The sequence below is a fragment of the Equus przewalskii genome, chromosome 2 (genome assembly GCF_037783145.1).
Source record: "Equus przewalskii isolate Varuska chromosome 2, EquPr2, whole genome shotgun sequence".
Classification (NCBI taxonomy): Eukaryota; Metazoa; Chordata; class Mammalia; order Perissodactyla; family Equidae; genus Equus; species Equus przewalskii.
Window position 1 is genome coordinate 50,598,051 of NC_091832.1, and position 72,089 is coordinate 50,670,139.

The window sequence follows — 72,089 nt, forward strand, 5'->3', positions numbered from 1 at the left end:
ACATTTCTCAAAAGAAGATATGAATATGGCCAATAGACACATGAAAAGATGTTCATCATCGCTAATCATCAGGGAAATGCAAATCAAAACTACACTAAGATATCACCTTACCCCCGTTAGATTGGCAAAAACATCCAAAACCAAGAACGACAAATGTTGGAGAGGTTGTGGAGAAAGAGGAACCCTCATACACTGTTGGTGGGAATGCAAACTGGTACAGCCACTATGGAAAACAGTATGGAGATTTCTCAAAAAGTTAAAAATAGAAATACCCTATGACCCAGCCATCCCATTACTGGGTATCTATCCTAAGAACCTGATAACAGATATCTCAAGAGTCCGTTGCACCCCTATGTTCATCGCAGCATTATTTACAATAGCCAAGACGTGGAACCAGCCTACATGCCCAGAAACTGATAACTGGATAAAGAAGATGTGGTATATATACACAATGGAATACTACTCAGCCATAAAAAAAGACGAAATTGGCCCATTCACAACAACGTGGATGGACCTCGAGGGCATTATGTTAAGCGAAATAAGTCAGTCAGAGAAAGACGATCTCTATATGACTCCACTCATAGGTGGAAATTAGTATATTGAGAAGGAGATCTGATCGGTGGTTACCAGGGAAAAGGGGGGGTGGGAGGAGGGTACGAAGGGGGAAGTGGTGTACCCACAACATGACTAATAAAAATGTACAACTGAAATCTCACAAGCTTGTAATCTATCATAACATTAATAAAAAAAAATATAAAAAAAAAAAAAAAAAAGATATAGCTTACATACCAGCTCAGAAGAAACACCCTGAAAGGATGGGGTGCCATCTTCAGGATACAGTAACCACATAAATCAGCGACCTCTATATGGTGCTTTATCCCAATAGGAAGAATATATGGATGTGGGAACCAAGTCATGACAGCAGTAGGCCCAGTGACCTCCAAGAGGATCTTGTGCTTTCTGTCCCTGCAACTCTGGTCTTCGTAGAGTTGGAGGTCCTGGTATCCAAAGGAGATACATACTTTCCAGGGTACATAGAAAGGATCCCATTGCACTACAAGCCATGTCTGCTGCCAGAGCCCTTTGGTTTCCCTGTGTCCAGGGACCAGCAGAAGAAAAGTCATCATACTACCAAGGATAATTGACTCTGATCAGTAGGGCTGCTTCTACCCAATGGCAGCATTGAGGAATATGTGTGGAGCCCCGGTGATTCACCCGGGCACCTCCTGGGACGTCCTTGCTCCCTTGTACTGGTGATTGCCCTTTCCTGGTCTAGGAAATTTCCAAGCATTCAGACTCCTCAGGAATGAAGGTGTGGGTCACACCAGCAGGTAAGCCCCCAATATCTGCTGAGGTTGTTGCTGAAGTTGAGGATGATTTAGAAGGGATAGTAGATAATGAAGAGGAGGGAGGACCAGTTGCAGCCTCCAGGTCAACTGCAGTAACGGGGTATTAGTTTGTCTCCTAACCTCTTTCTTCTAAGGTCATGCTTCCCATGGGCCTAACACAGGGCTCTTTAGCTGAATACTGCACTGCATTGTCTCTAGTGACAGGTTTTCTCAGAACTTCAATTTCTTTGTCTGAAATGGGAATGACAATGTCAGCCTTGGGTTATGGAAGAGGATAACTGAAAATGCTATATGAAATGTGAACGGCTGTGTAAAGTTAACCTCTGTGCTGAACTTAAAAATCTCCCCCTTCTAACCTCTACCCTTTGGTCTTTGTTCAGTCTTCTAGCCCTGAACAGGGCAAGTCCAACCTCTCTCCTGTAGGTCAGCCTTTTCAATACTTGAAGACAACACTGCTCCCAGGCCCCAGGCCCAGTCTGAAGCTGACACTCTCTCCCTTCATGCTCTTCCTCCTGCAGCCAAGTGACTCACCTTTCTGCTCGCTCCGATTGTCAATGTCCTTTCAAAACCATGGCGCTCATCATGGCTCCCCATACTCCCCGTATGGACTGACAGGCACACAAAGCAGAGGACCTGGTGCCTCAGGGAGCCAGTGCATCTTCACCTATGCTACAACACAGGTCTGCATTTGCTTTTCCTTTGCACCATCACACTATCGGCTGTGGGATTGGCTGTATATATTACGTAGTGTCTTAGTCAGCTCCATCGGCCATAAAAAAATACCACAACCGGGGGCTGAAACAACAGAAGTGTTTTTCTCACGGTTCTGGAGGCTGGGAAATCCATGAATAAGGTGCCAATGGGGCCTGGCTTCTGGTGAGGGCTCTCTTCTTGGTTTGCGGGTAGCAGCCTTCTCGCTGCGTCCTCACACGTGGAGAGGGAGATCTCTGGTGCCTCTTCGTGACCAGGGCTCTACACCCATGATCTCATTTAACCTTAACCACCTCCTCACAGGCCCTGTCTCCAAACAGTCACGCGTGGGGTTAGGGCTTCAGCATGTGCATTTCAGGGGGCACAATTCAGTCCACAGCATGTGGACCTGAAACCCCTGATCTTTCCCTGGAAGCTTCAGTGCTGGCAGGTGCCATCATTCCACATGTGCACAATTGAGCATAAAGTTGGCAGAAGTTTAGAATCTGAGTTTTGAGTATCCGAGGACGGATAGCTGCTCTTCGAGTTTCCCCAGCAAGCTTTCCACTTGGGGAAGGGCCTTCCTCCCTCCCTGTGATTGCTGAGGAATGCTGAGTAAGCGCTTCCCTGCAGCCTCTGCCCTCTGCTCTGCCTAAAGACCCAGCGTTTCTCCTACATCTCGTAGCTCTGTGCTCCAGAGGGGCCAGGACCTCCGCCAGCCCCGAGGGATGAGATCCACGTGCCCTAAGCCCAGCCCAGCACCCCCCAGGCAGACTGCTTAGGCAGTAGGCGTGGTGCAATCCTGGCCAAGGAAACACGAGGGGGTGTTCGCTTAGCAACTCCTGGGAAGAGTTCTCCCGGGTGATCGCTTTAAAAAGAAGAGAGAGAGAGAGAGATGCAAGAGAGAAATACTTCCTTTGCAGCTTCAGGAGGTGGTTGTCTGCAGTCACGCATGCGCCTGCCAGAGCCATCTAGAACCAATTGGGGGAGGGGGAGAGTAGCTAAGAAGATGAGCCAAAATATTGAGATGGCAGCATGAGCCCCGATGACATCATTGAGCCACTGAATTACCCGCTCTGGAGCCACCCTGCCTGGCGAGTCTTTTAAAGGTGAGATTAAGACATCCTGTTGTTGAAGAGGACTGCGGGTCCCCAGCTTTCCCTGGTGCCTCTTGTTTCCCGGGATCAATTGTTTGGTACTTCCTTTTATTCCATGAGCTGCCCAGTTTCTCTACTATAAATCCCTTTGAGCTTTTAAGTTCACCATTTTGATTTCTGTTGCTTAAGACTGGGACCCTGAGCGCAGCACTGTTCATAAGGAAGGGGAGACAAGACAGAGACGAATGTATGCCGAGAGAGGAAGGACAGCCACACACGTCACCTAGATTAAAACAAACAGCCATTTCTGTATACGGAAGCACATTAATGGCTGAAATTGAACTAATGAAAGAGGCATAATTAGCTTCTGAGAGCGGAAGAAACCAAGCTATCCCCTAATGAGGTCTGAATGGGCCTGTCATTAGCCACACGGCTAGGAGCCGACGGAGGAGGTGGAGCTCAGGGAGACACAGGGAATGGGCAGGCTGGCAGGCAGAGGGGGACTCGGGTGGCCTGTCCTGGACCTGCCAGATGAGCTTTGTCCCAACAGGAAGAGAGAAGCCGCCTAAAGAAAAGAATGCCCAGCGACAGAGGGTGGGCTGCACACAGGACCCAGCCCCTTCCCCTTGCTCCTGTGCATGTCCCCTTCAGGTGCAAAGGGCCACCAGTCTGTCCTGGCCCTCAGCCCAGTGCCTCCCAGGGTGAGGTGTGTGGGTGCAGGAGCCTCAGGACCAGCGAGGCGTTTCCAGGCTCCACGCAGACTTCCGAACTGAAGCTCTGGGCGTAGGTCCCTGCAATCTGTCATGCAAGAAGTGACCAACATGTCATTAGGCCACTGATGCAAACCCCTAATTAATTTGCAGTTTTATAGAAGCCTGTGGGAAAAGGGTAATGACTCAAATAAATAAATCTCTCATTTCGAAATCTCAGGCACTATGGCTCAGAAATGGAGAAAACCAGACAGGAGACAGATAGCTACACCCCATGGATGACAACGGCTTCCGCCAAAGAATGACAGTCAAGCCCTTTCTTTGCACCCATACTGACTTAGGTACACTGTCTTCCGTTCTTCCAAACTGCCTTCCGCTGCATCCTGCTCGAATGAGTGGGTCACATGCCCTTCTCCTCCACCAGGTCAAGCGCTCCCTTGAGGGCAAACACTGACTTGTTCATCTCTCCAGCCCCAGAGCCCAGCACAACGCTTGGGACACAGTGGAGTTCAATGAGCTCAACAAAAGTCAGCAAATACTTTACAGCACTCTCTTCGTGCTCAACACTCTGCTAGATGCTTGACTCATATTAACTCATCTAATCATTACAACCATCCCATTTACAGATAAAGTAAAAGCTCAGAGAGGTTAAGCGCCTTGTTTCCTCATCTGCTCATTAAAGTTATACCATTGAAAACACACAAAGCATTTAAAACAGTGTCTGGCACTGAGTTAGCAACAATATGTTAGTTGGTACTGTTATCTAAATCATAATACTCCTAGAATCATGAACCCTTGGAGTTTAGAGGAGCTTTATGCAGGGTCAGTATTCAACCCCATGTGACAGTGTTTAAACTTCTGATAATCATTCAGAGCACCTGTGTTCTGCCTGTTGTTACAATGCAGTCCTCCCACGGAGGGAGGAGGTTATGGCTGTGGTGTAAACAACCAGATCTTGACCATAGGCGTGGATAATAGGCAGTAGTATGACTTTTCAATCTTTTGTTTTTGTTTTTATTTTTTAATTTGTCTAAATTGTAATTAATTTTTAAAATATATACACTAAAACTAGTGTTTAAAAAATGAATAGAGAATTGTGATCTGATGCTCTTTTTACTGATTTCTGTTACTTTCATAATCTAGGCTTCATTTTATCACCGGGCTTCAACTTAGTTTATATAAATACATTTTTCTTGACAATATGGAAGACATAATGTGGACACTAAAACCATACACATTTGCTGCCCTTAAGAATCTTATCATGCAATGTGTGGGGGACCCATGGAGGGCTGGACAGGAGAGGGGCCGAGGCAAGAGGTCAGACAAGGATAAGGACAGAATAGATGTTTCAAGGAACTTGCAAACTGGTCCAGGTGGCGCAGTCAATAAAGATCTTATAGAAAAGCTGTCTTTGGGGTGAGCCTAAGGGAACCCTGTAGATAGCAACAGGTGGGGATGGAGCAGTGCCTTCCAGATGGAGGAAGCAGACTGGGCAGGAGGTCCGGGCTCATGCAGAAGCTGCTAACCAGTCCCTGCTCTTCCCTGCCAGCAGCTGTCCTCCACCTCGGCCCGCTGGGCTTGCGGCTAGTTCAGGGCAGAGCCTGGATGTTCCTTCTGGCTCCTCCATGAGTCCACGCTCCTCCCTTCCTTGGTCTGGCTCTCTCCCTCTCATTCCCTCTCTCACCTCCCCCTATCTAGGCGATACCTCATGACTGAGATTCTCTAACAAGACAAGGGAAGATGTAGCCTCCTCACTAACAAGAGGGGAAAGCTTTCGCCTCCCAAATCGATCTGCAACTATTTGAAATGCACACAAACTCTAAGGGTTTCTCTCAGCAGAGAACTTGTCCCTAGCAGCTGGTGTCACTTTTCCCCCCAAAGTGATGAGGAGATAGGCAAAGAAATATATTTCTTTTCTTACAGCATCAAAACTTGATGACTATCGTTATTTACTGTAAAAATAGCATTATGCACTCTGAAAGAAATGTTAAAAGATATATTTTAAAGACAAAAAATCTCACCCATAATCCCACCCGTAACTTTAATGTAATCTCAGCACCCTAACAAAACTGTTAGCCATTTTCGGATTCCCTCCCAGTCTCTCTCCACATGCACTGATTTCACATACGTGTAATCATTAGCAGAACTAATTTCTTGAAAAAATTCTATCTCTACAAACAACCCAAGCTTAAGCATTTTAAAATGAACTTAATACAACAGGATGACCCTGAGTGACACCAATTCTGAGTTGTTGTTGTTTTTCAAATGTTGAAACACAAAAAAACAGTGGCCTGGACTTGGAGCAGTCCCACCTGGACAGGAATGAGCACCCAGACTTCGGGAAATGTGCTGCGGGGACTCTGACGACCCACAGCACTGGCGGGCCGAGCCCGCGGCAGGAGTGGCTTCTCGAGAACAGAGAGACAGTTCATCTCGCAGCTGGGCAGGCTGCTGCGAGGGAAAGGCCTTCCTCTCCTGGCTGGGGTGAGCCTGAGCCAGTCCCAACACCCTGACAGCTTCAGATGCTGCTCCCGGACATGAGGAGGTGGCGGGACCCCGTGAGGAGACCGCCTGGGGAGGTCCCAGTGTCTCTGGGCCTGTATGTAGTTGTTATCACTCCCTGTTTGGTCTTCCCGCTGTTACCCCCAGGCTTTTAGCAGAGACTCTTAGAGGTTACAGCCTGTCCTGGATATCTGAATTATCCCAGGGCTGCTGGAACAGATTACCACAGATCTGGTGGCTTAAAATGACAGAAATGTATTCTCTCACAGGCAGGGGCCAGACGTCTGAAATCAAGGTGTCGGCAGGACAGGGCTTCTTCCAAAGGCTCAGGGCCTCCTTCCTTCCATCTTCCAGCCTGGCTCCAGGTGCCCGTGGCTCCTGTCACCCCCGCCCCATCTCCCCCTTCACATGGCCTTCTCCTCTGCGTCTGTGGCTCCTCTTCTGTTTCTTAGGAGAGCACTTGCCGTGGGATTTATGACCCACCTGGTAATCTAGGATGATCTCCTCTTAACATTGCTAACTTAATTAATTGCGTTTGCAAAGACCTTTTTTCTTGGTGAAAAAAGCCACATTCACAGGTTCCAGCTGATTCTTTTTTTGTGTGGAGGGGCAACCATTCACACTGCTAGAGTTGAGGTGTGGGGAATTAAAGCCAGAGATCGTACCACCTCTGGGACAAAGTAGACAAGTGGAGAGCAGCATTCCCAACCCTGCAGCCAGGGGCGGGACAGCAGCTCCAACAGGGGACAGCCAGGCACAATGCGGATGTCACAAGGGTGTAGAACCATGACAAAGAGACCAAATCCCAGGACCCAGGGGACTGGGGATTTCTCAGGAATATCTCCCTATGAAGGCAGTGGGGCAGCAAGAAACCACTTTGGGTTTCTGGTACTGGTTCTGCTTCCTTCCAAGATGGCCAAGCAGTAGGAAGACTAAATCCCTCCTATAAAACCACACGGGTCCTCTTGTCTGGCCTCCTCGCATCCTCACTGCCTCACAAAATAACCAGTATCTCTAGGGGAAAGACACATGCCAAAATAAGAAGACATTTGAGGGCATCACCATTTCACAAGCAAGGGTTCCAGTACCGATTCTGACACGTGTGGGGTTTTCTTCCCCACACCGACGAGCAGTTCTCCAAACACTAGCAGGCTGTCCTGCAATTCAGCCCAGTTCTGAGACTATCTACCCAGAGATGGGTCAGATCCCACAAGTTAAGCACACAGTCCTAAAAGACTACCCCCACCCTTCAGACACCAATGGCAAGTCCAGATTGTCACCTGTGCTTCTGACCAAATGGTTATAGATCAGAGTCCCCATGATCCCCTCCTTGGGTTCAATTAATTTGCTAGAGCAGCTCACAGAACTCACAGAAACATTTTACTTCCTAGATTACCAGTTTATTATAAAAAGATATAACTCAGGAACAGCCAGATGGAAGAGATGCGAAGGGAAAGGGATGTGGGAATGGGTGCAGAGCTTCCATACGCCATCTGGGCAAAACCTCCACGTGTCCGTCAACCCGGAAGCACTCCAAACCCACTGCTTTTGGGTTTTCTGGAGGCTTCCTTACATAGGCAAGATTGATTAAATCTTTGGCCATTGGTGACTGAACTCAGTCTCCAGCCCCTCTGCCCTCTCTGGAGGTTGGGGGTGGGACTAAAATTTTCCACCCTTTAATAACATAGTTAGCTCCACTGGCAGCCAGCCCCCTCCTTAGGTGCTTTCTAAAAGTCACTTCATTAATGTAACGTAATACACCATTATGGCTCTCACCCCTTAGGAAATTCCAAGCATTTAGGAGCTCTGCGACAGAAACAGTGTCAAAGACCAAATACACATTTCTTATTATAAATCATAATATTACAATAAGAAAATCAGTATATTAGATTATTGTGTGCACTAAAAGTAGAATAACTAGAAGAGAACAACCAATTATTTAAAATTAGTCTAAAAAAATTGTTTGCAAAGAACAATTTTTAAAAAATTAATATAGCTCTCACACAAATTATAGTGAACACATATTTTAACTCAGATTTATGTAGCTCACTAAAACCAACTGAATGGTAAAGTTGGTTCACATGAGAATTTGAGAGATTGGCTATGCAGTCAATGGAAGAAAGATTACTGGACTATGACTGCTAAATCAGGCCCAAAAGTGGTCTCATGGAGCGAAAGAAAAAAAAACCTGTAACCTCTCAGGTTATCTTTTTCTGCCAGACAGAAATTAGCTCTTATTTATCAACAATCTCAAGGATGAGCCTGACATAGCGTGAGCCCTAATTAATTATAAGCAGTAAGTGAAAAGCACACGCTCCTGGAGAGTCAGGCAGTCCCTGAATGGGACGAGACCGTGCTCCAGCATGACACTGAAAGGGCTTCAATTATCCCTCACCTTAGTTCCAAGTTTTGTATAGTTTTTCTTAAGTGAGATAAGGGAAGGTATAAGCCATATGAAACAGAAAGAAGAAAGTGCAAACATAGAAAAATAGAGGCATTTGGCATAAAATATGTAAATATTCTTAAATAAATACCGCACTATAAATAAACAGCAGAAGGAATTCAGCTGAGAAAGGAATTTGTGATTTGGAAAACCAGATTGAGGAAATCTCTCAAAATAAAAAATTACTAATAGAAAATGTAAAAGAAAAGCCAAGAGAAATGGAGAATGGAAGTTAAAGTACTGGTATTTAGATTAAGAAGAAATCAGAGAAAGAGAGAGCAGTATAAATAGAAAGGAGAAAATATTTGAATGGTGAAGATATATTTTCTGGAATTGCCAAAGGATGAATATCTCAGATAGAAAAAACCCATAAGCGCCAAAGAAAGGAGGTTAACAAACGCACACAAACACACTTCAGAGAATTTTAAGGACATGTATTTTATAAAGAGAGAATATTATAGAAATTTAAAAAGAGAAAGAAGAGAACATTCAAAGAAACAAGAATCTGATTGATGTCAGATTTTTTAAAAACAACACTGGTAATATTTCCTAAATTTGACCGTTTATCCATCCTGTGACCCAGCACTTCCACTCTCATCATATACTCAAAAGAAATTTCTAAGCGTGTACAAAGAGTGATATATACAAGAACATTCATATTGTCACTGTCATCACAGCAAAAGACTTGAAAATGCTCAAATGCTGGTCGACAAGAGATGCGTGAACCAAGTGTGGACCAGTCACATGACAGATTATAAGCAGAAGTGAATAAGCTATATTAACTTGCAATGATATGCATAAATCTTAGCATTTTAACGTTAAATGGAAAAATAACCCCCCAAATTACATAGATCTTCATATTTTTATAGAGTCTTAAATAACTAAAATCAAAATAAGTGTTGAAAGACCACATACAAGTGAAATGAAACGATTTAAAAAGCAAAACTCAGGTGGCCCAGGAGTCACAGGTTTGGATCTTGGGTGCAGACCTACACACTGCTCATCAGCCATGCTGTGGTGGTGTCCCACATACAAAATAGAGGAAGACTGGCACAGACGTCAGCTCAGGGACAATCCTCCTCAAGCAAAAAAAGAAGAAGGTAGGCAACAGATATTAGCTCAGGGCCAATCATCCTCACCAAAAAAATAAAAATAAAAAGCAAAGCAAGAAAATGATTGATATAGGGCTCAGGATAAGGTTTGCCTTAGATAGGAGGAGCCAGATATGCCATGGGATGGGGCAACCATATGGTTCCACATAGGTTATTGTCAATGGCCCAGCTTTTATGTGCACTGATGGCTTTGTGCACGCTCATTACATTATCAAAAGTAACTAAATAAAATTGCATTTTCCAGTGATGACAGTGAGTGGTGTACTAAGGATGTAATTAATCCAATTCTGTGCATCTAAGGTCCATAGAGAATTTAAAATAGGAAAAAGGGAAAAAAAGGTAATTTGGTGGAGATATCATCAAATGTGAGGTCTCTTGTGGAGAACAGGAAAAGTCAAAAAAGAAAAAGTAAATGGAATAAAATAAATAAAATAGCAAGTAAAAAAATAAATAATAGCCATGGGGGGACTTTCCCTATCATCTTCTGGGTCACATATATAAGATGTCTGTGTGATACATGACACTAAGGAGCCATTCTCGCCTCTTCATGATAAAGCCAGTTAACATGAAAATGCTCTGTCCACTATAAAGAGACATTGCTAAATTGAACTCTGTTTCTAGGGCAGCTCCTACTAGAAGGCAGTTGCTAAGTTTCTAGAGGGAACCAGCTCTGGGAAAACTCTTAATTAGCCTAGTCATCCCACGCACATTAAATGGTTACCGCTCTATGGAAAGCAGAGAAGAGGAGTCAGACTGATGTTCTCCGGATGTAAGAAAAGCACACAAGGTTTATGGTTCCCAGTGGACCAGACAGAGGTTTGTAGCTAAGAGAAGCTCAAAGCAGCTCCTGACTAGAGAAATAGGACAGGGTACTCCTTGGTTTTTGAAGAAGCAGCAAGACTACCCCTGAAAAAGAGAAGCAAATCGTCAGCTGCGAGAGAAGTTAAAAGCTGAAGTCCCAGACTCACAAAGCTGGGCTCCAGAAATTAGGAGAACGTTAACAACTGGAGTAAAATTGGAGTCAAGTCCCAAAACATAATATAGGTTATTTAGAAGAGTTACAGAAAGAGTTAGTCACAAATTACAGTTAAATGTGCCACATAATTTTTTTTCAGTAAAAAATTCTAAACTGTCTCAAACTTTTCAGCCACTAAAACTAAAAGGAGTGACTTTGGGCTTGTTTTTTTTTTTTTTTTTTTTGAAGTATAATTGATATACAGTATCCTATTAGTCTCAGACATATAGCAAGTGATTTTGATATTTATATGCATGATGAAATGATCAGCATGAAAATTCTAGTTACCGTCTGTCGCCCTACAAAGTTACTGTAATGTTATTGACTATGTTCCCTAGGCCACACATTACATTCCCATGCCTTACTGATTTCATAACTGGAAGTCTGTACCTCTTAATCTCCTTCACCCATTTCACACACACCCCCAACCCCTCTCCCCTCTGGTAACCACCAGTTTGTTTCCTGTATCTATGAGTCTGTTTCTGTTTTGTTTTGTCCATTTGTTTATTTCGTTTTTTAGCTTCCGCATATTAGTGAAATCATATAGTATTTGTCTTTCACTGTCTGACTTATTTCACTCAGCAAAATACCCTCTAGGTCCATCCATGTTGTTGCAAACGGCAAGGTTTCATTCTTCTTTACGGTTGAGTAATATTCCATTGTGTATATACCACATCTTCTTTATTCATTCATCTATTGATGGACACTTAGGATGCTTCCATAGCTTGGCGATTGTAGATAATGCTGCAATGAACATAAGGATGTATATATCTGTTTGAATTAGTGTTTTTGTTTTCTTCAGATAAATACTCAGAAGTGGAATTGCTGGATCATATGTTAGTTCTACTTTTAATTGTTTGGGGAAACCCTATACTACCTTCCTCTGTGGCTGTACCAATTTACATTTCCACCAACAGTGTATGAGGGTTCCCTTTTCTCCACATCCTCACCAACACTTATTTCTTGTCTTTTCATAATAGCGATTCTGACAAGTATGAGGCAGTATCTCATCGTGGTTTGGATCTGCATTTCCCTGGTGATCAGTGCTGTTGAGTATCTTTTTATGAGCCTGTTGGCCATCTGTATGTCTTCTTTGGAAAAATGTCTCTGCCCATTTATTAATCAGGTTGTTTCTGTTTTTGATATTAAGTTGTGTACGTTCTTTATGTATTTTGGATATTAACCCCTTATTGGATGTATGATTTGTAAATATCTTCTCCCACTCAGTAGGTTGCCTTTTTGTCTTGTTGATTATTTCCTTCACTACACAAACTGTTTTTAGTTTGATGTAGTCTCATTTGTTTATTTTTGGTTTTGCTGCCCTTTCCTGAGGAGACTGGTCCAAAAATATATTGCTAAGAGTGATACTAAAGAACTGACTTCCTATGTTTTCTTCTAGGAGTTTTATGGTTTTAAGTCTTTAATCTATTTTGAATTTATTTTTGTATATAGTGTAAGATAGTGATCTACTTTCATTCTTTTGCATGTAGGTGTCTAGTTTTCCCAACACCACTTATTGAAGAGACTGTCTTTTCCCCATTGTATATTCTTGGGTCCCTTCTCATAAATTAATGGACCATATAAGTGGGGATATATTTCTGGGCTCTCTATTCTGTTCCATTGATCAATCTGTCTATGTTTGTGCCAGTACCATACTGTTTTGATTACTATCACTTCGTCGTATAGTAGTTTGAAACCAGGAGGCATGATACCTCCAGCTTTGTTCTTCTTTCTCAAGATTGCTTTGGCTATTTGGGGTCTTCTGTGGTTCCATACAAATTTTAGAAATTTTTGTTCCAGCTCTGTGAAAAATGCCATTGGTATTTTGATGGGGATTGCATTGCATCTATAGATTGTTTCAGGTAGTATGAACATTTTAACAATATTAATGCTTCCGATCCATGGACATGGTATATCTTTCCATTTATTCGTGTCTTCTTCAATTTCTTTCATCAATGACTTATAGTTTTCAGAGTACAGGTCTTTCACCTTAGAAAGAGTGACTTTGAATCCCTAAGTGTCCAAGGGCATAGCAGTGGCCCACCACAAGCAACTTTTTTATTTGAAGTTCCGTTTTCAATCTTAAAAATTCATTTAAATTTGTATATATCCAGTTTCATAGAAAAATATTTTTAGTGCCTTACTATTAAGCAAAAGTTAATGTTTCAGGTCTTGCATCCCCTGACACACTGACACAAACTCCATTTTGAGAAGAATTGCATTGATTATCTTTTTTCAGTTCAAGTTTTACCTATTTGATTTTTATTTAGGAAAAATATGTATTTCTGATACGTACTTGGAAATTCAAAAGCATAATTCCCAGAAGGTTGAAGAGCAATGGAACAGTTGCCCACATTCAGAAGCTGGCTCTCCTGTTGACTTCCTGTGCCCATTCACGTCTTCATCTGTACAACGGGGACTTTCACACTCACCTGAGACAGGGATTTCCCCTTCTTCCTGGGAACCTCGCGAGACCACCTGCCCCAGCTGCCCTGCAGGTAGGTCTGGCTCCCTTCTGATGAAAAAACACAAGCAGAAAAGCCCCCCAAGTCCCTCTTTCTCTTTCTTCCCCTTTCTTCAGGCCCTCTCCCCTCCCTGGCCGCCTGCGGAGCCATGTGTGAAGACTGAAGGACCCTCGGCAGCCCAAGTCCCCATGCACAGATCTCCTGACACTGGGCTCCACTTGCTGGGCTTTTCCTTTGCAGGAAATAAAAGTGTATTGTATTAAGCCATGGAGACATGAGAGTTTATCTATTACAGAAGTTAAGCATTACTTAAAGTAATACACACCTCTCGAAAAATGCGTTGAGGAGTGAGATAATTCACATAAAGTAAGTAACACCTCGAGTGTCACGGAATGTGCACTCCTGTCAACTTGAGGCCATGGGACCCTGGAACTCTGCTGTCACATCCTATCAATCTATGTCTTAAATTGCAGGGTAAAGTTAACTGCAAATAACAAAGTCACGGAATCAAGCTGTCACAAATTGGCCTCTGTGCTCCTAAGGCATTTGAAGTATGTGTATTGACAGGAAAAAGCAGGAAGAAATGAAGAAAGAAGAGGAGAATGTAACTGGAGTTGGAAAATAATATTCAAATGAATTTACAAACCTAGTTTGCGCCCAAAAGATCAGGAGAAGGAGAAGGGGCTTTTGCTGTGATCTGTTCTCTGCCAGTTGGAGGAATGAGAAATTCACATTGGTTGTCTCATTTCTTCTTCAGGATAATCCTATATATTATTCTCTCCATTTACGATTGAGAATTGGTGCTCCAAAGCAACAAGATTCACAGGTTATAGGCAGCACAACTGGATTCACACCTGAGTTGTTCTGGTTCTAATGTCTCTGCTCTTTGCGATGGAAGCCTTTGACCTCTCGACACTTCTGATTCCGTGCTGAACGGGGGCCAACCGCTCTGCTCGTGGGACAGGGTCCTGTGATGAAACAGGTCATTAATGAAAGCTTTAAGTGTGATGCAAACACAGAGGCCATTTAAAATGGGCTCTCTGAAATGGAAGCAGGGCTCAAACAGAGCCCACTTTCAAGGGGGCCTGGTTTAAACGGCCAACTACTGGAGAGGAAAGGCATTAAAGGAAGCGCCTTTCTGCTGGGCTTGCAAAACGTCAGGTTCATGAATTCAAGAGCAGATTAAAGAGAAAACAGGGCTTTAGACTGCAGCCTCAGGAGTTTCCTGCTTCGCTCAGGCCAGGAAGCTAGTTTTTCCACTTGTGCAATTAAGCTATGCTATCCAGCCTCGCTCTCAGTTTTCAATTAATCTGCAATAATGAATTTAATGACTAAAATGCATTTGGTAATTGAGGTGCCTGCTGGCCAGGTCACCTCCCCGTGCCCATCTGACAGCAAACTTCCTCCACTATTCCAAGGAAAAGTGGGGTGGTAGGGGCCCTGTCCCACCCCCACCCTGCTGCTCCCCCTGACTAAGTGGAATGCCCCACAGACAGGAGAAGGAGCTGCCCGGTAGAGAAGGTCTCAGAATACTAAGTCACAGACAGAAATTGCTACTTGGGGCACAACCTTTGATTTTTGCTTCTAAGTGAGAGCTCATGACATGTCCCAGCCATATTATCTCCCTGGCCTGTGGCAGCTGTGATAGAATGGGGAGGGCATTAAACTCGGCTTAGGACGTTCTTGATAAAGATCCCAGGCTGTTGCTCACAAGCAGGTTGACTTCGGAGAGTTAGCACCTATCTCTCAGTTTGCTCATCTGGAAAACGAAACTAATAGAAGTGACTCAGAGTCACAGTGAAGGGCGAACGCATGTGATGGGCACTTGTCTCAATGTCTCCTTCTATCCTGAGGGGCGTGATGGGGCTGCGCAGGGGAGCAGGAGCTGCAGACGCACAAAGTAGGGAGAATGGGGGTGGGGCGTGGGCTAGGCAGAAGGAGTCCACCGGCAGGAAGCAACAGGGAAGTGATGGAGGAGGAAGAGCCGACGGGCAGTCGAGATTCACTGAAGGAAATGAGCAGATAGTTGGAGAAGGAGATGTAAGGAAGGATAAAAGCAAGTGGGAGTGGTGCAGGGTCGGTGAGCCGCGGGGTCGGTGAGCCGAGAGTCGAAAGAAAGATTTCTTGGACTCTCAAGGTCTGGCAGTAGTGCTCTTTTATTCAGAGAATAGTGTGGACAGGACCCATGGGCAGTCAGAGCTGCTGCCACTGCCATTGCTGCCGCTGCAAACATGGGTGGAGAGTAAGGCTAAATTTAAGGCATAGGTATGTGAGTTATCTCTTTACAAGACAAAGGAAAGAATATGTAAAAAGAGTTGTTAAAATGGTATCAGTGTGGTAGGGTTCTGGTTATGGGGTGGTCCTATAACTTTTAGATAAGAATCAAACCAGATTGAGTAAATGGCAGAAGCCACCGCTTAAATATTATCTTCAGCTAAAGACAAGGAGGATATTGGGGCAGGGGTCAGTTACATGAGGTTGCCAGACAGTAAATAACTTAGGTCCTTGCCTTCCCCATTAAGAGTTTCCAGAGATAAGGTCATCCCCCCTTCCTCCTGGTGCAGAGGGAAGACACCCCCACAGATGGAGACTTCCTTCACAAATGCAAATGTCTCTCATCAAAGGGCCAGCAAATTCCACTCCTCAGAGCCCCCTTCTCATCTGCAGTTTTAAAAGTAACCAGCCTAAAAATCCTCAACAGGAGGACGGAAGAAACGCTGGGGGCCCATCCTGTCCTTCTGCTCCTAGCCTCTCAGCCACGCAGATTACAAATTCACAAGGTACAAGGACTGCAGGGGTTGTATGTAAAGATGGGCTACAGAGCTCTCCAGACCTATTTAGAGTTGCAAGAATTTTTTCTTTTCTTTTTTGGCAAAAAAAAAGGCTGACAGGATCAGCCTTCTGCCTGCACGGGACAATATAATCTGCTCGCTTTTGGAAGCAGCTGGGAGCCTCAGCCAGGAAGCCAGCTCTGGGAAAAGGCAGCCCAGGCCTTCCGCCTGATCACAGCACTGCCCTCGGGCTGCAGTTCACAAAAGAAAGAAAGAGGCCTTGAATGCAATTCCCCAGGGGAGGGCAGGGGCCTGGAACACCGGCCAAAGTAGAGGGAGCCTCATCAGGTCCCTGAGGTCAGACTCGGATCTCCCCAGGTGGGAGTCCTGGGCCAAGAAGGGAAGGTTCTGGGAATTTGACTTGGCTTTAATTCTAAGGAGAATGAGCTACAGGACAATGCTGGGGTCCAGGGACTGGGAGTCAGTGAGGGCATCCCAGAATAGGACACCACCTTGGAGAACGTCAGTGGGTCAGGCCTGGAAAGTACACAGTGACTGTGGGATGGTGTTGTCTTTGCTGCCAGAGACATCAAGCCTGATGCAGGGATGAGGGCCATTGTCAAGGGACAGCACATCCCAGCTTTCCCCTCCCTCATGCTGGAAGAGGATATAAGTCACATGGGCTATCTTCCTGAAGCTGAATTGCCTCTGTGGATGTCTAACTCAGGCTGGAGGTTACCTGCCTCTGGATTCACCATGCTTGAAATGGGGAATCAATTTCTTTAAAAATCATCTGCCCCAGGAAACACAGCTCAGGTACCGAGAACGTCAGAGGAAGAACGTCATGGCGGGGGAGGGGAGGGAGTGACTGCCTTGATGGCCTGATGTGTCAAACTTATGGGTGGGTATCCAAAAATATTGGCTGCTCTTCGTTCATTCATTCAATAAACATGTATTGAGTGCCTCCTTTATGACACTGGTCTGCCATATATATGCTATGAGAAAGAGAGAAGTCCCCTGCCCTCAGAGATCCGGGAAAGCAAATGTTAAACAAGGAATTACGAAAGACTTTGAGTGACGTGCTCAAGCATACCGACAGCAGGCGAGGATGGAAGGTCACAGGAGATAGGATGGGGAGGTGGTCCTAAAAATTATTTAGTTCAGACCCTCATCTCTCCCGTAAGGAAAGCAAGTCCTAGGAAGGGGGCCTCCGTGAGTATAGTTTACTTCTGATGTGAAACGAGAAAGGTGCTTCCAGGCATTGTCATCTCGCCGTCTCCCTCCTTGAGCTAAAGGAGATGGAAACTTTGAATCTTAGTCTTAGCTCTCCCACGAACTCTCACGGATGACATCAACCTTAAACGATTTCTCCTTCGTCCGAATTCAAAGGCCTGCTCAGACAGGACACACCGCGTTCTGTCTGGAGTGTACTGACCACATGCTCCTCTTCCACATGGGCCGCTTGCTCCTGACATCCTGCTCACCTAGGGGGCCATACTCTACAGAAGAGAGAGTTAATGTTATCCTCAGAGGTGGACCTGGAGGACACAGGTCACTGCCCCAGAGGTCTTTGAGGTAATCTTGCGGCTAGACCCCCACTCTAATCTTGGACCTCTGCTCCTCAGAGATGGGGCTCCAGCTTCTGCTCTTTAAAGCCATACCTGTTCCTCATAACCCTGGACTGTGATCAGCCGATTCCCTTTGACTGTGCCTGACCCGGAACTGAGGGCTACATTCCGTTGCCTGCCTCCTGCCTCCTCGAGTACAGCTAACTGCTGCCTCCCACCTGCCCTCACCTGAGCTGACCACCAGCAGTCTGGACCACTGCACTAGGGTCAGCGCTCTGAACCTCATCAGGACAGATGCCCCAACCTCAGTGTCTGCTGGGATTTCTGGTTAAGTATCTCACATAACACCTGTCCTCTCCTCATCCTCTAATGGATTGGTTTCAGACCCGTTTCAACAAATTTCCACATATATTATTCTCTCTAGTTACAGACCCACAGCAAACACCAACCCCTCCTCAGAGTCCCAGTTCTAGGTTCTTAGCAACACGCCCTTCTAGGACGGGCAGCACGGTCTTTCTTTTCCACCGAAGGTCTCACATGAGGTTGATTCTCAGGGGTCTTTGAGTCATGGACAGGTCCTTCCCTTGTGGGTAAGCTTCCAACGGCTCACTGAGCCAAGGGCACATCGGATGACTTGGCCAACCTCCGACTGCCGTGATGACAGCAGAGAGGCCAGAGTGGCCGTGTCTCCTGGGCCAGCCCAGCCTGGTCCACTGTCCTCAACTCCTATTCTAAGCTCCCAGGCTCATGCTGTCCACCCTTAGCTGCTCTCACCTCAGATGCCTGGCAGTCACGGGGATGCTGCCAATACTCCAGAGGAATAAAACATAAATAACACTGCTCAGGTTTAGCATTTTTCACCCATGTTTTCACTGCGCCCCACTCTCCCCTCCTATTTTTCTTCTCCTCTCCTCCTCCTTCCATCCCACTACTTACAAGGAAAAAAATAGTAACCAACAGGAAGGCTAATTCTAAGTTTGTGCAGCCCCAGCGCATCCCGGTCCGCCTTCAGTCCTGTTGTTTTCTCCTGCGTCGGGCTTTGACAAGACTGATGACATTTACGTTTTCCAAAAGCTTCCAGAAGAGGCACTTAAGCTGCAATCACCTCCATCTAATTTCCCCAGTCAAATGGGCTTTTTTTTGGCTTAAATCACACAACAGAACTAAAGCCTGAGCTGCCCTGACAACCTGTCACCAAATAGGGCTCAGCCCAAACGGGCTGCCTCTACGCCAAGGACAAAAGGGGAAAATGCACTGAGTGGCCTGAGAGTGAAGTGGAACGGCTGGAGCAGGAGAGGAGATTGGCATGAGTCCATTTGTGAAAGTTCTGGAACAGGTGGCTCAGTACTGTTTGGGGCCCAGAACAAACAGAACATGTGTTCATGTCTCTAGAGAGGAAGCAACAGGGCACTGGTGCTGGAAGGGGCCCGTCACCCCACCGCACAGGGGAGCCTCCATCCCTGGGTCAGCCAGCTTACGGCAGAGCCCCAAGGGGAGGGTGCAAATACTTTACTTTCCACAAAACTCTGGCTTGAAGGATTAGCGTCCTGGGGAAACGAAGGCCCAGATCTTTTGCCCACAGCTGCACGATGACTCAGAACATGGAGGAAGGATTCTGGATGAAACATTGCATCCGTTCTTTAAATAAATGTATTTATTGAAGAATTATATACGTACAGAAAAGTATTCAATTATAAGGGCTCATCTCAAAAAGTTTTTACCAGGTAAATTCATTCGTGCAGCCTCCACCCAGAGCGAGGGGAGGACACCTCAAGAAGCCTTGTCACGCTCCCTCTCTAACTGACTTTGGTCACTAACTCTCCAAAAGGTATCGCCATCCTGACTTCTAAAACTATGAATTCGTTTTGTCTACTTTTGTACTTTATATAAATGGAATCGTATGTATATTGCCTACTTTTCTGTGTCTAATCCATGTTAGAAATGGCAGTAAGGTCATTCATTTCCATTGTTTTATGGTGTTCATTGTATAATTATATCACAGCTTGTTTATTCATCATACCATTAACAGACATTTGAGTTATTTCCAGGTCGAGGCTGTCGTAAACAACGCTACTCTGAACAATGTTATATCTTGGTGCACACTTCTGTTTGGGTGCAAACCTGGGAGGAGAATGCTGGCTCGCAGGGCGGGTGTGTGGCGGCTTTAGCATATGCTGCCCAGCAGCTTTCTAAAGTGTTGCACCCCTTCATGCCCCCGCCAGTGGAGGACGAGAGTTCCAGTTGCGCTACGTTCTCCCCAGCACTTGGCGTTTCATTTCAGCCACTTTGGTGAATGCACAGGGTTTTAATTTGCATCTCTCTGATTACTAAAGATTTGCTTCTTTTTGTATGCTACTGACTGGATATTTTTTTAATGCTTCTGCCTATTTTTTCTGATGGATTCTCGTCTTTTTTGCATTGATTTATAGGAATTCTTTATGCATTCTGGAGATAACTTCCTTGTTTGTTACATGTATCCGGGCAGAAAGGGTGATGTGTCACTTACAGAGAGCTTCATGCCACCCATCTCAACTCCTCACTTTTTTCCTTATCCATCTCCCAGCTTTGTTTTAGGCCTGATGTCACTCACCCCATTCTCTCTACCATCACCCAGGCTCCCAGACACTTCTTGTTCTATCACTTCCATGTGGCCGGGACGCAGGTACCGTGAGCATCACATCCCAGAGGCACTGTGGTTGTCCTCAGACAGTTACCTGCTTGCCCAGTCCTCATACTCCAGCCTTGGGCCACATGCCAGCCCTGACACAGCCACCAGGCTCACCTGCGACCAAGCTCAGAAAGGATCAGGGGACGGGCGCAGAAGTGAGAAGTGCAGAGGGAGTGGCGAAGTGCTCTCATGTTCTCTGAAGCATGAGAACAGCATGGGGGAGCAGACGTAACAGCGAGAGGGCCTTTTCAGAACCCAAACAGTAAACACTTGAGAAAATACCCACTTGTATAGAAGAACATTTGTCTCATAAGTAAAAAGGCTGCTGGTCTGGCTGGGAGTCAGGAGGCCAGGGGCTCACCCCATCTCTGCCTGGGGTGCACAGCTTATTCCAGTTTGCCGGGGATGGTTTCTCTTTCCCAGTTTTAGCTCCTGAAGTCCTGCATCCTAGGAACCCCTCAGTGAGAGGGGGATTGTTCACCCCCTTGCTGCTTCTAAGTGGCTGTGTGTCTTGGGGAAGCCTACTTTCCTACTCCAGGCAACAAAATCTTCATCTATAAGTTGAGCTGGGAGTAGGATAGTGGAACTTTACTCTTCCTTCCATGTCTGACTTCTTGTTGTTATTGTTCTAGGATTCTTCTAGTAACTCACAATCAAAAGGCAGATGCAAAAGTTCCATGATGGTGGTGAGCATATGCCTGTCTTTGTGTTGACCTTTCCCAAATAATACTGGCTCCCAGGTACTAAGTGCCACAGTGTGCAGGTGCTGTGTTATCTGCTCTACATTCACAATTCCCTTTAATCCTCATGACATCCCTGGAATGTAAGCATTACTGTCACCATTTCCTTTACGTATGGGGAAACAGCGGCTCAGAGAGTTTGAGCATTGGGCCCAATATAACACAGCTGGTCCACAAAGAGGAGTATTCAGCCCCAGTCTGCCTATTTCCAAAGCCCCGGGCTTAGCCCGAGCGTGTTACACCAGCTCAGATCTAACTGCTCTATGCTTTCACGTCAACACTTGTAAAATGCTGCTCTATCACTCCCGGCCCCACAGCTGTCCCAGGACAAGGTGCTTTCATATGTATCATCTCATCTGATAAGTACCTGACGGGGTTGTCATGCGATCAAGAGTGAGCCTTGAAAAATTAAAAACTTTCTCTAAACAAAAGGGATTGTTATTAATAATGCCTGGAGAAAGCCAAAGCATATCCACAAGGTTTAGACAACTAGAATGTGGCAGGTTGGAACAAATGCTTCCTCTCTGAAATGAGCTTTCCAAATTTGATGTTCCATATGCTGAAAGAGACCGGAAACTCATCTACAAGGAGAACAAAAGGTATTAGAACAAAAGTGAAAGCAAGAGTCAGGGGACCCATCAACCAATATCGCGGAGTCTACTCCCATCCACATGAGGATCTACCAGAAACGCGAAGATGTGGACATTAAACTGTATTTCCCGGGCTGGCGTCGCATCTCAGACAGTATGAAAATCTATGTCAGACCATCTCTGAATTTGGAGATTGGACTCAGTGGTTGAAAGGCTAGACAAGCCTTGGCCTAGATAGCAAGAAAAGAAAACAACGGAACACCGAAAACAACAAAAACCAAGGTAATAATAGGCCTGGAAGAGGTGGGTGAAAAGCCCAGCAGAGAGGACTGAAGATGGTGTGGGACGGGTCTGAGCTATGGACATCAGGAGGCTTTTTAGATGTCAGGGGGAGCAGAGAAATACCTACTATAGGCACCTCCCCTCGAAGTCCTAATGGAAACTTAGACGTCCGTCCCAGGAAAATGTTCAAACGTAGAATCACGTACATGGAACGCTCCACATGGCACAGGGGTTCACAGACACAGAGCCTATCCCCAGGACCTCTAATCATCACCAAACCCTCATTTTTAAGAGGAGGAAACTTAAGACCCATAAGGTATGGAGACTTCTCCAAGATCAGCAAGCTCGTGGATGGTAGATACAAGAGGGCCCCCCCAAGTTTCCTGTCTCCATTCCAGAACCATTCCCATGGAGGGAGGCTAGCAGAATTGTCTTCGAGGCCAGAGTCTGCATCTGTTGACTTTCCTGTGGACACCCTATAACTATTCTCAGCCTTTCCATCCATATCGGAAGGTCCACTGACGCCCTTGATGTACCCACCGAGCCGTCTGTGTGTTTCTGGTGTTATTCTTCCCGAAGAAGATGCTTTAGGATTCAAGGGAAGCTGAGCTCCCTCCTCCAAAGCTAACAGAGGTCCCCCAGGCCCTTGGATGGAGACAGAAATGGTAAGAATAACTGGCCAAAAAAAATTCCAGAAATGGTACCAGTCATGATTTGAAACCCCTTTTCCATCCTTTGTCCTAGTTCCAAGCATGGATGTTTTCCGTATTCCTGGAGCCCATCAGGGAGGGAGGGGGCCACTGGCCTTCACCCAGAGGATGCCTAAGAGCCGCCCCCCTTCAACATCTTGAGGCCAAAGCAGGGAGGGTGGGGATGTGCGTGGAGTGCTGTGCCAGCACTCCCGGGGAGCAGATGTGGGGGAAATGCCAGGTGGTGTTATCATGAGAGAGTTCACAGCCATAGCATGGCGCCATGGGGGTGAGTTCTGGAGGGAAATCCTCCATCTTCATTCCAGGTCCCCTGACTCAGTAGGAGATTGTAACAGCCCCTCAACAGCTGGCTGACGTCCACAAGAAAATGAGCACAAAGACAGCCAAGGTCTTGGGGCGAGTGCTAATTTTATTATCACTGTTAATCTTAATCCTAATGATTGGAAAATTTCAGATACTTTCCACCAGCCCTGCCCAACCCCTGCCACGGCGGCTTCTTCCTCCTCGCTGCCTGGCCCTCAGCTCTCTCCTGCTCACTTCCTCTCTCTCTTCTCCTCATCCTTTCACAAGGCTGTTCAATTAATTTACTTCCAGAAAACAAAATCCACTGTCAGGAGCTTTTGCTTTCGAAGGCCAATTCCCCGCAGTCTTACAACTACTCCTAACAGCGGTGCGTCGAGAGAAAGTCATTAGGAAGAAGAGGCAGCGCTCTGCACGCTCTCCCGGGGACCGGAGCCTGGAGCCTGTGTTCTTTGCTGATGCTGCAGAGCAGTTACGAGCAGAGGCAGGGAGGCCAGACAGAGAGGGCAGCAGATGCTCTGGCCTGGGGAATGGGCTGCCTGGGAAGCAGAAGCTCCAAGGGCTGGATTCCAGATCCCAGAGGAAACAGTGTGCTACTAGGAAAACCCACATAGCCAGGCTGGACTCCTCTCTCTTAATGCAAGCTTGCATCACCAGTTGCCTGCTGTTAAAATAGATACCTGGGTGGTTGGTTGGTTAGTTGACTGGCTGGCTGGTTGGTTGGTTGGTTGTAGGATCTGTGAACCTACAAAGTCAGAGAGAGACCACGACATCTCTTGCCTCCACAGCCTCAGCACTTCCATCCTCTGCTTTCAGCTCAAAATTGGGCACAAAGGAAAGAAAACACTTCAAAACATGACAGTTTACTGACTTGCATCACGGACTTGATTGTGACATCTGCTGGTTTCGGGCTGCCCTGCCTGGGAAAGGAAGCAGTAGCCTGTGTGACGGCTCTTTTGGGACAGCCCCGGCCTCTTCCATTCATCAGGCCCTGAAGCACATGCCTCGTCTTCTCCATTCCTCTGCACCATCTTACAGGAGAGGAGCTCTTGTGACTTCTTTTTCTTTTTTAATTTTATTGTCTTTTGCTTAACAAACACTTATGTGAGGCTTACTATGTCCCACACATTCTCCCAAGCATTTTGTAAAGATAAGTTCATTTAATACTCATGCCAACCCTCATTTTATAGATATAGGGAAACTGTGGCAGGGGTAGCTTAAGTAACTTACCTGAGGTCACACAGCCACAAGTGGTAGAACCGGGATTCTGACTCAGGTGAGGCTGTCTCCCAAGTCCCTGCCCTCAGCCAAGATGCTGTGATGCCTCTGTCCTGCTGTGGTCAGAGCCCTCCCAGGCCGGGAGCCGGGCCTTCTCACCGCCTCCCGCCTCCTCTCTCTCCACCCCCATCCATACCCTATTGGCTGCCATCATGCTCTGTCTCAAGATCTATCTCCTCCTGCTGACTTTGCCCAGACTTCCTGCCTCTGGAAATACACAGCGTCAACCAACAGCTTGCACAAGACCCAGCCTTATCTTGTCATGGCTCTCCGTTGTTTTAATGTTATAGAGCTCCTCCCCCCATGTGGCAAACTACAACAGTTATACGTGCATATGCTCAGGGGCAAGGCCATTAGAACTGCAGGGGCATTGTTGGCCCCAGGGTTTAGCCCCAAGGCCTTCTGAAAAGCACCACCCCCCTGAAACCCGGCCTCCAGCAGAATATGCCCCTGTAAATCCATCCAAACTCAATACGCTCACACTTCTGAAGTCACTCAGCTGCATTTGCAGAATGTCTGATGCCCGAACTCCACACTTCCCTACCCTAGCCCTCCCACCCGCCTCTGCTTCGGCAGGGCTCAGGCTGAGCAGCTGAGAGACGATGGTGTCCGTATCTGGCCTTGGGCTGCTCCTACACTTAAGGCTCAGGGGGCCGAGCCAGACCCTGCTGGGGGCTGACTGTAGCCCCTTCCCACTGGGGCCTGTTACTCTCAATCAGGTGCCCAGAGACTCCTATGTCCCCTCTGTTGCCCTGTGCTCAGCTTGGGTGAGGCTTCTCCAATCTAAACCTAATTAAAAAACACCCCGTCTTCCAGCTTTCACTAGGAATAAGCTGCTGTCTGCTTCTCTTCCACAATCTGCATCTCATTTATTACCAGTGCTTTCTCCCTTTGGGTCCCTTCAGTTTTCCAGAGCCTATTAAAACAGCCATGTCTGCCTTATTTATGTAAGATTAGGTTACGATATATGCAACTCCCTTCCTTTCATGTCTGGGGCAATTTATTCTTCGTCTTCTCCAGCACGTCACATGCTCGCCGTCCTTCGCTGGCAGCCGTCTTTGTCCCAGGCTGGGATTTGAGTTGGATGTGGGTGTTGCCACCAATCATCCTCTATTACTCAGGTTTGCTGGGACGGGAGGAAAAGGGCTTCCTGTGTTTCTGACTTGCAAACTGGGTACATTATTGAATTTCGCCCTCCACAGAGCAAGAGAAGTGTGAGCCATGGGCACCAGATAGCCAGTAATTGGGGCGGTGAGCGGGGAGAAAAACCCTGAGACAGTTTTAGCTGTAACACACTGGTTTTTCCATCCCCTCCACAATGCCTGTCTTAGAAACGGGCACCTCCAGATTAAGAAATGCTGCTGGATAAGTGAGGGATGCAGATGCGGAGGGAAGGGGAGGGAAGAGGGACAAGAGTCAGCTTTACCGGATGTTAAGAACAAGCCCCAGCACTTCCTTAGCTTCCCGGGCCCCAGCCAAGAAAAGCCCAGCCTGAGTTAGAGCGGAACTCCGTCTTCAAGTTGCGAGTCTTAGCAACCACAATTACAATCAAGAGCAACTATATACCTTCAGTTTCCAATCCACCTTCACTGGTACTTAGATGAGCCCTGGTTAACATTAATCTGATCCTCCTAGGACTAAAGAGCCGTGTGGACCAGAGCTGGACAGCGGCTCTGGGACTCAGGTGCCCGTTCACCCGCCCCCACTGCCCCAACAGAGAGTGGCACCCCATGTCTGTTCTGAGCTCTTTCAGGGTGGCCCAAAGAACCCGCCAGCCAGAAAACAGATGTAGTCAGGACTTCGGTGCCTTGGCAGCAGGATTTCAGGAGCAGGGAGAGGCCCCATGCAGCCCACATTTTTCAACTTGCTCAGGAACGCTTCAAGTGCCCTTGCAGGAGAAAACCCTCTTAATCTACTCCTAGAGCTCAGGACTATAAGGCAAGCTCATCCAAACATGTCACAGATGCTGCCTTCTAGTCATACTAAGCAACCGGATTGAGACCACATTAGTTTTTGATCCCTGGTAAGAGAAGAAGAGGAGAGTAGGAAAGTCACAGTCAGTGGCAGCCAAGAATATGGGCTCCGGAGCCAGACCACCTAGGTTTGAATCCTTGCTGCACCACTCCGAGCTGTGTGAATTTGGGCAAATTACTTAACCTCTCTGGGCGTCAGTTTCCTCATCTGTAAGATGGGGACGATAATAATACCTTACTCAAAGGGTTTGTTGTGAGGATCGAATGGAGTAATTCCTGTGCATGGGAACGGGGCACATTGTAGTGCCCCGTAAACGGCACTGTTGTTAATCTAATTTTTATTATTATTACAGAAAACATACATTCTTACCCAAAGAGAGAATGAAATTTGGAAAAACTATCTTGAACTGTAACAAGAGCATCCTTTGGCCACTTCAAAGTCTTAGATTGAGACATTGTGCCAACTAGTGACTGCTGGTCACAACCCCCAGAACTCAGTACAATAGCCGTTTTGTTCTCAGACATCTGGGGATGGGCTGGAGTAAACGGACCATCTCTGCTCGAGGCCGTGGGTCTGGCCGGACTCGGCTGCTTGCTGTTACACCCCGGTCTGCTCCACGTGTGTGCGTTCCAGGACTTGGGCTGACCCGGAGCCACTGCCGGGGGAAGCTCTCCTCACGGCGAGAATAAGCAAGCAGGAGCACACACTTCTCCTCAGGGCGAGACTCAGAAGGGGCACACAGGCTCTGCCACCCCTAGTCCTCTGGTCAGAGCAAACACGAGCCTCACCAACATCCAGAGGCGGAGAATTTCCCGTTCTTCTAGCGAGACTGAGCAGGCTTCAAAGCTACAGGCAAAGAGGGATGGCCGGGCAGGGTGAGGAAGCAGAAGCCTACTGCAGGCCACTGCAAATGGGCCCACGGTGTCCCCCGACGCACCTCCCAGGGTTCCCGCTTTATCTAGCGATCTCATCGTTGTCGATTCTCCCCAGGCATAGCCAGCCACCTATCGACAGCTGATTTGCAGTCCAACTGGGATGGAGACTAGATTTCTTCTTTGAAATATGGGCACCTCCAAGGATGAGAGCCACACTGTGGCACTTGACAAAAGTCCAGACCCTGAGGGGTCCTGCTGCCTTCAGTGTGCCTCCATGAGCCAATGCCAACCACTCGTCCTAAGGATGTCAAGGCAGGGGCTAGCAGGGGGGCGAGGAGCATGGACAAACCATACTCTGAGCTCAGACAGGGGCGTGCACCCACTGCACTCTGAGCTCGGACAGGGGCGTGCATCCACTGCCCTCGGAGCTCAGACAGGGGCGTGCACCCACTGCCCTCGGAGCTCAGACAGGGGCGTGCACCCACTGCACTCTGAGCTCAGACAGGGGCGTGCACCCACTGCCCTCGGAGCTCAGACAGGGGCGTGCACCCACTGCCCTCGGAGCTCAGACAGGGGCGTGCAACCACTGCACTTGGAGCTCAGACAGGGGTGTGCACCCACTGCCCTCGGAGCTCAGATAGGAACAGGAGGATCTGTCTGCCTTCCTAGAGCTGGACTTACTCCCATGATGCATTTGACCCCTAAGTAAGGGCCTGGCCCCATTTTGAGCACAAAGTACAGTTAATAGCTTTGAAAACAAACAGCTGGAATAAAAATTGTTACCAAAGTGGATTCTGCAAATTTTAGATAAAAGCAATTGCCTGTGAAAGCTTCAGTCAATCGAGTGGAGATGAATGCAGCGGGACGACGTAATGTAGCCATGAGAGAGTCAGGAGAGGCGTCAGCAAGGGTCAAGGGGACGGCGTGTGTCTGGAAGCAAACAGTACCTGTCTGTTTTTGCCATCAGAAGACAAGAGAGGGTGTGAGAGGTGGAGAGAACGGTCCCCTCCTTCAGATTGCTCCCACGCACGGCTGCCTTTAAGGGGCTTGGGTCATGAGTTCTGGGCATGCCCTGGCAGAGGTGCCCCCTGCACTTCCTCTGATCAGTACTCTGCCCTGCTCAAAACCTGGTGTGTGCCTCAGAGTGGACAAGAGTAGAAGCCTGCCGGGTACCCAGCACAGAGCCTTCATCATTCTAACGGTTATTCAGGGCTTCGAGAGTAAGACGGATTCTTTTCCTTCAAGAAGCTCTGCGTCTCATCTCTTCAAGCAGACACACAGGAAAAGCAACATTTCCACACAGGGTTAAAGACCTGTTCCTAGTGCTGCGGGAGACGAGAGAAGAGGCAGCTGGCCAGCACGGGGTGGGCAGGCCAGGCAGGAAACAGTGACAGGAGTGCCTGGTTGAGGGAGGGGCTGCTGAGCAGTCTAAAAAAGGGACAAAGGCACATAAGCGAGGGAGAGTTTGAGACCCCTGAGAACTGTAGGCAAATCTCCATGGCTTGGATGAAAGCTGCGTCGGACATGATGAGAAATGAGACTGGAGGGGCAGGCCATGGCCAGGCCATAAAACTCAACTTTGAAAAGAATCAAATGGGGGCTGTGTCCGTATCTAGGGTAGAGTGATTTCCTCATCAGGGAAAACAGGATCCAGGGGCTGTGCGTGCTACTCTGTCCTCCTCCATTTCCTCTCTGGTTCCCACAGGAGGATCCCATATTTCCAATGGCCTTTTGATTCCCCAAGCAGCTGGCAGGTTCCCCAAACCTTCCTGGCAGAAAGTGTTTCAGGTTTGGTGTGAGCAGCGGTCCAGAGGTGGGGCCTCTGTCGACTTCCAGTGGCTGTGCGTCCCCAGGACCTCCTCTGCCCTGTCACATGAACTGGAATGAGTCTGAACAAGTCTGCTTCTCCCATTAGACGGTGAGATCTCTGAGAGCTTCTGCCAAACACAGTATCTGCCCCGTGGTGGGAGTCAGATGAATGTGAGGAGGGAAAAACTAACTGATGAAAGAACAAATCAATGAAGGGAAAGTTTCTCTAGCAACGTGAGAGAAGAGCATTGTGAATTTTACCCTCCACGTCACTGGATGAGAAACTGTGTTCTTGCTTACAAGGATATAAAAATACTCCATCACCGAGATAGACCCTAAGAGAAACAGGGCATGGAAGCCTATGGGCCACAGAGGCCCTTGAAGGACAGACCATGAAGAAAAAGACCGCTTATTTACATTGTGTGTCCTGGGGGTGGGTGGACACACACGCATTTAGCAAGTGGTAATTTTATGTCAAGCACAATGCTAAGTGTTTTACAGATACAAGAATTCCTGTAGTAGCTATGGTGTTTTCACCATTTTTCCCCCAAAGAAACCAAGAAGTAGAGAAGTTAAGTAAATTAAACAAGAAAATACATGTAGGAGAAAAGGAGCTGGGTTACCATCCATCTGTCCCACTCCGGAACCTGAGATCCTAGACCGATAGCTACACTGCCATGCTGTACACCACGAACACACACACACAGGCACACTCGCAAGTGAGAAATGGCAGGACCTGCCCCAAATGCAAGTCACTCCTAGGCAGGTGGATCAGTCACAGGTAGAGGCAGAGCCCCGAGCAGACGCACAGGTAGATGTGGAGACACGGGAATATAAACAGACTCACGAAGACAGACGGCAGGATCCCAGGACCCGAAGAGCCAATCACGCTTTACCAAGGTCACGGCTCACTGTGAAGTTCAGGCGGGAAATCTGCACCCTGAAGAGAAGGTCGGGCAAGTCCTACCTTGTGACCATGAGGCTGGAGCTCCACGCAGCCCCTGGTGACTCCAGCTGCACCACAAGGTGGGCTCCCTCTGCCCAGACTGCAGGCGGTCCTCGGTCCCTCCTCTCAGTATTCTCTCTCCAAGACTGAAAATGTCTAGGAGTAGTAAGCAAGAGCCAAGAAAGCTCGCCCCGCTGGCAGGGTCTGCTCCACAGACCTCGGGCACAGACCTGGCTGCCGAGGCCCCGCCCCAGACCAGACGTCCATATGCAGCTGTCTGCTCAGCAGCCACGTGGACAGTCCCGAGCAGCTCACACTAGACAAGCCTAAGCGCGTGGAGGCTCCTCTGCGAGCTGACCTTCGTCCCGGGCTCCCACCTTCAGGGAACGCACCGCCACCCCATGAACTGCACAAACCAAAATGTGAGAATGATCTTTAACACCCAGCTTTCCCCCACACCCCAGATTTCCCCGTCAGTAAGTTATGTCAACGTTACCTCCAAATGGCTCTTAGCCCTCTTCCCGTTGCTGTGACGGGTCCCCCTCTGCACCTCTGGAGACCTCTAAACCAGCCCCGTGCGAGACCCCAGCACTCAAGGCGTCCTGCAAGAAGCAGGGGTGCTCGACTTTGCAGACAGGTCGACGCCCTCGCTCTCGCCCTCCTGACCTGCTGTGGTCTTGCTGTGCTCGGTTTACAATGGCATTTTCTAATGGCACATTCTAATGGCACGTTCTAATGGGACTAGAATCTTCTCAGCCCTTCTTAACAAGATGGGAAGTGGCCCTTTTTACCACCCAGAGGTTGCACCTGCCCAAGGCAGAGGGTCGTCTAACTTAGCAATGACTCGCCGTTCCCGCGTGGGCTCCGCCTTGCTGATCTCCTGTGCTGGCTGGCGTGTGGCTATGCATAACACGCTTCCTAGCAGAGTTTCAAACCACCAACGCACGGGGTCACTCCTCCTTCAAGTGAATGTTTTAGGAGTGAGTGACACGGATTCTTTCCAAGGAAACTTGTGCTAAGGAGAGAGCATCTTGAAACAGTATTTGAAAATGTTAATATCATTACCTGATTTTGTTGCCAAAAATGATTTAGGTGGTTTACATCTAAAATTTATCACGTAGACGTACTTTAAAAAATGGAAAATTGACTATTCTAGCTTGTCTAAAATCTCTCAAATTAAGTATTTAATTTTTTAAGCCCTTTGTTAAAATTACAAAACTGTAACACCTTCAGATTTGCTTAAAGAAGAATTGATCCAATATCAAGGAAAATAAAAATTTATTAGCCAAGTCTCAACAAAAACCTTCATATATTTGGTGGATGGGACTAAAATAATGAATATCACACTTTCATAAAAGCAGCCAGTGAACAATTTCTTGCATTTGGATCGATGTATCTTTGCAAGATGTCTTTTCCAGCAATGGGCAGACAATAAAACTAACTATTGAAATAAGCTGTACTTAGAAATTGAATTTCTATATCACAAAATGATACACTAAGATACAGTAAACACTATGAAGCCCATTCAAACATATTTTTGAACCAATAACAAATAAAACAAAACAAAAATATTTCAAGTATCATGTCATCTTTACATCAATATTATTAGTTTATGTTTTATATATGTATATATATTAAGGGACATAATATATTAGTATACACTTTAGAAATAAGTAAACAAATGCATATTTTGGAGGACACCTGCTCAATGCTCTTTTACTTGCTAGAGTGTGTAATCTAACAATGAGGCGACCACGGACCTGAGCCACGGCCTGGACTCCCAGGGGCTCCCCACACCCACCCTCGCACTGCTCCAATCCCCTCTCCCACCCACAGCTCAACTCACTGGTTCAAATTCAGCTCTTCTTATTGCCCTCAGGACAAAGACCCATGTCTGACACCTTGTCTGTGGTCGCCTTCCTCCAGTCCCTTTGAGGCAGGGCCTTTGCACAGGCTGTTCCCTCTGCCTGGAATGCTCTTCCTCATCCTCTCTGATGAGAGGGAGCTGGAAAGGCTCCTTGGTCCACTATCTTTACCACTTGCAGCTGCCACAAGGTGCTGCTGTTGCAGGTAACACAGCTCAGTGCAAGAGGGCTGTGTCCACGGCGCAGCGAGGATCCGGGCCCCTAGAGCGGGAGTAGCCCCAGCTGGGGTCCCAGCCTCACTCTTGTGCTTAGCAGTAGGTCTCTGAACACAAACACACTGTAAATACTCCCAGAACAGAGACCAGACAGCCCTTACCCACCAACTTGCCTGCAAAGCACAGCACAGTGCCTGGCACATTCCATCGATATGTGTTGAATAAATCAATTACTTTGTGCAAAATCTAGGTCCAGGGGGCTTCCCCCATCAACCGCATGTTCTGTCAAAACATCCTTCCTCTGTGAGGGGGCTGGGTCACCAGGCTTGGCACTGTTTTCCTCAACTTTGTTTCACCTCAGGGCCCGTGTGGCCTCCCTGCAGCCCACAGCACTCCTGTAGGCCCTCCAGGTCCAGCTCCCAGGGAGGAGGGACTGGGCTTTCCATCCCTGCCCTCCCCGCACCCTGGAGCTCCTTATGCAAATCAGACCCTCTTCGCCTTTGACAGCCAGAGAATGGACCAAATTTCCAAAGCTTCTACCGTTCCAGGGTAGTGGAGGCCTACCAGCCTTTACAAAACCAATAGAGCCATTTAAGGAAGCCTCAGCCATCTAAAGAAGGTCAGTTGTCCTTGGAGGACGTTCTCCCCTGGTGCCTTTAGAGCTGATATCAGCCCCAGGGGGTTGGCATGGGGGAGAAGATCCTTGTTGGAAGCCCGTGTTGGATCTGTGTGACCTGCCAGCCACGTGGAGACAGTGTCTTGCAGGCTGTTATCAGCTTGGCCAGTCCACAAGAGCACTTGTTTTCACTGGGGGTGACCTTGGGCCGTCCTAGCTCCGAGGCTCCAAGGTGACTTTTGAGAGCAATGGAAAGTTGTATAGAAAGAGAGCAAGAAAACAGTAGCCACCAGGGAAACACGCTAAACATGTTAAACATGCCTTCCCCACCAGGAAATAAGGGCAGCTTCAGGCACGGAGCGCACAAGACTGCAGACCCAGGCGGTACAAGGCAAAGGTTTACTAAGGGTGGAAAGTGAAGACCACATGGATGCCAGGCCGCCTGCCACGGAGAAGAGAAGGCAGTTCCGAGAGAATTCTCCTGCTCCCTCAGAGACTGGGGTCAGTGAAGGTCTGGAGAGGCTGCGCCCAGAACAGGTCTAGAGGTAGAAGGGGCAAGAATCAGCAGATGCATGGACTTCTAGCAAAACGGGATGGCAAGCAGCCTGGCTGGAGGACCAAGCTTCTCCCAAGGTCTTATGCGTCATCCATGGGAGAGAAGAAAGAATCAATGGCTGTGGGTGAGATGGATGGACCTGCAAGCTCGGGGCTGCCCAGGGACCAGTTTCTCTAGGCAGAGTGTTCATGTCATGCTTGGTGAGCCTGCTACGGAGTGTTTCTGCTGATTTACCTTCTGAATACAGCTATGTGCTCAGATTTCTGCTCGGTAGTTCAGATATCCCCAGGAGGGCTTGGAAAAGGGGAGGAGATGTGCCCAATGGCAAAACTCCACAAAATTAATTATCTGGGAAATTTTGTGGGGCAAACGCATTGTGATACAGGTGTACACATAGTGTATGTCAGGACGAGCCCTGCATTTATGAGCCATAAATGACAACACTGAGTACGCAGTGTCTGTTGGCCTTGCGGCTCCGCAGGCTGAAACCCTGGTCAAACGTGCCCTCGATGCGCGATGCGCCGCCCCCACCCCACTCAAGCCCGCACCGCTGGCCTCCTCTCAGAGTGTGTTTTGGTTTGGTTTTGATTTTCCCTTTGGTCCAGACCAAGCGCGTCATCTAGTCCTCACCTGGAGTGTTCCAGTCTGGCATCTGGCCACGCTGTGAGAGGCCTCCAGGTCACCCATTCATCCCAAATGTCCCCAACACTGACTACAGATTCTCCATGAAGATGAGAGTACAAGACAAATTAAAGTGATGATGCAAATACATTATAATAGACATACACAGGCCATATGGTAAGAAATACGAACGTATATTTATAAAATAAACCCCCAGCACCTCCTCCTGTGTCCTCCTTCTCCGCTGATGCCCAGCAAGGCACCTTGCCTCCTGAGAGCACTGAAGCAGGAGGAGAGGACTTCCCGGGGCTCCGCCATTGACACATCCGACCACAGGACTCCGCTCACTCCACCTTTGGTCCTGAACGTGTGCTCCGAGCTCAGCCTGGCGTCTCTGCTTGTGCACTGAACCCCACCGCTTCTCACCCACCTGAGGACGTCGTCCCAGCACTCTCGCCCTTTCTCTCCTATATGATCAAAAATGTGTTCCTCTCTACTGCATTATTCCCAGAGATGCATGTTAGTCCCCTAGGGCGACCCCCATGAGTCACCTTCTTGTGTCATCCCCACCCCTTTCATGCAGGCAGAACCTGTGACTTGATTCCAGACAATAAAAGAGGACAGAGGCAGAGGTGAAGGGATGGAGCTCCCTGGATTATGTTACATTATCAGGCAGAGGTGACTAACTTCCCTACTCCTGCTGACTTTGAGTCCATCAAAAGGGAGGTTATCCTAAGTGGGCCTGACCCAATCAGAGGGAAGCCCTTTGAAAGGTTTAGGCCTCCTCTGAGCTGAGGTTCTCCTGCTGGCCTGGAAGTGAGCTGTCATGTCGCAAGAAGGAACTGTGACGGAGCCACAGGGCAAAGAACCAGGGGTGGCACCTGGGAGGTGAGAGTGGCCCCAGCTGAGAGCCCGCAAAGAAACAGGGACCTCAGTCCTACAACTGCGAGGAACTGAATTCAGCCAACCACCAGTGAGCTTGGAAGGGGACCCCAAGATCTCAAAAGGAACGAGTCCAGGGAGCTGGATGGCAGCCCTGTGAGAAGCCCTGAGCTGGAGGCGCCCAGCCCCGCTACGCCAGGCTGCGGACCCACAGACACTGCAAGGTACCCCAACAGGTTGTGTTTGGCCCCTAAGTTTGTGATGATTTGTGACACGGTGAGAGAGGACTAACAGAGCGTACAAACACGCTGTTGTTTCTTCCATGTAGAAAACCCTCTCCTGACCTCACTTCAACTCCGAGTACCACCCTTTTCTCTTTTTCCTTTGACAGCAAAAGTCCTTAAAGGAGTAGACTGACTTGTGCCTCAAATTCCCTCCAATTCTCTCTCGAACCCACTCCAATCAGGCTTTTGCCCCCAGCACTCCTCAGAAACTGCTCTTATCTAAGACGCCAAGGGCATCTCTGTTGGCAAATCCAGCGGTGAATTCTCAGTTCTCAACACTTGACCCGCCAGCAGTGCTCAGTACAGCTCATCGCTCTCTCCTCCTAGACTCTGTTTCCTCAGGTCTGTGACTCCACAGTTGCCTGCTGGCCTCCCATCTTTCCGCCGCTCCTTCTCAGTCTCCTCTGCTTGTTTCCCCGCTCCCGCGTCCTGTGAGCACAGAGACGCCCCATCCTCGGTCTCTGCGTGCAGGCACTGGACCGACCTCATCGTCTCGCGGCTTTAAATACCATCCACAAGTTAATGACTCCCGAAAGCACATCTCAGCAGAAACCTTCCGCCAGAACTCCAGGCTCTCCTATCTGACTGCTTGCCCACCACCCTCCTTGGGTATCTAACAATTGTCCCAAATCCAATATGTCTAAAATAAAGCTCCAGATTCCTGCTCGCCAAACCCACTGCCCCCTCCTTCATTTCAGTTCCTGTCAACGCCATCCTTCCAGTGGCTCAGTCTAAAAGCCGTGGAGGCGGTCTTACCTTCTCGTTATCTCACACCATAGCCAATCTATCAGCAAACCCTTCCTGCCTTCAAGTCTATCTAAAATCTGGCCATTTCTCACAGCCTCTGCGCTAACCCTTCCGCAAAGCCCTATAACGTTTCCCAGATGACTGCAATAGGCTCCCACGGGGGTCCTCACCTTCTGCCCTCCCCACCACAGTCTACTCTCAACTCACCAGCCAGAACCAACTATCAACATATAACGGGGTATCTCTGCTGCAACTGCTCCAGCAGAGTTTCATCACGCTCAGAGTCGGAGCAGAGATGACAGCAGATTCTTCTGCCCTCCATAGAATCCAAGCCCCTACATGATTTCCTCCTGCTACGGCTCTAATCACAATTCCCACCACGCTCCCCTTTGCCGTCTCTGCTCCAGCCTCATTGGCATCCTTGCTCTTCTTAGTACTTGCCAGGCAAGTTCCTGCCTCAGGGCCTTTGCACTACACAGTGCCGCCTGTCTTTCAGACCTCTTTCCCTAGATGAGCCAATGACTTCCTCCTTTACCTCCTTCACATCTTTACTCAAATCTGCCCTGCTCCTCTGGTCACTCTATCTAAAGTGTCCACATTCTCCAACATTTCTTATTGCTCTGCTCTGCTTTACTTTTTCCTCAGCATTCATCACTATTTAATATACCATATACTCTATTTATTTTATTTTGTTTAATGTCAATCTCTGATAATGCAACGTAAGCTCCATGAGGGCAAAGATTTTTGTCTGTTTTGTGTCTCTAGTGCCCAGAACGGTGCCTGGCAGGTAATGCTCAATACATACTTGTTAAGTGAATCATTGAGTGAATATGAAACCTTCATAAACATCCTGCAGCACAGGAGAGCAGGTGCTCAGCCGTGGTAAAAGAATCCTCTTTATGAAGTAGAGTCACTCTAGGGAACAGAAGAAAATTATAGAAAATGCCTTTTTCATGCTTGAAATTAAAATGTGGGAGGGCTTTGCCAATTTTAGATGAAATAATTAGAAACTACATGAAGAAACATAATAACTAAATTATATTCCACATTTGATTCAGTACTATAGAAAAATGAGGATAGACTTGATAACAATCTCTAACCAAAAAGAAACCAAATCTACGGAGGAAAAAGGATGTGAGCCAATTATTTTATACACAAAAACATCAGTCTTTAAATAGTCTAAGTTTAGAAAATATACTTGAGTTCCTCTTCTCAAAAATTACTTATTTAAAACAATCTCCAAATGACTGGAATCAATAACAGAGAAGTTGCAGAAGGATGATGGGAATACTCCAAAAGCCTGGCAACGAACATCAAAACTGAGTAGAAAATGGTCTAAATAATTCACTTTAAGTGTGGTTATAAAATGGATGAAAAAAGGCAAACAGAGATTAAGGTAACAGAGAGGAAAAAGAGGAGAGGCAAGGGAAACAGAAGCCCCACATCATTAAGGAGGTCAGAGTTTGTATTTTGGCTGTGACTTTAAACAATTCGAAATGTAAAGGTTTTTTTAAAAGCTTTAAGGTATCTAATACTTTAATTAAAAGCTGGATGTTAACTCTATCACACCATTGTGGATGACAAAAGCAAACAGTACATGATCATTTAACAAAGGCATGATTAGAAAAAACTTTGACTACAAAGTTTCATAATGCTTATCAAAACAAAGCTATTTATATATTAAGCTTTCTAAATTCCTGTCATTTAATCTACTTGATTAAAGTATCCCACTATGGCTGTGGTCCTATCACAAATGAGCATATCTGATGTCTTTCAGAGATATTTTTTATAGAGAGGTAATTTTCCACAAAGAAGAGAGGGCATTTGGCCTACCGTCTACTTTCAAGAGGATGATCAATGGCCAGAGCACGGAATGGGGCTCCCTCTGCCTAAGGAATGGGACAGAAAGATCTCCTCTAAGACAACAGGACACCTGGAGGTCACGGGAGACAGAAAGAGGGAAAAAGTCCAGGTGGCCAAGGCCTGAGATGCTAAAAGCAAGTGAGAAAGATCAAACCTGGTGGGAGGTCAATGTGGAGAGGCTGCAGCAGGCACTTGGAGCAGGAGGCGAGGACAGGAGGCAGGTGTGGAGCAGAGTGTGGAGGTGCTGTGCCAGCAGGGTGGCCAAAAGATGGCCGAGAACACTGGCATCCAAATGCTTTAGCAGTGAAGCCCCTCCTCCATGTGACGCTCGATGGGAGCATCTGTGGCACCAAGAGCCAAGTTCAAAAACTACACACAGGGATGCACTGGGAAAATATTTTTTTGTGGAGTCTTGTCTATATAAAAAATTTTTATTTTAAAATGTGCTAGAAATTCATGGATCTAAGGCCAATTTTCTGGTTTGATATTATACTACAGCTATTTACGTGGTTACCATGGGAGACATGATGGTTACTTTTATGTGTCAACTTGGAGAGCATTTTTGGGTGAGATTAGCAATTAAATGGGTGACCTTTGAGTAAGGAGATTGCCCTCCATGATGTGGGTGGGCCTCATCCAATCAGTTGAAGACTTGAAGAAAAGAAAAGATCAGCGTCCCAACGAAGCAGAGGAAATGCTCCAGCAGACGCCTTCACACTTCATCTGCACCATCAGCTCTCCTGGTCCTGAGCCTGCCAGCCCACACTGCAGATTTGGGACTCAACAGCCTCCATAACTGCATAAGCCAATTTCTAATAATAAATCTCTCTCTCTATATATACACACCCTAACGGTTCTGTTTCTCTGGAGAGCCCTGACTAACAGTGGGGGAAACTGAGCAAAGAGCACATGGGCCTTCTCTGTACTATTTTTGAAATTCCCATGACTCTCTAGTCATTTCAAAATAAAAGCTAAAAAAAGTGTTAGAGGGGCCAGCCCAGTGGGGTAGGGGTTAAGTTCGTGTGCTCTGCTTTGGCGGCCTAGGGTTCGCGGGCTCGGATCCTGGGCACAGACATGGCACTGCTCATCAGGCCATGCCGAGGCGGCGTCCCACACAGCACAACCAGAAGGACCTACAACTAGAATATACAACTATGTACTGGGGGTTTTGGGGAGAAGAAGAAGAAGAAAAGAAGATGGGCAACAAATGTTAGCTCAGGGCAATCTAAAAAATATTTTAAAAAGTAAAGTAGAGGAAGATGGGCATGGATGTTAGCTTAGGGCTATGCTTCCTCAAAACAAACAAAATGTCAGAGTCATGGGAGCACAGGTTCACTGAGAAACTGGCCCGGATGAGAGGTGTGAAGCAAGACAGGGCAGCTGGGTGCAGCTCATGCCCTGGACTGGATCCTTTTGCTATAAAGGACATTATTGGGACAAGTGGAGAAACTTGAAAGGGGTTTCTGTGTGACAAATATATGAGAATTGCCCGTACTATACATGTGCTTTTTTCCTGTAAGTTTGAAATTGTTTCCAAAATAGAAAGTTAAAAAGTAACCCAAGGATCCATGTGAGGTATAGTGATTTATCAATGAAGATTTAGGACAGGGACCAGAGGATAACTACTTTTTCAGCTTTGTGGACCACACGGTCTCTGCCGCTGCCCCTCCGCTCGGTTGTTACAGCGCAGGAGGAGCCAGAGAAAAGACACAGCCGGGCAGGGGGCCCGGCCCGCACTGTGCTGGGCAGAGGCTGGAGTTCGCCAGCTCCCGATGGTGAATAACAGTGTTTCTTTATTGCTCAATTAGCTAGCATGACGATTCTTCATTAAAAAATACTCTGTATGACTTTATAGTGGTGGTACATGTCATTACACGTTGTCCAAACCCGCAGAATAGATGACACCAAGAGTGAACCCTAACGGAACGTGCGGCTCTGGGCGATTGTGCTATGCCCATGCAGGTTCATCCTTGGTAACAAATGTACCACAGTGGGGACGTTGATAACAGGAGGCTATGCATGTGTGGGGGCAGAAGGCACATGGGAAATCTCTGTACCTTCCTCTCAATTTTATCCTAAATCTAAAACTGCTCTAGAAAAATTAAGTCCTAAAAAAAAAAGAAGACTCTTCACAAAGCCCAGGCTGCACTGGTCCTTTTCAGGTCTAGAAACCAGCCACTCCCATTCTTTATTACCAAACACGCCATTCCTGGCTAATTTTATATCTTTATATCTCCCACCTTAAGAAAAAGATAGCAATGTTGTTATTTACTCACAGTGCTATAGTTCTTTGAAACTTGTCTGCATTGAAATAATAAAGATTTTCTTGCTTCTGCAGGTCCCTAAAATGGTGTGTTTAGTGCTGGTTACACGGCTGCATACGGCGCTGCACCACCCACGTGCCGTCCTGAGCACCGGCTCCAACAACCCCCAGAGCTGCTGCAGGGCTCCACCGACGGGGGCACAGACGCAGGTCACCCAGAGCGTGAGGAAAACGTACGCGCTAATTCAGCTTCTGGTCATGTTAGGGTTGTCCCTTGGTGTTTTATAGCATAAATAAAAAACAACGCAGCTTCCAACTACATCTTCTCTTAAACTTAGAAGCCATAATTACTGATTCCTGGTATGCGGTGTCTTGCTGTCTTGGAACGTTGACTGCACACCTGCCTTCCTATACTAACACTCGGGCAAGGACAGGCAAGGGCCGGGCGGGTCAGAAAAGAGGTCTCCTCCACACGAAGGATGCCTGCTGCTTGTTAGGCACAGCTTAAAACCAGTGTGACAGAGCGCAGTGTCAGCACAGTGATCAGGGCAGGAGAGAAAGTCTTCAGAAGGGCCATTAACGTTGTGAAGCACAGGTCTTGAGTCATCCCCAGAGGACTGCCTGACACGTGGCCCCAAGGGGGTGGGGGACCACCTCGAATGCCAGCAGCATGAGTGCACAGTGTAAAAGGCACCTGCCACCACCGCCACCATTCCTGGGTGCTGTGGGCCAGAGGCAGCACCACAAGCAGAATACCTTCAGGCAAGAGTCACACACATGGCTCAAACCCAAGGGTTGGTGATGGGCCACAGGTAGCCCAGCGCCCAGAATTCACATCCGGCATGCACGACAGTCACCTGAAATCAGTGGCCTAAATCACACAATCTCAAGAAAGAAAAAACATGCAGGCCAACGGGAGAAATCCACTCACCAGGATGCACTCCTCGAGGCCAGCCACAGGGCCCCAGGAAGCCCCGCAGGTATGTGAGTCTTGGAGCTACTCGGGGCACGGCTTCAACCCCATGCAGGGGAGAGAGGGTCAGAGTGCCCCAAAGGAGAGAAACAGAGTGGTCCAGGCTTGTGGCCCCTCACCTAGACACAGTGCCAGCCCCAGCTGGCCCCCAGAATGGAGGCGGACTTAGGTACCAGAAGCAGAGAAGAACGGGGCAGTTTTCCCAGCCTCCATCACGCTGCCTTTGCCCCATCCCAAGGAAATCATCACAAAATATAAGACACACCAACAGGGAGCACCTTGGGGCACAGGGGGTGGGGTTACCTATTTCTGCTCAGGGGACTGGGATGAGCTGTGTTCATGCAGACTGGGCCTCTAATTATGCACGACATTTGAATAGCTGGACACGGTCAAGAGAAGACCTTTTAGGAGGCAGGACTGCCAGTCAGCGCCGTTTGAGGAGAGGGAGTTTGGGAGATGAGCCCAGAGAGGCCGTGGGGTCAGAGCTTAGAGGATCTGAAGCCCCAGGAGCTTCCAGGGAGGCCTTGGCACTGCATTCGGAAGATGGCTTAGAACACTGAGAGAAGGAAACGGTCTGCGAGCAGGAGGGCTGGACGGCAGACGAGATGAGACACAGCACTGTGAAGAGCCAGCGCGGACAAAGGCAGCCCAGCCTCCCCCTTGGGCAGGGCTCTCCGGGACTCACAGCCCACCCCTGCAGGAAAGGAGCAGGCTCTTAAGAGGCCCCCGGCGTCAGATAAGTGAGGGCGGGGGAGACCAACTGACCCATCCTGGGTGTGGGGACGAAGGGGGAGAAGGACCCATTGTGCTGACCGTGGGGCTTCTTCTGTACTGTATGGTGGTTTGACATCTTAAAATGCTTGCTGGCAGGGGAGACTGGCCCTCCCAGGGCTAGTCAGTTCTTAGAGATGGCAACAACCTGCTGGGAGCACGTCTTTCATACGAGTCTGCACTGCCGACTCACCCCCCTATCGGGCACGCGGAGCCAATATTCTGCTGCCTGAAATCACCCCAGGGCCCAGCACAAGGCACCTAGGGCCCACCCCGAGCCCAGAGCCGGCTAGAACTATTCAAACTAGATAATCCTCGGCTGGTTCCTCTGTCCTGCCTGCCTTTCCCATGGAAGCCCCAGGAAAGGCTCTGGCTCAGGCTTTCCCCGCAGTCCTGTCTTCACTTAGGGACCAAAACCTGCACTGCCCTGTGGCCCTGCAGGACCATGAGAATACCCGGCTCTTCCTTCCCAGCCTCCTTCTCATTTCCTCTTGTGGCCGCACCATCGTCACCATGCCAGATCCAACATGTACATTCTTAGAACCATCAACTACTCTTATTCCTTATTAAATGACACTCTAGTGTCATGTTCTATGTGCCATCTCTTGAGATTTTAGATTGGGGAACTGGAAAGGCTGTGGCTCCTTTCCTAGAAATAGCAAAAGAGGAAGGTGACTAAGTTTGACGGTGAAGATGGAGAGTTTGTTTTGAGGATGCTGAGTTTTGATATGCTGGCAGGACACACAAGGGTAGAAGTCTCCAAAACAGGAAACGCAAGCCTAGAGCATCCCCAAAGGGGCTTCCCTCTGGCCTAGGACCTACTCCGATCATTCAGAAATTCCTCGCTCTAGATACGCGGCGCTCAAATGTGCAGGGCACACGAGAGTGCTCAGGAGGCTCTGATGGATGGACTCACGCATTGGAAAAGGCAGTGCACTAACTGCCGGGAAACACTGCGGAACCTCGTTGTGGTCCCTAGCTCTCAGTAAAATCACTCTCTCTACCCTCAACTTCCTCCTCTGTAAAATACCAGAGTTAACTCCTTGATGTCTAACCTTCTTCCAACTGTAATCTTCCCCCTCCCAAAGTGCCTTTTGTCCTTTGAACTGAGCCCAGGTGCCCTTGAAGAGGTAAGTTGGAACTTTGTCCTCTGCAGACTTCCGCATGCGCGGTGGGCGCCCCTTCCTTGGCCCCGCCCATCCTCAAGCCCAGCCTGTGTGAACCTGTGTGCTAGTTCGCATGGCTCCCCACCCGGTAGACAGAGGCCCTTCACAAGCTCATCCCAACCTAACTCTCTGCCTCTCCCCTCCGCGCCCTGCTCCGCCCCCTGGACCTGTCCTCCGTGCTTAAAGGCCCTGCGCCGGTCCACACGAGAGCCTGGCACGCCCCTGCTCTCCGCCTGGAGCGCGCCTCTCCGCGCCGGGCAGCTCCTCCGTCCACACCAGATCAAACGCCTCTGAAGCCTTGGGTCCATCAGGACATCAGTCGCTCAGTCCTCAGGGGTCAATCGCCATCGATCTGTGTGATTCTTTCTTTAATATCTGCGTTCCAGGCCTGCACAGACTCTCCTGAAGTGCGGGACTGAGCGAGGCTGCACATTCTCCGGCTCACTCCCGGGACCACCGCAGCTCCAGGGCACAGCCTGTCACTCCCGAGAAGCATGTGGTGAATGAATGGGCGAACACCCCCGGGGACCGGGGACAAGCTCTCTGACGGTGCCTGCCGCGTATGTTACAAGCATTCCTGTCCTTCCCTCTTCGACCCTGGAACCAAGCCCCGGGCCGAGGCGCAGTCTTTGCGGAGAGGCGGGGCGGCGCGCGCTCTGCGCCGGGGTCTCTGAGTTTGACACCCTTGCTCTCCCATTTCGAGTTGGCACCTTGGGCAGGTGACCTCTCTGAGCCTCAGTTTCTGCATGTGCGGCAATGGACTGCCGAGAGCACCTTGGTCACAGAGTTGTCCTGCGCAGCGACTGTGACCGTCTGTGTGAGGCGCTGCGAGGGCGCCCGGCACACTCGCGGGGAGCGCTGGCCGGCGGCGGGCTCCGGGCCGGGCCTTCAGGCAGCCCCGCACCGAGCGGGTGAGGCGGCGCTCGCCTTCGCGCTCTGCTCCCGGGAGGCCCCGGGGACTGCCGTTTGTGTTTCTAAGGGCCCTGAGCTCCGCGCGGGGCCGGTTCAGGGCGAGGCTGCAGAACGCTCCTCCGCGCAGGCGAAAGCAGCTCAAGGCTGAAACTCCACTCTGCATCCTCTCTGCTGACTCGATTCCAGAGATGGGTTGCCCTAAAAGGTTGAAATTACAGTGTTCACATTGCGATAAAAGTCCTTGCCTCGATGCTCCCCTTACTTGCTAACGTGTAACAGCCGCCTCTAGGAACCTCGCATCAGAGGACGGGGGGACACACCTGGGCTGGGCAGCCAGCGTAGCTGGAGCACCTCTGAGCTCAGGAGGGAGCTGAGGACAGGCCTAAGGACAAGGGAGGGCCGTGAGGGGCACGCAGGTTGAGCTGGGCTCCCGGGCTCCCCAAGGTCCTGCTCATGAGTTTAGACTCCCAGAAGTGGGGGAAGGGAGGCTGGGGGGAGGGGAAGGAAGTGCAGTGTTGAGCTAAACTTCTTCCTGGAGGAAGGCAAGCAGCCCCCCAGGCCTGGGCACAATCCGGATGTTGGCCCCAGATGCTCATTTGCGGCAATAGGGGTCTTGCCCCAAAACCTCACCTAGGCCTGCTCACCCCCCAGCACTCCAGCCTTGCCATCCCCAGTTCCTTCAGGATGTATCTACCTGATTTGCTGTGTCCTCAGCCAGCTGCCCCTTTGGAAAGTTGTCTGATAAACTAAACTCAACTAGTGCCAAAAATCATTTTAACGAGAAACTCCTGAGTTCAGTCATGTCCCACTCGAAGGAATGACTTGCTAATGATGAAATGTCAAGCTAGAAGCACACCAGTCCAAGAGAGATTTAGGAGCCGATTCGCCGGTCAGACGAGCTCAGATCCACACTGGGGGAAGACTGCTACCCTGCTGTGTATTCACCCAGCCCTGCTTCCTGCAGGGACGGGGCACCAAGGGAACACTAGTGCCATTTGGGTGAAAGGAGGATGTTTCTAGTTTCAGAGTTCCTCGCAAGATGCCCTTCCACCCCCCAACCCACATCAAAATTGCAAAGCTATCAGAAAAGCAAAGGGCCACACAGGGCCCTGGGCCCTTTCCAGATGAGGAATCACAAACAAGTTTGTGACTTATCCAAGATCACGCTGTCCACAAGCTGGTCCCTGACTCTCGGTGCGAGGTTCTTTCCACTATGGGTGAAGGCAGGTGACACCTCCCGCCACGCCCACAGGGGCCAGGGCTGTGGAGACCCCGTGCAGAACTGTCTGTTCCACCTGCCCCCTTCTGAAAGTCCTTTAGAAGAAAATCAATCAGTAAACATTTCCTGAGCCACACTCCCGGCTAACCACCAGGACTGAAGCACTTAGGGCTGGCGAGGAAGCCAAAAAAGAAAGTTCCAAGAGAGCTCTGAGAGGCTTAAAAAGATGCTGCTGCCAGCTCCTCTTCTTTTTCAGTAACTGGAAGCATCACCCTGACCCACAAAAGGCAAAGAGACTGGATGCTACAACTCTGCTTTGAAGGAGACCTGCCTTAGTTCAGTTCAAAGGGAATGGAAAACTAGGTCAGCTGCCCAGGGTTTTTAAAGGAGTAAAAAGGAAAGGGAAAAAAAGTTATATTTCTAATGAAATTGGTATTTTCCTCCCTCCATTGTCGTAGTCCTAACCAAGCAAAATAAATAAACTAGTGGTTTTGAGATTTTCCTCAAAGTTCTGAACCTGAAAACCCAAGAATCAGCAGCCAATGTAAGCCGCTCTGCTCTGGCGCCCTTTCCCTCTGGCTCTCTGGTGGGAGCAACCTGTGCTAGAGAGCAGCCCCTGCGGGCGGCGGGAGAGCCAGCGCCCAGCCCCCTGGAGCCAGACCCCCTGGTGGCCGGCTGGAGCCCCCTCCTGCTCACAGGCGCAGCTGCTACTCTCTTCTCTCCTTTCATTCGCTCATTCGTTCATTCATCAAATGTTATACACCAATTCCGTGGTCCCAGATCCTCCTCCCTGGTCACCCTGGGACTTCAAGGCTGCACGCACCCTGCCAGTGATGGCCACTCGTTGAAGAGCCCCTTGGCCTAGCACTTTGCACATGGCCTCTCACTTAGGTCTCACGGAGAGCCTGCGAGCAAGGTGTTATTTTTCCCGATTCACCAACAAGGTTCAGAGGGTGATCAAGGACCCCAGGCCCTAAGCACATCTTTGTCCTCTGAAGCCAGTGCTTTCTGCTGAAGGTCCATTGCAGTCCCAAGGCATGCAGCCTGTGGCTTCCACACCCAGCCTCACCTGACACCCCCATCTCGTCCCCTTCATCCACCCCCAGCGGAATTTGTTCATGCGTCTCTCATTCCCACGACACTGTGAGCTCCTTGGAGGGTAGTGACAACATCTTACTCATTTTTTGAATGACTATGTCTTAAATGAAATCAAAGCCAAAAAAAATGCAGGTGACCCCAATAGGGCCAGTTGAGAATAGGAAGAATGGGGAAGTTCTCTTCTGTCCCAATCTCCCCCATGTTCAACCCCGGGGCAGGCTCAGTGACACTGTGCACTCCCACCTGGATGTTCCTCAACATCTGGCATCATTGCAGAAAATACTTGGTCCCACACTGTTTTCCTCCCCACCAGCCTGGTTCTGTGAATTTCCTTAAGACCTTGTATAGACTGAATCCCAGCAGAACAGACGGCGCACTCAAAGGAGAGTTTGATACAGGGCCGATGAGAAGGCGTGCGGCGTGACAAGGGATGGAAGGTACCCAGGACCAGCAACGGCAGGAAGCCAGTATTGCCTTGGCTCCCAAGACAGACCAGGGAGGGGCCATGACCTGAACCAGGTGAGAGCTAGAGCATGAGAAAGCGGCCGCCTGGCAGGAGCTGTTTGTAGGGATGCAGCCACGACAGAAGTGCAGGCAGGCATGGAAAGACGGAGCCAGGGGACCAATACTCTGATCTCCCATGCCTTCTCTCTACACCGGCTGAGTCTACAGAAGCCAGAGAGCAGGGGAGTCAGGTGATGCCCTACAGGGCAGGCAGCCGCCTAGACACAGAGCAGGCCGAGAATGGATCCAGGAAGGGAGGGGGGTGGCAGTGGAAAAAAACCCCACACAGACTCCTACCTTCTAAGGACCTTGAGATATTCCCAAATGATGCTCCAGACCTGCCTTCTGGGAGACCTAAAAGCACGCCCTCAACAATCAGGCCCCCTGCTCTGCTTCTCACCTCATGCTTCTAAATCTTGGCCCCAGGCCACTACGGCCCTAATGAACAGAGCAGAAGCTAATGGAGAGCAAAGAAATATTTCTCATCTGAAATGTTTCATGTCAATGATACTTAATGGAATAACTACTATGTGCCAGACATTTATACTCAGATAAATGAGATACTCTGTGGTCCAGGTCTCCTAGGAGCTCATGATTTTGTTGAAGAAGCTGGTCACGTGCTGAAAAGTTCAATAACGCTCAAGGGCCCAGTTAGGCCGTGCTATTCAGGGGAATACGCAGTGGGCAGTGTGGTCCTGGCCTTGCTGCTCCCCAGCCGTATGATGCTTGCAATGCCCTCCTCCTCAGTCCCCCTCCTGTTAAGAGAGGAGCTGGGCCCCAGTGACCTCCCTGGCCTGGGTCCGCAGCTCCACGAGTCTCTGAAGGGCAGAGAGTGTGAGTGCCTTGTGAGTCCCACAGTGCAAGGGATGACAGAGGCTGCACAGAAGGAGTGGGCTTTAACCGGGCCCAGAAAGACAGACAGTACTGGGCAAGACAGGGGTTGGAGAGGAAGGCTCCTCCAGGCAGAGGGAACAGCTCAAGCAATGGCCTGGAGGCAGGAGGGCACAGAGCCCACGAGGTGGACCAGCAGGGGCCGGATTCCGGTGTGTCTCAAAACCACGCTGGTCATGGGGAACCTCTGAGCGGAGCAGGCATGGAGGAAGGTGACAAGCAGAAGAAGATGTACCCCTATCAAGTTATAAGCCTGCCCACCACTAAAACCCAAAACTTGGTTTCCCTCACTTTGCTTAAGTGGAAGAGTAAGAACCTGGGAAATCCAATAAGAGCTGCTCTGGAGAGTTGACTAAGAATCAATCGCCCTAGAGTTATATTTCTAAAACGCAAATCAAATTAAGTCATCCTCTGCTCATAAGCTTTCCACGGTTCCTTTTGCCTACGGGACAAAGTCCAAACTCCTTAGCTTAACGTGCAGTCTCGTGCAATCCCATGTGGCAGGGCTGCTCACTCAGGCACTGACCAAGCTCCTTGCCGGCCAGGTTCACCATTTCCCTGAAACAAGCCTCTGGAGCATGAGCCGCTCCCTCACTCCTTCAGCAAAGGTTCCCGCCGCATTCATTGCGCCTCCACGATGGGCCGGCCAGCATTACCAGTGATCAGGACAGACACAGGCCTCTCGTCTTGGCACTTAGGTCTGGAGAAGGAGATGGGTCCACTGTGATCGCTGCTAGGGGAGAAGCGTGGGCTGCTGTGCTCTTGGGGACATAACGGGAGGGCTTAACCAGCTCTGCGGCCAGGGGAAGGGTAGGACTCAGCCAGGCAGCAGGGGCCCTCACGGGGGCGTGAAGTAAGTATTCATGTGGGAGGAAACAGCAGGCACGGAGCTTTGAGGCTGGACCAGGCTCTGTGAAGCCACGCCAGCCCTCCCTGGGGTGAAGGTCAGGGGGCACGTCCTACATGTGACTGCAGAGGTCTCCCTGGTAAAGCATGTTTATGTTGTTCTGAGGGCAATGAGATGCCACTGGGGTTGCAGGCGCGGGAAGGGCACGATCATATTGGTATCTGAGTGTTTTATGGAAAATGGAATGGAATGGCATCTGCTTCCAACTCCTCTTTCCCTTCAGCAAATGGTGTGCTTGTGTTTCCAGAGCCTACCTCTTTTACGGAGCATTTCCTGGCCCCATCAGGCCAAGTACTCACTCCCTGTTCTTTTCTCCCCATCCTTACCCCATAGACTGCAAAATTCTATTTTAATATGTATTAAACAGTTGTGTGAATTCTCATTCTGCCAGTTCCCCCCAGCAGATTATCAGGGCAGAGACTGCATTTATTGTTTTTTCATCTTGATGCCCTTGAGAACTAGCACAGACCCTGGAACCCCGCAGACAGCCAATAAATATCTATTAGTTAACTGATTAAATGAAGGAAATACCAAATCTCTATGGAACACCTCCTGCTGTTGACCTCTCTCTGGGGCTGCATCTCAGTACACGTATAGTATAGCAATGTCCGAATTTTTCTCTCAAAGACCAAGAGAGAGCCTTTCACACCCGCGTTGATAAATTCCCAGTGCAAGCCAGCACCCCCTGACCCAGAGAAAAAGCCTGGTCTTCGTGGGCACGCCGGGTGCAGCGGGTGCAGCTGGGCGCCGGCCGGCTGTTTCTTGTGCAACTCAAGCCCTAAGAAAAAGTCTAACAGTGGGAGTCACAGGCAAGGGTGAACGTGTTGAGGTTAAAGGCAGATGGGAATAGGAAACCTTTCCCGTGGCTGTGGGGAGATTGCTTCCGTGGCTGCCCTGGAGCCCAGGGTCAAGGACGCCCGATCAAGCCCAGCCCCTTTGACCTTCAGGACCTCCGGTCTCCGAGCACTGGGCGAAAAGCACAGGAGCCCCACATGTTCACCTCGACGGGAAGGGAGACGCACACCCCGCTGCATTTACATTCCTGTGTGCACACAGTGTTTTCAAGTCCTGGGATGTGATGTTGATGAAAGACAGTTAATTCAATTTCTACGGAGAAATTGATTAATGGACTGGATTAAAAGAAGTCCCTTGTGTCCGCAGCCTTTGCCCAGCATACCAATTCTGTGTTATCTCCCCTGTTTTTCTCCTTCCCTCCTCACTTGACACTCTGACAATACACGCCTGGCCCAGTGGGAAGAAGCAGGGAGGCAAGGAAAGACGAGAAGCCGCAGATTAGAGCTGGAACACACCTCTATATTTAATTAGTTCTATTAATATTTTTAAAAAATAATAAAAGAGCCCTGTGGGGAATGTGCTGGTCCCAGGGCCGCTCTAGTGATTGGCAGCTCTTGTGGAGCAGGGGCCCTGCCTGAGAGTCGGGGGTCTTTCAGCCTCTCCTTCAGCGGGAAGGAGAGAAGGCGCCCTTGCCTGCTCACTTGGGAAAACACCAGAGGTCACAGCCTCCTGGAAGTGCTGGATGGAGTGAAGGCAAGCCGGGAGCCGCGAGAGGCTTCCCTAGGCTGCCCTCCAGAGCCAGGGCTCTCAGAGGAGGTCCTGCCCCCTGCCACAGGCCAGAGGACACCGCTCCGGAAAGGCTCAGGCCAAGCTCACTCATGAGACAGGGGGCTTCTTTTGCCTCATACTTCCTGCTGACATTGGTGAGAGGACCGGAGGCAGAGGATGGACAGCACAGCCCCGGACAGCCCTTCCTGATCCCAGCCTGGGCGGGCAGTGTTTATGGTAACTTTCACTCTCTGACTAATATTTGTAAGATCCTTGCACTTTTCACCAGAGATCAGCTTTGAATCTACATTGCAGATCAGAAAAGTAGGACCCAGTACTCTGGTCTGCAAGGCTGTCTCCCTTCAAATTTCATACGGTGAAGCCATAACCCCCTGGTGTGCTGGCATTAGGAGGTGGGGCCTGTGGGAGGTGACAAGATCCTGAGGGTGGAGCCCTGATGAATGGGATTAGTGCCCTTATAAAGAGGCTCCAGCGAGCTCCCTTGCCCCTTCTGCCACAACAGGACACAGCGAGAAGACAGAGAGTTGTCTGGTGCTCGTGTGCCCAGGAGCGAGTCCTCACCAGACACCAAATCTGCCGGCCAGCACCTCAATCTTGGACTTTGTGGCCTCCAGACCTGTGAGCAATAAATGTCTGTTGCTTAAGTACCCAGTGCATAGTATTCAGTTATAGCAGTCTAACAGACTAAGTCACCTGGAGAAATTATTTCATCCACTGACAGAAATCAGTAAGTACACTGTCCTTCGTGTGTGCACTTGCTGGGCCTGCCTTCACAGCGCACCTGGGTGCACGGAAGCTCAGCTCAGGAGAACAGCACAAGACGAGGATGATAGTGGGCACACCTCCTGACTCCACCCTCCCCACCCTATTAGAAACGGATCCATTAAGTGGCCTTATTTATGTCCTAGTCCTTTGTGACTTTATTTACAAGCAACTTGCTCTGGCTTTTGATTCGGGTTGTTCTCACGACTGCACCTGGTTCCCCACCTCAAGAAGGGAGCCAACCGAGCTACAAGCAGACAAGGGCTGGTGTGTCACTAAGAAAACATGCTGATGAATAATTTATTCAAATGAGCTGGCAAATGTTAGACAACACTGCATTACAAAATAAATCAATTATGAGTTTTTAAAAAAGAAAGAAGTCTCAGTTCATTGAAAAACATTGCAAACGCAGGCAATTTTCTCTTTATTAAAAAAAAGAAAAGTGAAATCTCATTTAAATAAGAATCTGTTACAACAGCTACAGAACCATTTCAATGACTCCTTAATATAAAACCCGTAAACAGACCACATCTGCCAGATGCCTGCTTTACTTTTTTCAATTAAAATTCTGCTCCTGTTGTTGGAAGGTTAACTTTGAACTTACAAGGCTATGTAGCTCACTAGGGTATGGAGTTAGTTGCCTGTAAATATGCATAAATTAGCATCAGTTATCCCCTATGGGGTTTCAGAGAAGAACTGTAATACCTCCGGATGCATCACCTTTTTTCCAATACCAGGAGAAGGAAAATGTCGTTCAAGAATGCTAAGAATCTTGGACATTTACATTTTTGAGAAGAAAAAATAAGAACTCTATTTTGGCTGTAGGTAAAATACCAGAGAGAGGGGCCAGCCCGGTGGTGCTGTGGTTAAGTTCCTGTGCTTCCAGTTTGGCAGACCCAGGGTTTCTCTGGTCCCGATGCTGGGTGGCCTTGCACCGCTCGTCAAGCCATGCTGTGGCAGCATCCCACATAGAAGAACCAGAAGGGCCTACAATAGGATATACAACTATATACTGGGGCTTTGGGGAGAAAAAAAAGAAGAGGATTGGCCACAGATGTTAGCTCAGGGCCCGTCTTCCTCGCAAAAAAAAAATATAAGAGGGATTGGAGAACTCTCCATTTGTTCATTAAAAAAATAGAATCTCCATTCATTCATTCAAAAGCCTTCCTGGCCGGCCTTGCACCCATTCAGCCTGTGCACAGCCCTGAGCAGGCACTGAGATGAGCAGTGCTGGCCATCAGAGAGCTCACAGGCGCTGTCCATGGTCTGCCCTGACCAGCCTGCTCCCAGGCAGAGAGAGGCATCATGAGGAGATCCCACAGCCCCTAAAGACCCATGACTCGTAACTCACGCCCTCGCCTTACGCAAAGCCCTTTCCCAATGAGTGTGTATAAATTACACTGTCTGGTGGGATAACTCGATAGGTGGGGATCAGACCTGAAAGCTGTTCATGGATCAGGGGCAGATGAAGAAAAGGGAAAGCCCACCCACACAGGGAGTCGAGGGCCGTCACTGAAGACAGACTTTATTTCCTAAACAATTTTGCTTCAGGTGGACCTGCTTATCTCTGTCCTTTCACAAAGGAAGTGACTCAAGACCACTGATATGTCCTCAACATGCAGAAGATGGACTATTTTCCCATCACTTCATCCCAACAATCACGAAGCGCTCACTTCGTGTCAGGCATCAGAGGGGCAGCCATTAACAAGAGGCGTGCATGTGCTGAAGGACCCTTCAGGGGTGGGAGACCCAGACACAGGACAGGCAGGCCCTGAGGCAGAGGGAGCCCGGAACCCAGCCCCTCTCCCCGCTCAGGAGGCAACGCCCAAGGGCAGGTTGGAGGCAAGGGCTGGAGCCAGGCAGAGGTGTGGCTCCTGCAGAGCAGGTTCTGGGCCCAGCGGGAAGCATGCATGTGGCAGAGGAAAGGATGTGGGGGATGGTCTTGGCTGGATGTTGAAGGGAATCGGCTGGTCTCCTTATCTAGGCAGCACTCTGCCCATCTCCTTATCTAGGCAGCACTCTGCCCACCTCTAAACGCCCCCACCCGGTGGCTCTCCTTCACCTGATGGTCTGTGACAATCCTTATACCCTTATTTTCCCTCATTTAGCTTTGCCCAGATGTTCAGTGGAATACTAGAAACCTCCTAGTCCAGTCTGTGACAAATTATGTGGTGGAGGAGAAGGGATAGTTCAAGCCGGAAGTATGCTGGGCTCTAGAAAGCTCCCAAAAGATGGAAGGAGGCCAGAATCGATCCTGGAGCGTGTGAGGACTAGCTGAGACCTCCAAGATGCCCCTGCACACCTGCTCAAGCTAGTTCAGGCACCACCATTTCTGGTTCACTGACCACAGGTGGCTGCAGCAGGACAAACACTCAGGAGTCAGGGGCCTTGGTTGGGGTTTGGGGAGGAGTTCGGTCCTTCATAGCAGATGTCTAGCTGGTGACAAGGGGTGGGGAACCAGGTCCATGCTCTGGAAGGCACAGGAGAAATCCAGCAGGACATTATGGGTTTGGGCTGGTGGGCTGAGGTTCAAGGCCTGGGGAAACGTGGTTAGGACACGCATTTGCAAATGGTGGGCAGGCCCAGAGAGGAGACGGGAGATGGGTGCAGAGCATACCTGTTGTTTCGGCCAAAGCTTAAACGCCACAAAAGCAAGAAACGTCCCTACGACACCTCTTCAAAGACTTCTATCACTGGACACAAGGAAGCAATCCATAAAGAAACGCGACCTCCTCACTTCCCTGCTTAAAGTCCCCCGAGGCTCCGAGGTGCTCAGAGCAAACCCCCGTGCTCATCTGGACTCCACCACTCCTCTGGGCTCAAGTCCCACCCTCCTGGGCATTCTGCTCCCAACTGCCACCCCGGGTCCACCTGCCCGCCAAACACACACAGACACTTAAACCCACACCGCGCAGTATGCACAGTCCCTTCTATGCCCTACCATCCAGTCAGTCTGAACTAGCTCCAATCCCTGAACATCCACAGTTCCTCACGCCTCGAGCTTCGCACAAGATCGTCTCTCTGTTTCAATCATGCCCTCCTCACCTCCCTGCAACCCTATTCATTGAGAAACTCTCGCTTTCCTTAAAGACCCAGGTCACCGGTCACCTTCCCCGGGAATCCTCCTCTGAGCTCCGAGAAGCCTTGTCCAGCATAGGCCTCTATCACACTATTGATCAGACTGCTCAATAAACACTGATGCTCTAAGCTATTCCTCTTCACGTCCCACATTGAGTACTGCTAACCACATGGTCCTCCCTGCTGAGTAATCTTGGTGACTGATGCGTGAACGAATGAAGGTAAGCACAAACTCCAGTTGGGTTGAATAGTCAAGGAGGTTCCACAACCCTGTGCCATTTGAAAGAAGGCAAAACTGCCCACCCACCAGGCCTGGGTCTGCACACTTCTCCTCTTTCCCCGCACCGTTGTCTGACCCCTCTCTGGGGCCGTGACATTTGTGGATGGAATAAGGAGAAGGATTTACAGAGTCAAAGTTCCGCCTTAGCGCAGTCTGGTCCTGGACATCCCAGTACTTACCCGCATCCTGAACGCAACTTTGAACGTTCTGTCTGTGCCCACTGGCTTCACCGGCTGCAGGCTCAGCAGAGGACCCTCAGGCCTGCCGCGCCACAGCCACAGCTCAGACTGCATTGTGGAAGAGGAAGCAAACATTCCATAATAAACAAAATAGAGAAATAAAAGAATCCTAAGGAGGTCCTTAGTGAAGGATAGATCACTGTATCTAGAGACCTTTTCTCCAGATCTGGGAGGAGAAGGAAAAAAGAAAATGGTGGCATGGAGCACATCCCATGTGGCAAGTGCTTCAACATACGTACTTCATTACATGGTCCTCACCACCAGCCTACGAGGTCAGCACGAGTCTTTCTCACGGACGAGGAAGATGAGGCTCAGAGAGCCGGAGGAGATGATCCTGGTTGCACAGCTATGCAGTGGGAGCGCCAAAATTGAGACCTAGGGCTACCTCCAAAGTCTAAGGGAAAAATAGGGGTTTTTTCCTGCCAAGAATGTGGTTTTGCCAAATGACAGGCTGTGCAGGGATGCCCTTATTAAGATGAAACAGCACTTCCAAGGCTTTATCTCAGCTGGACAGCCTCTGAGTAGGCAAAGGGAGCTGAAGGCAGCAACTCAGCCACCATTCTCCACGGCCCCCTGCCGGGGCTCTTGCATCCCATGGCCTGTGGCTGCCACCTCACTGGCCCCAAGGACTGTTACCCTCCTTTAAAGAACTAGTTCAAACATGGCTGCAAATCCTGCCCTTGGTTCCTCTTCACACAGCTGAGGCAGTTGCAATATTCCAGAATTTTACCAAGTATTATGGGAAAACAGCTGAGGAGAACAGAGGAAGCATAGAAACATTAGGGTCCAAGGCACAGGCATCTAACCCCGCCAGAGTGAGTCCATATCATGGCTCACAGGTTCCATCCCTTTAAGGGGCCTCCAGGCTCCACCCGCAGCCAGTCTCCATAGCCAGGCAGAAGCCAGTGTGCCCCAGAGAAGAGAGGAGCACCCCAGCCTGGAGCACCCCAGCCCACGGAGGCAGCATCGCAGACTTACCTGTGAGGCGGGCCCAGAGCAATAGTCACTGGGACAGATAGAAAACCTGAGAGTGAGAGCAGCTGACAAGGGCCCCCAGACCTCCAACCACCATGCCCGTGACACGGAAGCACGGGCCTCAGCACACCTCCCCCAGCTGAACACCCTCTGTGCTTCCCATCGCCTCGGTGCGCCCAGCAGCCTTCTGGGATCTCCCGCTGTGTTAGGCGGGGCTCTCCAGAGAAACCCAGCCAACGGGGTGTGTCTGTGTGTACAAAGGGGGTAATTTATTACAAGAAATCGGCTCTCACAGTTATGGAGCTTGAGAAGTCTCAAGATCTGCGATCACTAAGCAGAAGACCCAGGAAAGCCCATGTGTAGCTCCAACCCAAATTCAAAGGCATGGGAATCAGGAAAGCTGAAGGCATAAATTCCAGTCCGAAAGCCAACAGGCTCGAGACTCAAGAAGAGCTGCTGTTTCAGTTCCAGTCCAAAGGCAGAAAAAGACCTACGTCCCGGCTGAAAGCAGTCAGACAGGAGAAGCTCCTCATCCTCACAGTCGGCCTTTTTGCTCTACTCAGGCCTTCAACTGGTTGGATGAGGCCCACCCACATCAGGCAGGGCACTCTGCTTCACGCAGTCTGCTGGGTCAGATGTTCACCTCATCCAGAAACACCCTCACAGACATACCCAGAGTCAGCTTTGACCAAACGTCTGGGCCCCCCGTGACCCAAGCAAGTTGAACACGAAATTAACCATCACACTTTTAACTTTGCAGCTTCCCCTCTTCCAGCCCCCTCAACTCAAAGCCCCTGACCAAGCCCCCTGGCCCCACAGCCCTGGCCCCGCACCTCTGGCCCCGCACCCCTGTCTCCCTGCCTGGAACACTCTCCATCCTTCTCTCCCTCAATTCCTCCTCACACACCACTAAGAACGCTCTCCCTCCCTCTCCCCGTCTAATCCTACTCACACATCAGTGTCCAGTTCCTGGTGGCCTTCCTGATTCCTCAGTCTGCCTGCTCCCTGTGGTGCCACTGCAGTGTAGCTCAGTTCCATCAGCTCTCATTACATACCTCCTATACTACGTGCTGTACGCTGAGAGTCAAGTAGGAGCAAGATGGGGCCCCTGCTCCCTCTGCATCTATAGTAGCGGGAGAAAAAGTCACGAAAAAGACAATTCTGAACACTGTGAGAGGCCCCTAACCTAGCCTCGGGTGGTGAGTGGGGAGGGGGACACAGAAATCTTTCTGCAGGAGAACTAATGAGCCAAACCTGGAAGCGAGAGTTAGGACCATGAGTAGGAAGAAGGAAGGATTTCCAGCTTGAAGAGCAATATAAACCAAGGCGCAGAGACGCAGGCCCACCTGTCTGCGGAGAAGCACAGTTTGGTGTGGCAGGAATGCGAAGCAAAGCAAAAGAGCTTCTTGGGGAAGATGTTGATGCTCGATCCAGGTCGCGGAGACACTTAGAAGCCATGCAAAGAGGCTGGCTTTTATCCTCGCGCACACAGGGGCAAGGCCTCAGGCAGGCTGCTACTTGAACATTTATCCCATTGAACTTTAAGATTTGTCCATATATGTGACTCCCCCCTGAGACTGAGCTTCTTGAGAACAAGGACCCTGTCTTAGTCACCCTGCAGTCCCGCCACTTAAGCACAGTGCCTGGTATGACATGAGTTTTCAATAAAGGTTTGTACAATGGATGGATGGATGGATGAATGGATGGATGGAGACAATTGTCTCATTTGGCCTTTGCAGAAATGTAAGGAGGTGAGAAGGGGGTCATATAGTTCCAATTTTACTGCTGGGAAACTGAGGCACAAGGAGTTAAATGACTTGCCCAGTCTCCTGCCTACCCCCTGCCCGGGACTCCTCCTCTGAAGGGGAGCTGCCCCTCTGCAGCAGAGGCTTGGGGATGTGCAGCTGCCACAGGCTGGGCCTAGCAGCCAGGTCTGCTCTGGCGCTGCAGCATCCACCACAGCCAAATTATTTCAGGGAAGAGAGGGCCTCTGCGCTGCCTGGTTATGCCTTTTCTTTCGAGGTTAAATGGCAGACCCAAAACCATTAAGTGCTTTTCTAGGGTTTTTCTGAGTCACGTATTTGGGTTCCTTTCCAAAACAGGTAGATTTGTGCAAAATTTACTTCCAGTTTTCTTCCTTCCTCCCAGGTCACTTTTCGCTTCTCTGTTAGCTGCGCCCCAATCATCGTGTCCCCTAATCATTCTGCTCCTCTAGCTCCTTCCTTTTTTTCCTCTCTCCCATCCCCTTTCCTCCCTCTACCCTGTCTGAGCAGATACCCCACCCTGCTGACCCTGCCTTCTTGAACAGCCTGGCTCTGCCTGGGCGTTTGCCTGATGCTCAAGGAGCTGTCTGCTAGACCTTTGCTTCTCCAAAGCCTTGGCTGTGACCTCACCATCCCTGTGGCCACCTCTGCCAGTCCAGAGCTGAGCAGGGCCGGGGACACGGCTGGCACAGGCGCTGGCATGGGGGCAGTGCATGCAGCATGGTCTCTTTGTTACATCTGGTGGGCCTGGCCACAGAATTAACTGCTCTTGCTGGAGCCCGCTGGCCCCTGAGCTCCCTTTATCCTCATCATCTTACATTTCAAGGACGTTCCAGAGCCCACATCCGCTCCAGTAGCACGTTCAGGCTCCATTCCTGCCACCTCTCGGCAGAACCAGGGTTTGGAATCAGAATCTGCGTCTTTGCAGCACAGTTTCCTGTCCCAGTGGTGAGCCACCTGAGCAGAGCTGCCTCCCCGCCGATATCTAGGGCCTCCACCCAGCCCCTGAGTCAAGAGCCAGAGCAGGCAGCAGAGGCAGACGAGTGGGGTTATGGGGCCGGGGACCAAGGACTTCCGCTCACAGAGCTCCCTCCCTCCCCAGCACAGAAACGGAAACCTTGGGAGCACTTGATCGTCTGTCTTGCAGAGTTCCTGAGAAGACCAAATCCTTCATTTTGGTCCCACTTTCTAGACCAGGTTTAGGGTTTGGGGAAAAGGAGCACCATGAAGGGCTTTCTAATTGTTCCAGGTCAAAACCACGTGGCTTTCTTCTCTGCATTATATTTTATTGAAACTGTACTTTGGCATCATGCCCTTCGAGGGACAAAGCAGGAGAGCCTACTGTGTCCCACGCATAGCAGCAGCAAGTTTAAGGATGTCACAGCTAACCCTTCAGAAGAACCCACTGCATAGCAGGAAAGGCTGTGCTCTCGTAGGCCAGTAGGACGGGAGCAGGGTTTGCAGGTTCCCATGGACGTGGTAAGTCCCATCACTCATTGCTGTGTTTGCTCTCCCTTGGCTAAACCTGCAGCTCACTCCCAGCAACGTGATGGAGGCTGCGGCGCTCTCCACTGTCGATAGCTTCCTGCTGCCTTCATCTCATCACCAGGTGCCTGTTTTCTCCCTCCCCTAGGCTCTTGCTTCTCTAAGAATGTAGTGACAGAGAGTGTGGCAGAGGCGTGGCTGCTGGGCCTAAAGGTAAGTCTGAGTGGCGGCTCATGGGACCATTCCTGTGACTCACTGGCTTTCTGGAAGGATCTTTTTCTCTCCCACATCCCCCAGGCAGAGGAGGGCAGCAAGCAAAGAGGTCACAGAGAGCCACTCAGTCCATCTGCCTGCACAGGCTTAGACTTCCAGCATCCATTTTATTTTCCTCTTCTCTTCTCCAAACTTTTATGACACAGTCAATTCTTCAAAGGCCAAGCAGTGCCTAAAAACATCCACAGGGTGGATAACTGGGCCAATCCACTCCAAAGGCCCTGTGGGCCACCTTTGGTTCACAACTGTCAAGCTTCTGAGCCCCGAGAAAATCTACGGGAGGGAGCCTTCCAGGGCCAGCCAGAGAAAACATTTCCCCAACTCGGGGCAGTGACAGCAACATCCATCACCCTGTCATTCCAGGACCATCAGTGGAGATGCCTGGGAGTAACGCCACAGGACAGAGACGGGCTCCGAGGTTCTGCGCTGCCGCACCGGCGGTGGCTCAGGACCAAACACGGAGGGAAGAGAAGGGGAGCAGAGACCGGGGCTCCGCACCCTCTTTCAACCCAGCACCTGTTTAGGAGACCAGCTGGGATAGGGGAGGACACAAGGAATCTTGTTAATTGTTGTTTGCTTGTTCCATATCTACATATAGTAATAACACCTTACTACTTTATTTTCCATGCATAGATACACATACACATATGCAGGTACACATACACGTAAAATAGATACGGTCTTCAACATGCTGTCATACGTTCTGAACCTCTAGGATGAGGATACTGTATCTCTCTATTATTTTGCAGAAGAAACCAAGGTAAAGATAACAAACATGGTTTACCACAGTCACAGATTTACCTGGCGGCCAGACTAAAACCAAAGCCCTGGTTCCCTGACTTGCAGCCCAAATCCACAACACCCCATCCATCTCCTCATCTCCTTGCCCAGCGAGAACAGGCGTTGCACCTGCTGCTCTGTAGATCCCGGCTCTGATCCTGGGCAGCCCAGGGGGCAGTCTGTGAGCGTTGATAATAGCTTCAGGGCCTGGGAACCCAGGGGTGAGAGAGAGTAGGTGTGGAAAAGTCAGAGAGAAAAGTGCAAAAAACAGAAAGGAAGGGAAGAAGCCAGGACTCGGAGACCAGAGACAAATTTCTGCTGAGTTATGAATGAGTTGTGCCACCCTCCCAGAGGTATCGGCCACAAATCAGCAGGCAGTTTGACTGTGTCATTGTTCATTAAACATCTACCATGGATCGGAGAGGTGGTTGTTAGAAAGAAAACATGGATGAATGGGATATGTTTTCTGGTCTCAAGAAGGTCATTCTAATGAGGAAGACCAATAGTACTTAAATAAAAATTACTAATTGTCCCCGTTATACTAATCATCTCCCTCTTTCTTAGGAACCCAACTCTTGGCTTCAGCCAGGAATAAAGACTGTATTTCCCAGCTTCTCCAGAAGCTCAAGCTGAAGGCACAAACAGAAGAGACATGTGCAATCTCTAAAGAATGTGCTAAACGGGAAAGAATTTGCTCTTTTTAACGTTTCCTCCTTCCAGCTGGCTGGAATGTGGACATGAAGGCTAGACCTCCAGCAGCCACCTTTGCCTTGAGGTGACCTTTACACAGTAGAGCACAGAACAGAAAGAGCCCGGGCCCTGACACCATGGAGTACCCCCCGGCCCCGGATGCACCACCTCCAGGCTTCCTACATACAAGAGGAGGAATTCTACCCTGTCTGAGCTGCTATTATTTTAGAGCTTTCTGTTCCACTGTTAAATATAGTCCTAACTAGCAAAGCGCCTGACGGACCAGGCAGACTGTAGCAGGAGCTAAGAGCATTCTAAGGAGCGCACGGTGGGAGCAGAGCGAGGGCCGACTGACTCTGCCCAGGAGGTTGAAAAATGCCTCAGAGAGAGGACACATGAGTGAGTCTTCACAATGCAGGAGCATCCCCTTGGTAGACAGGGGTGGGGGTCCAGGTGGGCAGCAGGCGGGCACGGACAGAGGAGAGCACATGTTTTCCTCAAGGAATGGGAGCACTTGCCTGCTGCGGCAGCCACTGGGTAGGAGAGAATTCCCTGAGGGGTTGGGCCTTCCCAGGTCCATACAGTCCCTCCCAGCCACTGCTTGTGGTGTGGCCTTGCCCCCAGCACCCGCTCACTTCTAAGTCACCACACTCCCAGTGCCCTTCTGCCCTGCAGCTGCTCCCACCAGCTGTTCTGACTATTCTCTCTACATCCCCTCAGGTCCCGGGGGAAGGGGCTGCTGCTTAGGGAGAGCTGGGGGACTCCAGGGAGAGCTATTAAACACCCGCTGGGCCCCAATCCAAAGGTTTTAGGAAGATAATTTCCAAGCTTCCGGGTAATTTGGGCCTTGCAAGGAGAACCGCTGCTTTCACAAGCACGCAGAGGCATGGGAGTGAGAGCCAGGGCACAAGGCTGCCCTGCGTCAGCAACCCGATGTTGCCTGACCACCTGCTCCAAACCAGATGGGTTAGAACAACAGTGATTTGTTATTTTTCATGATTCTTGGGCTGACAGGGCTCAGCTGGGCATCCTGCTCCCTTTGCTACCCACTGGAGTTATCACGTAGCTGCAGCCATAGGGAAGTCAACCAGGTCTGGGGGATCCCAGGTGGCCTCATGTACCTGTCTGGCAGCCAGCACTGCTGCCAGGCTGGGTTGCTGTATCCACATTATTTCTCTAGAAGGACAGCCATATTTCTTTGCCAATTGGCTTAAGGCCACAGGAGGAGTTGGGGTGAAGCAGACTGCAAGTTCTCTTCCTCCTCACTCTATTGGTCAAGCAAGACACAGAGCCAGCTTAGATTCAAGGGGCGGGGGCGGGGGAGAATACACTCCACCTCCTGACAGCAGAAATGGCAAAGTCATTGCAAGAAAGCAGGAGCATGCATGAGAGAAGGATTTTTGTCACCATCTTTGGAAACTGTCTACCCTTTGACCATAACAATTCACATCCTTGAACATGCAAAACCCATCAACCTCTTCCCCTAAAAGCCTAATCCCATTACAGCATCTGTTTGAAGTTCAGAATCTCAGCATCATCTGAACCAGATCCAGAAATAGATGAGGATTGAAGAGGAGGAAGAGAATGCCTGTCCCCATTCCAGGTCCTTCTGGCTGGTGTATGAATTAAATTGACAAGAGGCAGAATAACAGGAGAAAATCAAAGCTTTAAAACATAAATTCATGGCCAGAGTGACGTCAGCAACATGGCAGAGTGAGCAGTTTTCTGTGTCTCTCCCCCTTTGAACTACAACTAATTGGACATTCATTGGTCAACAAAGCATATCCACACAGCACCTCAGGATGCCTGAGGGACCTGCGCTGCTATCCATAGGAAGGTGGACGGACCCCCAGAAGGAGGTGGAGATAGGTGAAAACTCTCCAACCCCCAGACAGCCTAGTACCTGCAAGTGACTCTCTACTGGCTGACACGCTCATAGCATCGCCATGGCACGGAGGGCAGGCATGTGCACGCATCCGCGGTGCAACTGTGGAACCAGGTGACTACAGCCCTAAGCCCCCCAGGATTGCTCTTTAGCCCAGGGGGACGATCCACGGTCCCACAGCAGCCACAGGGAAAACCTCTACTTGGCCTTAGAGGAGAGGCCCCACCCAGCATTCAGAACACTGGGAGGCCCCAGGGCAAAAGGGCTCTGCGGCTGAGAAAACCATAAGCCCCACTTAACACACAAAGCCCTACTGTGGCTCCAAGGAGGCAAGGGAGACCCAGCGGGACCACATGAGTGGGTAGTGACAATTTGGAGTCCCAGCAAGCCTGCTCCGCAGTCCAGGGGGAAAATCCACGGTCCCACAGCAGCCGCAGGGAAAGCCTCTGCACAGTGTTAGTGGAGAAGCTACGCCCAGCAATCACAAGGCTGGAAGGCCCTGAAGCAGAAGTAGCACAGCTGGGTGAGCTGACTACAGACTGCAGTAGATACCCATAGCTCTGCTGCGGTCCGCAGTGGACAGGTGAGATCTTATGATCCCTGATGGTGGCAGAGCTACAAGTCTAGGTGAAACTGCTCCTGGCCACTGTGAAAGCCCATAACACTGCTGCACACCCTAAGGAGGGAGCACGTCTATGTGGTCTGTGACAGTAGGCACCAGCAACCTGAGGTGCTCCTGCAATTGCCCCCACAGCTGAGGGGAGACCCCACAGGGCCACTGCAATCACGAGGAGGGGTCCAGGCCCGGTCAGGAACAGCTGACAGGGATCCTGGGTGGTGCAGATTACACAACTGCTGCCCCCTCCCCCACCAGTAGAAGCAAGTGGAAGCAGTAACCAAACTCTCTCTCTATGTGGAGGCACAAATCAATGCCATCAAGCAGTATGAAAAAATATATTGCATCTCCAGAACACAAGGAAAATGACAAGTACCCAGAAAACAATCCCAAAGACAATGAAATCTATAACCTAAATGACAATGAATTCAAAATAGCCATCAAAAGACTCAATGAGTTAAAAGAGAATACAGATAGACAACTCAATGAGTTCAGGAGCTATGTCACAAAAGAGTTTGATACTATAAAGAAGAACCAATCAGAAGTGTTGGAGATGAAGAACACAACGGAGAAGATTAAGAAAAATCTGGACTCTCTGAACAGTAGGGTCGATAATATGGAAGACAGAATTAGCAATTTGGAGGATAGGAATATAGAAATGCTTCAGATAGAGGAGGAAAGAGAACTAAGACTAAAAAGAAATGAAGAAACTCTCCGAGAAATATCCAACTCAATCAGGAAATGCAACATAAGGATTATAGGTATCCCAGAGGGAGAAGAGAAGGAGAAGGGGCCAGAAATCCTGTTCAAAGAAATAATGGCTGAGAACTTCCCAAACCTGGGGAGAGAGATGGAACTCCAGGTGACAGAAGCTAATAGATCTCCAAACTTTATCAATGTAAAAAGACCAACCCCAAGGCATATAGTAGTGAAGCTTGCAAAAGTCAACAACAAAGAGAAAATATTAAGGGTATCAAGGTAGAAGAAAATAACCTACAAAGGAACCACCATCAGGCTGTCACTAGATTTCTCAGCAGATACCTTACAGGCTAGAAGAGAGTGGACTGATATATTCAAATCTCTGAAGGACAAAAACTTGCAGCCAAGAATACTCTATCCAGCAAAAATATCCTTAAAATATGATGGAGAAATAAAAACTTTCCCAGATAAACAAAAGTTAAGGGAGTTCAACACCACAAGTTGCCCCCCCCCAACAAGAAATGCTCAGGAAGACCCTCATATGTGAAAAAAAAAAGGAAAGGGGTTACAAAACCCAGAGCAAAGGAGATAAATAGAAAGACAAAATCAGAAAGTTGCAGCTCTCCATCAGAACAGGTTAGCAAGGTTAAGTATAACATTAATGATAAAAGGAAGGGAAACACCAAGAATAAATCTAATCTTGTCATTTTAACCACAAACTCAAAACACAAGAAGCAAGAAAAACAAATCTGACAATAACAACCTAGAAGGGGAAGAGGTAAGGGATGGAATGGCTTAATCTAAGGAAATAAGAGGCTATCAGAAAATGGACTATCTCATCTATGAGATGTTTTATAAAAATCACATGGTAATCACTAAACAAGAATAAAGGCACAAATTACAAAGAAGAAGAAAGCCAACATAGAAAACTACCTACCTGAATTGGTAATCCAAAAATCATGGGATGAGAAACAAAGGAAATGCAAGAGAACCGGAAAACAAGTGATAAAACGGCAGCATTAGGCTCCCACGTTTCAATAATCACTCTAAATGTAAATGGATTGAACTCTCCAATCAAAAGACACAGAGTGGCAGGATGGACTAAAGAACAAGACCCAACAATATGCTGCCTCCAGGAAACACACCTCAGCCCCAAAGACAAACACAGACTCAGAGTGAAGGGATGGAAGACGATACACCAAGCTAATAATGAACATAAGAAAGCAGGTATTGCCATACTTAGACAAAGTAGACTTCAACGCAAAACAGATAAAGAGAGACAAAGAGGGTCAGTTTATGATGATAAAAGGGACACTCCACCAAGAAGACATAACACTTATAAATATAAATTCACCCAACACAGGAGCACCAAAGTATGTAAAGCAGCTATTAACAAAACTAAAAGGAGATATCAACAATAATACAATAATAGTAGGGGAGCTCAACACCCCACTAACCAAAGGATAGGTCATCCAGACAGAAACTCAACAAAGAAATTGTAGAATTAAATGAAAAACGAGACCAGATGGACTTAATAGATATATATAGACCATTCTTCTCAGGTGCGCATGGAACATTCTCAAGGATAGATCATATGTTGGGAAACAAAGCAAGTCTCAACAAATTCAAGAGGGTTGAAATAATATTAAGCATCTTTTCCGACCATAATGCTATGAAACTAGAAATTAACTACACGAATAAAGCTGGGAAAGGGGCAAAAATGTGGAGATTAACCAACATGCTACTGAACAACAAATGGATCATTAAAGAAGAAATCAAATATTATCTGGAGACAAATGAAAATGAAAACACGCCATACCAACTCATTTGGGACACAGCAAAAGCGATCCTAAGAGGGAAATTCATTGCAATACAGGCTCACCTCAATAAACAAGAAAAATCTCAGATAAGCAATCTCAAATGACACCTAACAGAATTAGAAAAAGAAGAACAAACAAAGCCCAAAGTCAGTAGAAGGAGGGAAATAATAAAAATTAGAGCAGAAATAAATGAAATTGAAACAAAAAAAGACAGTAGAAAGGATCAATGAAACAAAGAGTGGGTTCTTTGACAGAATAAACAAAATTGGCAAACCCTTAGCCAGGCTCACTAAGAAAAAAAGAGAAAAGACTCAAATAAACAAAATTAGAAATGAAGGAAGAGAAATCACAATGTATACCACAGAAATACAAAAGACTATAAGAGAATACTATGAAAAACTATATGCCAACAAATTGGACAACCTACAAGAAATGGATAAATTCTTAGACTCTTACAACTTCCCAAAATTGAAGCAGGAAGAAATAGAGAGTTTGAATAGACCAATCACAAGTAAAGAAATTGAAACAGTAATCAAAAACCACCCCAAAAATAAAAGTCAAGGGCCAGACAGCTTCTCTGGAGAATTCTACCAAACACTCAAACAAGATTTAATACCTATCCCTCTCAAACTATTCCAGAAAATTGAGTAAGATGAAGCACTTCCTAACACATTCTATGAGGCCAACATCACCCTGATCCCAAAGCTAGACAAGGACATCACAAAGAAGGAAAACCACAGGCCAACATCACTGATGAACATAGATGCAAAAATCCTCAACAAAATTCTGGCAAACCGAATACAGCAATACATTAAAAAGATCATACACCATGATCAAGTGGGATTTATACCAGGGACACAGGGATGGTTCAACATCCACAAGCCAATCAATGTGATACACTGCATTAACAAAATGAGAAACAAAAACCACGGGATCATCTCAATAGATGCAGAGAAAGCATTCAACAAGATCCAACATCCATTTATGATAAAAACTCTCAATAAAATGAGTATAGAAGGAAAGTGCCTCAACATAATAAAGGTCATATATGACAAACCCATAGCCAACATCATACTCAATAGGCAAAAACAGAAAGCCATCCCTCTGAGAACAGGAACAAGACAAGGGTACCCACTTTCACCACTCTTATTCAACATAGTACTGGAGGTTTTGGCCAGAGCAATTCAGCAGGAAAAAGAAATAAAAGGAATCCAAGTAGGCAATGAAGAAGTGAAACTCTCACTGTTTGCAGATGACATGATCTTATATATAGAAAACTCCAAAGAATCCATTGGAAAACTACTAGAAATAATCAACAACCACAGCAAAGTTGCAGGGTATAAAATGTACATACATAAATCAGTAGAGTTTCTATACTCTAACAATGAACTAACAGAAAAAGAACTCAGGAACACAATCCCATTCACAATTGCAATAAAAAGAATAAAATACCTTGGGGTAAATTTAACCAAGGAAGTGAAAGGCCTATACAACAAAAACTACAAAAATTTCCTGAAAGAAATTGACGGCAACGTAAAGAGATGGAAAGACATTGAATGCATGTGGATTGGAAGAATAAACATAGTTAAAATGTCCAGACTACCTAAAGCAATCTACAGACACAATGCTATCCCAATCAGAATCCCAAGGACATTCTTTACAGAACTAGAACAAAGAATCCCAAAATTCATATGAGGCAAACAAAAGACCCAAAATTGCTAAAGCTATCCTGAGAAAAAAGAACAAAGCTGGGGGCATCACAATCCCTGACTTCAAAACATACTACACAGCTAGAGTAATCAAAACAGCATGGTACTGGTACAAAAACAGGTGCACAGATCAATGGAACAGAAATGAAAGCCTAGAAATAAAACCACACATCTATGGACAGCTTATCTTCGACAAAGGAGCTGAGGGCATACATTGGAGAAAAGAAAGTCTCTTTAACAAGCAGTGATGGGAAAACTGGAAAGCCACATGGAAAAGAATGAAAATTGACCATTCTTTTTCACCATTCACAAAAATAAACTCAAAATGGATCAAAGACTTAAAGGTAAGACCTGAAACCATAAGCTTCTAGAAGAAAACTTAGGCAGTACACTCTTTGACATCAGTATCAAAAGGATCTTTTCGGATACCATGTCTTCTCAGACAAGGGAAGCAATAGAAAGAATAAACAAATGGGACTTCATCAGACTAAAGAGCTTCTTCAAGGCAAGGGAAAACAGGATTGAAACAAAAAAACAACCCACCAATTGGGAAAAAATATTTTCAAGTCATATATCCGACAAAGGGTTAATCTCCATACTATATAAACAACTCACACAACTCAACAACAAAAAAATCAAACAACCCAATCAAAAAATGGGCAGGGGACATGAACAGATGTTTCTCCAAAGAAGATATACAGATGGCCAGTAGAGACATGAAAAGATGTTCATCATCGCTGATCATCAGGGGAATGCAAATCAAAGCTACACTAAGATATCACCTTATACCCGTTAGAATGGCAAAAATAACCAAAACAAAAAGTGACAAATGTTGGAGAGGTTGTGGAGAAAAAGGAACCCTCATACACTGCTTGTGGGAATGCAAACTGGTACAGGCACTATGGAAAACAGTATGGAGATTTCTCAAAAAATTAAAAATAGAAATACCATATGACCCAGACATCCCACTACTGGGTATCTACCAAAGACCTTGAAATCAGCAATTCCAAAAGTCCCATGCACCCCTATGTTCATTGCAGCATTATTCACAATAGCCAAGACATGGAAGCAACCTAAGTGCCCATCAACTGATGACTGGGTAAAGAAGATATGGTATATATATACAATGGAATACTACTCCAACCATAAAAAAGGATAAAATGGTCCCATTCACAACAACAGGGATGGACCTTGAGAGTATTACCTTAAGTGAAACAAACCAGATAGAGAAAGACAATCTCTGTATGACTCCACTCATATGTGGAAGTTAAACATGTAGACAAAGAGAATAGATTAGTGGTTACCAGGGGAAATGGGGGGTGGTGGTGGGCACAAAGGGTGAAGTGGTGCACCTACAACACGACTGACAAACAATAATGTACAACTGAAATTTCACAAGGTTGTAAACTATCATAATCTTTTTTTTTTAGATTGGCACCTGAGCTAACAACTGTTGCCAATCTTTTTTTTTTTTTTTCTGCTTTATCTCCCCAACCACCCCCCCGCCCCCGTACACAGTTGTATATCTTAGTTGCAGGTCCTTCTAGTTGTGGGATGTGGGATGCCGCCTCAACATGGCCTGACGAGCGGTGCCATGTCCGCGCCCAGGATCTGAACCCTGGGCCACCGCAGCGGAGCGTGCAAACTTAACCACTCGGCCACAGAGCCGGCCCCAACTATCATAATCTTAATAAAAGTTTTTTTTAAAAAACATAAATTCATGTGAGAAACCCAGGCAAACTGGGTAACTCACCAGAATGGCCAAAGGTGCCAGCTTAAATATCATCTTCAGTTAAAGACCAAGGAGGAGATTGCAGGTGGTGGTTTGGGGCTTCAAAGGAGAGAGGGCAATTTACATGGAAAAGGAAAAGCAAATGTTTGGTAAAGAGAACTTTGATAAGAATGGTCTTAGCAAGGACCCTTCCCAGTCTACAGATAACCAGAGTTATCTCTGGTGATGGCCTGTCCTGGGGACCGGCCTTTTATCTTAAATTCTTTTAGGCAGTTAGGGGGAAAGTTGAAGTTTCTTTCAGAGTCGCCTCTTCTTAAAAATAATCAAGGCAAAGAGACACATTTTGGGGTGCCAATTCTGATCCCCCACAGGATCCTTGGGTGCAATTCTTCAGATGAGGCTGATCCAGAAACATGTGAACTAAAGAGACCAGGCACCTGCCCCTATCCTGCCAACATACAGTGTGACCAGGACGGCCGCCTCCAATACCAAATTCCTTACTCCCTTCCAGCCTCCACTACCCATCTCCTTGTCTTTCTAGCCTCTGCCAGCCACATGTTTTAATTTTTGTATGGCAATACTCCACTTCAAGTTACCAATTTCTGGAGGCTGGAGAAAGGGTGATTCATATTATGTAGAAGTGGAATGTTTGGCGACACTGTGGACTGTGAAAATCAACAAGTGGTACTGTGGAAGGTAGAAGCGATACCTAATTGCATTAGTCAGGGTTCTCTAGAGAAACACAGCCAACAGGAGATATGTATCCATATTTGAAGAGATTTATTAAGAGTAATTGGTTCCCGTGGTGATGGAGGCTGAGAAGTGCCACAGTCTGCCGTTTGCATGGTGGAGGGCTGGGAGAGCCCGCGTACTTCCAGTCCAACCTGAAGGCCCGGGAACCAGGGGAGCCACAGGCTTCAACCCCAGCCGAAGGGCAGGAGAAAGCTGATGTCCCAGCTCACACCGCAGGCAGAAAGCACAAAGCAGTGCCTCCCTCTTTCCTCCAGCTTTGTTCTATTTAGGCCCTCAATGGACTGCATGAGCACTGCCCATGTTGAGGACGACCATCTGCTTTACTGAATCCACCAATTCAAACACTAATCTTGTCTTCAACCAACCTCACAGACACACCCAGAAATAAAGTTTAATCTGGGCACCACTTGGCCCAGTCCAGTTGACACATAAAATTAAGCATCACATTGATGAATATGTAGATCTGGCTAAGAGACTTCCAGGTAGAATGTAGAAAATGTCATGTGACTTCTTTTAATTGCAAAAAGTACATAAAGACAGAAAAGAATTAAATAAGGAACATTTTCAGTTTTTAAGAAAAATTTAGAGAAAATATAGAGAACCCAAGAAAGTCTCTCCTGTCAGCAAAAGATTCTAAAAGTAACAAATGGCTTCAGAGAAAAGCTCAAATCAAGAGTGTGGCCATAAGACCCTTTGTTAAGAACTCAGGCAGATTTAAGACAATGCATCAGAGACCCTTTCAGCATGACAAAAGGGCTTCCAAGAATCCCACAGTACCATGATTCAAGCCCAAGAGAGAGAGGCCTGCCTCAGAAGAAATGTTGGGTGTGGCTTTATCAAATGGATTGGACAATTATCTCGTACATAGAAAACTCATAGAGTTTTCAAAGAAAATGTATCAGTTCCTACTAAAAAGGGACAGTGACAGTTCACAATGAAAAGCGGTCTCTGCCCCCATCCCAACTTTCTACATGCGGGTAGCAGATTGGAAAAGATTCTCAGCTAAAAGCATGGGCCACTTCTTATAGAAAAGGAAAAACATCTCAAAGCATAGAGCCAAGAGTCCAAAGAACAGAGCCAAAAGTACAGAGACAGAGACAACAGCTAAGGAGATCCAGGGGTGAGAAAACCACTCCAAGAAGAGGAACTGGGCTCCGCGCCCTCAGAGTTGGGGGACATATGCTTGGCTAGATTTCCAAGCTTCTATGGACAATTATGTGCCTCCTATTCTCCTGCCTCTTGTCTAAGAATGTCTGGCCAGGGTAACCATCTTTTCCCGGCCTCTCCATTGTATATTGGTACATTGGACATTGTGTTTGTAGGTGGCAATAACTTGTCTTTTTAATTTGTAGTTTTCTTAATCACTAGTAGCCCCATGCAAGCAGCAATAATACATAAAAGGATCATACACCATGATCAAATGGGATTTATTCCAGGCATGCAGGGATGGTTCAACATCGGCAAGTCAATCAACGTGATACACTACATTCACAAAACAAAGGATAAAAGTCATATGGTTATCTCAATAGATGTAGAAAAAACATTTGACAAAATTCAAATCCATTTATTATAAAAACTCTCAACAAAGTGGGTACAGAAGGAACATACCTCCATCCTTTATTCTAAAGGCCATATACAACAAGCCCACAGCTAACATCATACTCAATGTTGAAAAGCTGAAGGCTTTTCCTCTAAGATCAAGAACAAGACAAGGATGCCCATTCTTGCCACTTTTATTCAACATTGTATTGGAAGTCCTAAACAGAGCAATTAGTCAAGGAAAAGAAATAAAAGGCATCCAAATTGGAAAGGAAGATGTAAAACTGTCACTATTTGCAGATGACATGAAATTATATATAGAAAACCCTAAGGACTCCATCAGAAACATGTTAGAACTAATAAACGAATTCAGTGATGTTGCAGGAGACAAAATCAATATGCAAAAATCTGTTGCATTTCTATACACTAATAATGAACTATCAGAAAGAGAAATTAAGAAAACAATCCCATTTACCATTGCATCAAAAAGAATAAAATATAGGAGCCGGCCCTGTGGCCAAGTGGTTAAGTTCGCATGCTCCGCTTCGGCGGCCCAGAGTTTCGCCGGTTTGGATCCTGGAGGTGGACATGGCACCACTGATCAGGCCATGCTGGGGCGGCGTCCCGCATAGCACAACCAGAGGCACTCACAACTAGAATATACAACTACGTACTGGGGGGCTTTGGGGAGAAGAATTTTAAAAAAAGAAAAACATTGGCAACAGTTGTTTGCTCAGGTAACAATCTTTTAAAAAACCAAAAGAGATTTTTTAAAAAAATAATAAAATATATAGGAATAAATTTAACCCAGGAAGGTGAAAGATCTGTATGTTGAAAACTACAAGACATTAATGAAAGAAATTGAAGATGACATAAACAAATGCAAAGATATCCCGTGTTCATGGGTGGGAAAGAATTAATATTGTTAAAACATCCATACTATGCAAAGCAATATACAGATTCAATGCAAGTCCCTATCAAAACTCCAATGGCAATTTTCACAGAAAAAGAACAAACAATCTCAAAATTTGTGTGGAACCATTAAAGACCCCAAATAGCCAAAGCAATCCTGAGAAAGAAGAACAAAGTTGGAGGCATCACACTCCCTGATTTCAAACTATATTACAAAGCTATAGTAATTAAGACAGTATGGTACTGGCATAAAAACAGACACATAGAT

The 72,089-nt window shown here is 48.1% G+C and overlaps 1 long non-coding RNA gene across 1 annotated transcript; it reads left to right on the forward strand.

Annotated features, from left to right (window-relative positions):
* The first annotated feature begins 3,022 nt into the window (after positions 1 to 3,022).
* LOC139078775 (uncharacterized) lies at positions 3,023 to 13,633 on the forward strand. Its single transcript, XR_011531867.1, has 3 exons — positions 3,023 to 3,148; positions 13,189 to 13,416; positions 13,500 to 13,633. It is a non-coding gene; the product is annotated as an uncharacterized lncRNA (long non-coding RNA).
* Positions 13,634 to 72,089: the final 58,456 nt, after the last annotated feature.